At 43.0% G+C, this 72,089-nt stretch overlaps 1 protein-coding gene across 1 annotated transcript; it reads right to left on the bottom strand.

Moving 5' to 3' along the window:
* Positions 1-39,168: 39,168 nt before the first annotated feature.
* CDC34 (cell division cycle 34, ubiqiutin conjugating enzyme) lies at positions 39,169-67,069 on the bottom strand. The gene is made up of 5 exons (XM_033957016.1): positions 66,633-67,069; positions 54,097-54,183; positions 53,014-53,111; positions 52,374-52,508; positions 39,169-40,485 (listed from the first exon to the last, which is right to left on the bottom strand). Exons 1-5 carry the CDS (start codon positions 66,810-66,812, stop codon positions 40,272-40,274), a joined length of 714 nt encoding a protein of 237 aa, XP_033812907.1. The 5' UTR covers positions 66,813-67,069; the 3' UTR covers positions 39,169-40,271.
* Between the last annotated feature and the right edge of the window lie 5,020 nt (positions 67,070-72,089).

The following is a 72,089-nucleotide window of genomic DNA, read 5'->3' as shown; positions in this document are numbered from 1 at the left end:
TAAACGCCGCTGCGACAGATTTTTGGAGCTTTTTCCTCGTATGGAGCCTGAAAAAGCTGTGGCCTCGGTCGAGGCATCTGTAAAATCCTCGACTCCGGGTCCAACCTCGAGTACTAAAACCTCGACCTCGCCTCCTCGACAGGCCTCGGCCTCGAAGACCTCCGGGTCCTCGGCCTCGAAGGCCTCGACGATGTCCTCGAAGCCTGGATTGGGGGGTAAGTCTCCTGCTTCCTTTTCAGGTACCATCTCTAAGAAGCCGACAGAGTCTACCTCCATTCAGCCTGGGGCCCCAGGTTTGACTCCGTCTTCCAGACCTTCAAAACGTGCTTCCAAGTCCAGGGAATACTCTCGATCGAGGTCGCCCTCCTTGGAACGCACGAGACCTCCTGTGACTCTGAGTCCTTTGGTCTCCGTCCCCATGTTTGAGGATATGCTAAAGTCAATTCTGACTACGCAAATTTCCTCAATAGTGGCTCAGTTGGTACCGGTCTCGACTCTGTCTGCGCAACACCAGCCTGAGCATAAATCGGCACCCTCTCGGCGATCTCCTCGTCGCAGGTCTCGATCCAGGGTTTCCTCGTCAGACTCCTCGTCTGAACATGGAGCTAAACAAGCATTGCCTCGATCAAAGCACAGGTCTCGATCTTCGAAGCTTACCTCTACAAAGAGCTCGAAGCATTCTGATATTACTTCTAAAGCTCATACTACCATTGCCTCTTCAATATCGTCGAGGCATTCGAGGTCGAGGACACCACCTTCGAGGCATTTGTCTCGAGAAAAATCTCCTCTTACTAAACCTCGTACTCCACGCACTTCTCCGACTCGGAGCCTTAAGCGGAAACATTCAGCCACTCCTCCTCTGACAGGCAGTGGAACATCTTCCATCACTTTACATCTTGAATCTGAGCCTCTATCTCAGTATTCACGCGAGGCTTCTCCATCTTTTTCAGTGACACATCGTTCTCGTTCTCTTTCTCCTGAGGAAGCCTCGACCTCGAAGTCTGCTTCTTTTGCTAAATTTGTCTTCGACATGGGACAGGCTCTTAATATTGATTTACATTCTGATTCAAAATACACACCTGAATACCTTGCGGATATGGAACTTTCTCATCCTCCTAAGGAGACTTTACGTCTACCCATGACACCGGTGCTGAAGCAGACGTTTCTACGTAACATGGAGACTCCTTATTCTGTGACAGCTATTCCATCGAAGCTGGAGTCTAGGTATCGTACTGTGCCATGTAAAGGGTTTGAGAAATCCCAACTTTCTCATCAATCCCTAGTGGTGGAATCTTCCCTGAAGAAGGCTCACCCATCTAAGGTGTCTGCAACAGTTCCACCAGGACGCGAAGGGCGTACTATGGACAAGTTTGGGCGCAGACTTTATCAAAATTCTATGATGACAAATAGAATTTTGAATTATAACTATGTCTTTACTTCATATTTTAATCATTTTTTGAAGCAGTTGTCATCTTTTTGCCCAGACTGGCCCAAAGAACGCCTTTCTGAATATAAAAACATTATTCAATCTCTGTCTCAGTTACGTCTATTCATGTTGCAAGCATCTTATGATGCTTTTGAGCTATCCTCCAGAGTCTCGGCATTTGCAGTGGCTATGAGACGTCTTGCATGGCTCAGGATTGTAGATATGGATCCCAACTTACAAGATCGTTTAGCAAACCTGCCGTGTCAAGGTTCTGAGCTCTTTGATGACTCTATTGAAGCAGCTACTAAAAGGCTTTCTGAGCATGAGCGTTCCTTCGCCTCTCTGATTCGTCCGAAACCAAAACCTTCTCTGACTAGAGCTTACAGACCTCCAGCTCGTCGTTACCCCATGAAGTCTACACCGGCTTTTTCTAGGCCTCCACCTAGACGGCCACAACAACAACGTCCTCAAAAGCCTCAGACACCTGCTCCAACCAAAACAGCTCCGTCTTTTTGACGGTCCAGTGATGAGCATTCCAACCTCTTTACATCCAAATTCCTCCCTACCAATCGGAGGTCGTCTTTCCCTTTTTTCATCTGTCTGGGAAACCATTACATCGGACCTTTGGGTCCTTACGATCATCCGAGAGGGATACTCTCTGCGCCTGCTTCAGGTGCCTCCAGATCACCCTCCAAGAGAGTGTCTTTCCAGTTCCTCGCAACTCCCTCTTCTTCTTCGGGAGGCTCGAGCTCTTCTTCACCTTCGAGCAGTGGAGGAAATTCCTCCTCACGAACGCAACCAGGGGTTTTATTCCAGATATTTCCTGGTTCCAAAGAAGACGGGGGATTTGCGACCCATTCTGGATCTACGAGCTCTCAACAAATTTCTAGTCAAAGAAAAATTTTGCATGCTTTCTCTCCCGATCCTGTACTCCCTCATGGATCAAGGGGATTGGATGTGCTCACTGGATCTCAAAGAGGCTTATACTCACATTCCTATTCATCCAAATTTTCGCAAATATCTCAGGTTCAAGGTGGGGAACCTTCACCTTCAATACAAGGTTCTTCCATTTGGCCTAGCAACCTCTCCTCGGGTCTTCACCAAGTGTCTGGTTGTGGTAGCCGCGGCTCTTCGAGCCCAGGGATTGCAAGTTTTTCCTTACCTCGACGATTGGCTTATAAAAGCCCCTTCTATTTCAGGGGTTACGCAAGCGACCCTTCAGACTATTTCTTTTCTTCAAAGTCTGGGGTTTCATATCAACTTCCCAAAATCTCAGTTAGTTCCAACTCAATCGATTCAATTTATTGGGGCGGTGTTGGATTCCATCCGCATGAGAGCTTTTCTTCCTCTCAATCGACAGAATACTCTCTTAAACCTTTGTCATCATGTAACTTCCCTATCAACTATCAGAGCGCGTCAAATGATGGTCCTTCTCGGTCACATGGCATCTACAGTACATGTGACTCCTTTAGCAAGACTGCATCTTCGCATCCCTCAGTGGACTCTGGCATCCCAATGGCAGCAAGCTCTAGATCCACCTTCTCGCCATATAACGGTGACGCCTTCTTTAAAGAAGTCTCTCCGCTGGTGGATGCTCTCTTCAAATCTTTCCAGAGGTTTGCTGTTTCACCATCTTCCTCATCAGAAAGTTCTCACAACAGACTCGTCCGAGTACGCATGGGGAGCCCACGTAGATGGTCTCCGTACGCAAGGATTATGGACGGCCACAGATCGTCGATGTCATATCAATCTGTTGGAACTCAGAGCGATATTTCTGGCTCTCAAAGCCTTTCTTCACATCCTTCACGACCAAGTAGTCCTTGTTCGGACGGACAATCAAGTAGCAATGTATTATGTCAACAAACAGGGGGGAACGGGTTCCCATCCTCTGTGTCAGGAAGCTCTGCAGTTGTGGCATTGGGCGATTTCACACAACATCTTTCTTCGAGCCGTTTATATTCAGGGTATTCAGAATTGCCTTGCAGACAAATTGAGTCGTCTGCTTCAACCTCACGAATGGACGATCAACTCCCCCACACTTCGTCAAGTATTCAACCGATGGGGGACTCCTCGGGTGGATCTTTTTGCGTCACCCAACAACTTCAAACTTCCTCTGTTTTGTTCCCGCATCTTCTCCCCTCTTCGTCTCGAGGCGGATGCGTTTCTACTAGACTGGAGGAATCAGTTCCTTTACGCCTTTCCTCCTTTTCCTCTGATTCTCAAAACTCTTGTCAAGTTGAAGTCGGATCATGCCACAATGATTCTCATAGCCCCTCGGTGGCCCCGACAACATTGGTTCTCTCTTCTTCTGCAACTCAGCATCAAGGAACCTCTTCTTCTGCCAGTTTTTCCTTCTCTGCTCACTCAGAGTCAGGGATCCTTACTTCATCCAAACCTGCAGTCTCTTCATTTGACAGCATGGTTCCTTTCCACCTGATGGATTCTGCTGAATTTTCTCAGTCTGTTCAGGATGTTTTTCTGGCTTCCAGAAAACCGTCCACTCGTCAATGTTATAGTCAAAAGTGGACCAGATTTTCTTCTTGGTGTTCCACTCATAATCTTCAGCCAACTTCTTCTTCTTTGGCTTCTGTTTTGGATTATTTACTTCATCTATCCCAGTCGGGTCTCCAATCCACATCTATTAGAGTTCATCTTAGTGCAATTGCTGCTTTTCATCAGCCTTTAGAGGGGAAATCACTCTCGGCACATCCTCTAGTTTCTCGTTTTATGAAAGGTCTTTTTAATCTCCATCCACCGATCAAACCTCCTCCTGTGGTATGGGATCTTAATGTGGTCTTGGCTCAACTGATGAAACCTCCTTTTGAACCTATTGACTTGGCTCATTTTCGATATCTTACTTGGAAAACTGTTTTCTTGATTGCTCTCACTTCAGCTCGTCGAGTTAGTGAGTTACAAGCTTTGGTTTCGGATCCACCTTTTACTGTTTTTCACCATGACAAGGTGGTACTCCGTACACATCCCAAATTTTTACCTAAGGTAGTGTCTGATTTTCATATCAATCAATCTATTGTTCTACCCGTATTTTTTCCTAAGCCACATTCTCACCCTGGTGAGGCGGCTTTGCATACTTTGGATTGTAAACGTACGTTGGCTTTCTATCTTCAACGTACTCAACCTCACAGAAGTTCTCCTCAACTTTTTATTTCTTTTGATCCGAATAGATTAGGTCATCCCGTTTCGAAGCGTACTATCTCCAACTGGTTGGCTGCGTGTATTTCTTTCTGTTATGCTCAGGCTGGTCTTCCTCTACAGAGTCGAGTAACGGGCCATAAAGTCAGGGCTATGGCGGCTTCGGTTGCTTTCCTCAGATCAACTCCTATTGAGGAAATTTGTAAAGCTGCCACTTGGTCCTCGGTTCACACTTTTACTTCTCATTATTGTCTGGATACTTTATCCAGGAGGGATGGCCATTTTGGCCAATCTGTGTTACAGAATCTTTTTTCTTAAATTGCCAACTTCCCTCCTCCCTTTTGATTTAGCTTGGAGGTCACCCATGTGTGGGAATATGCTGCCTGCTTGTCCTGGGATAAAGCACAGTTACTTACCGTAACAGGTGTTATCCAGGGACAGCAGGCAGATATTCCCACAACCCTCCCACCTCCCCTGGTTGGCTTCTTAGCTTGGTATCTGAACTGAGGATCCTCTCAGGAGATGCGCCCCCTAGTTTGGGCGGGAAGGCACGCGCGCATGCGCGATGCAGCAATCGAAAGCTCGAGATCTTCAAGCGAGATGCTTTCGAGGCTGTCCGCTGCGGGGCTCCGTCGGTGACGTCACCCATGTGTGGGAATATCTGCCTGCTGTCCCTGGATAACACCTGTTACGGTAAGTAACTGTGCTATACTGATTCATTACATGTCTTGTTTTTATTTTAAATTGTTAAATGATTTTCAAGATGCTGTAATCTATCTTGACCAGAATTTTGCAATTTGCTGTTCCACAAACTACCAGTGTATCAACAAGGGCAGTTTCAATGGGGAAAAGCTGGCACAAACTATACCGCAGAGACAGTGGCTCAAAAAGGTGGGGCATTGCCATATACGTCAAAGAGGGAATTGAATCTACTGGAGAGAACACACCACAACATACGGATAAGTTAGAGTCTCTATGGGTCAAAATTCCGGGAACAAATGGACTGGAAACGAAGATCGGCATCTACTATCGACCCCCAGGGCAGTCCGAAGAAATTGACGGAGAGATGACAGACGAGATTAAATGCAACTGCAAGGGAAGTAATGCAGTTATCATGGGCGACTTTAACTAACCGGGGATAGACTGAAACCTAGGCACTTCCGGCTGCGCTAGGGAGACAAGTTCCTGGATTATAGGCGATTGCTTCCTGGAACAACTTGTCAAGGAAAATACAAGAAGAAATGCAATTCTGGACTTAATTCTAAATGGATTGCGAGGACCGGCACAAGGTGTAGAAATAGAAGGGACGCTGGAATTGGTGCTGGGAAACAGCGATCACAACATGATCCGCTTCGACCTGGATGCAGGGGCGAAACATCGGTCCAGAATGACAGCCTCGGCACTGAACTTCCAAAAAGGGAATTACGAAGGGATGAGACTCATGGTGGAGAAAGTTATCATGCCACTGGACCGGGCCATGGTGCGCCCTCACCTGGAGTACTGCATCCAGCACAGGTCGCCATACATGAAGAAGACACAGTACTACTCGAAAGGGTCCAGAGAAGAGCAACTAAACTGGTTAAGGGGCTGTAGGAGTCGCCGTACAGTGAGAGATTGGAGAAACTGGGCCTCTTCTCTCTTGAAAAGAGGAGACTGAGAGGGGACATGATCGAAACATTCAAGATACTGAAGGGAATAGATTTAGTAGATAAAGACAGGTTGTTCACCCTCTCCAAGGTAGGGAGAATGGGAGGGCACTCTCTAAAGTTAAAAGGGGCCAGATTCCGTACAAACATAAGGAAGTTCTTCTTCACCCAGAGAGTGGTGAAAAACTGGAACGCTCTTCCGGAGGCTGTTATAGGGGAAAACATCCACCAGGGATTCAAGACAAAGTTTGACAAGTTCCTGCTAAACTGGAACGTATGCAGGTGAGGCTGGACTCATTTAGAGCACTGGTCTTTGACCTGGGGGCCGCCGCGTGAGCGGACTGCTGGGCACGATGGACCACTGGTCTGACCCAGCAGCGGCAATTCTTATGTTCTTATGTTATATTCTTAACTACATCCAGCAGATCTGACTGTTCCCACTCAAAAGTACTGGTAAGAAAAATATAGTAATCCTTTGAATTATATGTATTATATCATGCTGAATGTTCACACTTGGGGATTCTCAGAACGCCACCCTGGTATTTTTCAGTATGGCAGCACTCCTCACTGATTCCACCAATTGTGTGTATTTTTCAACTTTTCAGTTCTTCTTATTGCTTAATTCAACATTTATAATTTAAACTTTAAATCCATTTTATGAATCTTCTTCACAGCATTTAGTTCTCAAAAAAATTATCTGAATGGAACTTAGCTTTAGATGTTGTTGCACCATCCCCCACCCATGACGGCTTGTTTGAAAAGGGAAGTGAATGCACTTGTGTAGTTGTTACGGCATTAACCCCATCCCTGATGAAGATATGAAACGCGTCGATGGGGGCTGGTACAACAACATCTAAAGCTAAGTTTCATTCAGATAATTTTTTTGAGAACTAAATGCTGTGAAGAAGATTCATAAAATGGATTTAAAGTATAAATTATAAATGTTGAATTAAGCAATAAGAAGAATTGAAAAATTAATTGTTGAAAAATACACACGATTGGTGGAATCAGTGAGGAGTGCTGCAACAGGGTGGCGTTCTAAGAATCCCCAAGTGTGAACATGAGGACTGTACATTCAGCATGATGTAGTAATCCTTTGAATTATAACCATCACACTTTAGCCACTACATGGAAATGTTTGGTAGGAAATTAAAAATTAACATTTAATTTTAAATTACAAAAGAGAGGTCAGCTGTCTCTTTCCATGCGGTCAGCTGCAGCAGCTTAAACAGATGCCAGAGTGTGCTGGATTTTGACCTCATTAGAGTTTTATAACAAACTTTTGTTAAACTTTTTTTTCCTAGCTCCTCATAAGTCACTCACAGGCATTTGTGTACTAAGCAGTTTTCCCACAGACACAGAATGGGAATAAGCTATTATAGAAACATAGAATATGACGGCAGAAGAGGGCCGGCGGCCCAATAAGTCTACCCACTCAAGAACCCTCCCTCCCTGCTAGCCTCGACCATCTGGCGTGGAAGTTTATTCCATCGATCAATCACCCGTTCGGTGAAGAAGTATTTCCTGGTGTCACCATGAAATCTTCCCCCCTTAAGTTTTAGCGGATGCCCTCTTGTAGTCCATCCAGCCCATAGTATAAAAAGGGAGATTGAGGGAGAGATTTATCACAGGCTTTCCCTACTTGTGTTGCCTTATCACATTCCCCAAATACAATTCAATACAATGCAAGGGGGGGGAGGGGTCAGGACTTCTCAAGTTCCATTAATGTTTTAGAAAAATAAACATCTAATATCAGCGAGATAAGGCACATAAATGTTTGTTGTACTCCTTTGAAACTATTCAGTCTCTCAACAATCAAACATTACCTTAGATCAGGAGTGTCAAAGTCACTCCTCGAGGGCTGCAATCCAGTGGGGTTTTCAGGATTTCCCCAATGAATATGCACAAGATCTATTTGCATGCACTGCTTTCATTGTATGCTAATAGATCTCATGCCTATTCATTGTGGAAATCCTGAAAACCCGACTGGATTGAGGCCCTCGAGGAGAGACTTTGACACCTCTGCCTTAGATCTAGCTGTCCCATCCGAGCCAGCATTAGGGGTGGCAAACAGGTCAATTACCCTGGGTCCCCAAGTCTGCTTTGGGGGCCCCCTCCCTAGTTTCTGCCCTGGTCCCCTGAATATCTAACATCAGCCTTGCGTCCCATTATACCAAGGAATCTTAATATTAATTTTGATGATCTTCATGCCCCCTATAGCAGAGACTTCCCTTCAGGGTTTGGACCTCATTCAGTTTACCTTTCCTACTCGCTCTGCAGGACAAATGCTTGTTGCCATTCTTTCCCCTACCTCATGACGCCCCTACTCTCTTCATTGGATAGATCACTTCTTAATAAGATTTGTCCTAAAAGTGTGCTTGGTTATCAGACATCCAGGCACCTCTAGCAGAGTCCCTAGGGTTTTCCACAACTTTACAACTGAATTATTCACTGACCACTTCCCTCTTACTTTAGATCTTTTTTCCACTTTGACACTAGAACAATTCAAGTTGCAGAATAAATAAAAATTCTATAATACCTTAGGGTTACCATATGGCTCCAGAAAAAGGATGGATTGAGCCATCTGGGTTTTACTTTCATTGCTTTCAATGGAAGTAAAATCCAGATGTCTCAATCCGTCCTCCTTTTTCTGATGCCATTTGGTAACCCTACCTTAGCCCCCTTAACTTTAGTTCTACTGCTGCTACTATAAAGGACCTGTGGTTGAGTCTTAATCTCCTGCTGCTGAAGTGATAACTAAGGCATGGTGAACATCACAGGAGAAAACATCACCCTGCTTCCAACCTAAGGAAATATAAACTGTTAATGATTTGTCATCTTGCTTCTCGGGCAAAGTAACATCCTTACAAACTACCACTACTCCTTCTGTTTTCAATACTTCTGGGGACCTACAATCTATTAGAACAGTGTTTTTCAACCTTTTTACATCTATGGACTGGCAGAAATAAAATAATTATTCTGTGGACCGGCATCGGTCCGTGGACCGGCAGTTGAAGAACACTGGGTTGAAGAACACTGACTGGGCTAAGTCTTGGGCCAGACCCCGCCCATCTCTACCCAATCTCCACCCCAGACCCCGCCCCATAATAGTACTAATTGTACCTTGCACGTCCCATGCCTCATCTGGAAGCCTTCCCTCTGATGTTGCAACGTCAGAGACAAGACTTTCGGTTCAGGCGCAGGATGCCCATAGGAGCCACTGCCCGTGGCTTTGTGCACTGAATCAGTTAGGAAGAGGGAGCTGGCTCGAAGATAACGCCACATCGATCGCACCGTGAACCGGTGGTTGAAGAACATTGTTTTGGGCCTGATGCACGTGCTGGTCCTGTGGACCCAGCCGGTTCTGCTCCAGCCATATGATCCTGATGAAGGGTTCCACCCGAAACCGGTTGAACCAATGACTATTCTGGTCTCCTGCAATTTTCATTGACTTCATTTGGCTCGCTTTAAAAGCTAAGTTGGCTTTTTGTATCTTTTTAAGCACCTTTTGGCAAACGTTGAGGAGTTTATAGTATTTGGTCCTGGCAGGAAATTTCTGTGGACCAGGACTGGTCCATGGACCGGTGGTTGAAGAACACTGTATTAGAAGATCTGCATTCTGTAGCTCTCTGTTATTTTATAATCTCCCTTCTACTGCAGTTACTAAAACAATGAAGGCAATCACTGCACAGCAAGATCCCATTTCTTCCATTTTGTCAAATGTTTTGACACTATCCTGACCTTATTTCTCTATTTCTGATCACTACTAGAGACTGGTATTTTCCTTTCTGTCTGGAAAACCATTTATATGTATCCAAAGCTCAAGTCCAATTATCATCTGATCTGATCACCTAGCTTCCTTTTGTCTCCAGAACTCACAGAATTGATTGTACTAGAACAGTGGTCTCAAATTTGTGGTCCAGAGGCCACATGCGGCCCGCCAGGTACTATTATGCGGCCCGCGATCTGTACTAGTGCTGCCCGCTCTTTGTAGCGTCCTCCGGCTTCCCCCTGGCCTTCCACTCTTACTTTCAGATATTTACTTCAGCCTGAAGAGAGGATTGCTGGTATTGTAGCGATCCTTGCAGGCTGCCATCGTCCTCAGCAGCACGTTCCCTCTGCCGCAATTGTACCCCTGACGTCAGAGGAGGGGCGGGACCACGGCAGAGGTTAAGTAGTGAATGGGGTCCAGATTTTCCTTTAAAATGGATGGAGAGTCATTTTAAATATCTAGGTATTTATTTGCCGGGGGATCCTAGAAGATTATATAAAATAAATGTCCCTATTTTGCTCAGTTATACTAAACAAAAATTACAAAATTGGCAGAATTTACCATTATCTTTGGGGGGTAGAGTTGCTTTATTTAAAATGATTATTTTTCCAAAATGGTTATATGTTTTTCGGATGATCCATTTGGAATTAAATAATAGTGATTGGCGGAAGTTACAAACATTAATTACAAGATTTTGTTGGGCAGGTAAAAAACCAAAATTATCTTTTGAATTTTTATTGGGTTTGGGGATGAGAGGTGGTTTAGGTCTTCCAGAACTTCATATTTATAGTTGGGCATGTTTGTTAAGACAAGTAAGGGATTGGATTTTTGAGGATGATTTGTTTACTCCTTTGTCGTATGAGAAGGCATTTTTCCATCCATATCATTTATAGTTTTTAATTCAAGTGGCAAGTTCAAGATTACAAGAATATCTCAAGGGTAATTCAATTTTGATTCCATTAAGATCAGTTTGGAGTAAAATATTGAAATTATGGGAGTATCATTCCAATGTTACAGATTTTTTTGCCAATTCAGGGATATGGAGATTTTACCCCAGGTTTGACAAATGTCATCTTTTGATCCTGGGCAAAAAAGGGGGTTAGGTTTATTGCTCAGATTTTGGATGAGTCTGGGAAATCAAGGAGATTTCCAGATCTTTCCTTAACGGTTGGAAGTGGGCCAGGGTCATTATATAGATATATGCAATTAGAACATTATGTTGGTAAAATACAAAGAGGGGGTATTTCATTGGGTATTCGTGAAAGGCTTCTTAATTTTTTTTAATCAATGTAATGATGAGGTTCCAATCTCTGTATGTATGGAATATTAGAATTTTGAATTTAATTGTAATGAATATTTTATTATATTGTATTATTGTATATTTATCTGATTCCTTCAATAAAATGTTTTAAATTAATAAGACATTAACTATTTTTTTCCTGTGACCCTCCAAGTACTTAGAAATCCAAAATGTGGCCCTGCAAAGGGTTTGAGTTTGAGACCACTGTACTAGAATACCTTAATAAAACCAATATTCTACATTCAAATCAGACAGGCTTCAGGAAAAAGTACAGCACTGTAGCAACTCTTCTCAGAATTACAACTTTTCTTCTTCATAGTTTAGAAATCAGATGCTCTTGTCATTAAACCTATATCTTTTTCTATTAATTTAGATGACTAAACCAGCCTGAAAGGTCTCTCAGGGGCAGAATATCATATATCATATATATATATAAATATAATAATTTTTAACCCTTTATTTGGCATTGTTGCTCAGAAGCAACATGTGTCTTCTATGACTCTTATGGGAGATCTGCATCTCCAAATGCCTGTTTACTTGGCACTATTGGCTCTCGTTCAACATCAAATTACATAAAGCAGCCGTTTCACCATCTGCCAATTAAAGAGTTAAAACTTGTGGAATAGTAACAAAAAAGGTACCTTAACATAATTTATCTTAACCATTTTAGAAACATAAATCTTTTTTTCCTGAAGTTGTCATAGAACTTGGTATCCCTTACCAGTTTAGCTGAATAAAAGTACTTTTCTGAAACCTAGATGAGATGCAGGACTTTTTTTGAGTGTGTACTCGGGGTACTGACTCAGAGTACCTGCTCCTTTTCCATTACTTGATAAAAATGACCCATGGTCCCCAAACATTAATAAAAGAGCTCAGGTTTTACATGCTCAGTGCTGACTTTCCATGGATTCTGTGGCTGGTTGCAGGAGGCCTGACTACTGTGATCACCCCACTCCTGAAGAATGGCCCGGTATCTGAATACAACACTTTTTTTGCTATAAATAAAAAAAAAAAAAAAATACATAAATCCTGAAGACACCACAGCGAAAATGATTGACAAATGCACAAACATTAACAGCACCAACAAACAGTACACAACCCTATAGAACTGTGACACAAATATTCTTTATTCACAAAGACCCGACACTGCCAATTTTTAGCAAAAAGCATGCTTCAGGGATCCGCTCCTTCCATCACTTCCAACCAGAGTCGGAGTAGCAGTTGAAAGTGGCGGAAGATGTGGACCCCTGAAGCAGGCTTTTCACGGAAATTCTGGCAGTGTCGGGTCTTTGTGAATAAATAATATTTGTGTCACGGTTCTATAGGCCTGTGTACTGTTTGTTGGGCTATGGGGGCTCATATAGCAGGAAAACTGAAGAACACAGAGGATCAGCGCATCAAACAATTTTCCTGCTATGAGTCCCCGTAGCCCTGAAGAAGTAGCATGGTAGCTACGAAACAATCGTAGGTTGACTACACGTAGGGCTCCTTTTATGAAACCGCGTTAGCGGTTTAACGCACGCTAATTTGCCGGACGCGTTAGCCGCTACTGCCTTCTCTTGAGCAGGTGGTAGTTTTTCGGCTAGCGCAGGGATTAGCGCGCGCTAAAAAGGTGCGTGGGATAAAGCCGCTAATGTGGCTTCGTAAAAGGAGAACCCCCAGTCTAGAGACTGATATGACATCCCAAAAATACTCTTCCTCCAAGTGAGATCATTTATAAAGCTAGCTCTTATGATGTATTTTTTAGGGTCCTGGGGCAATTCTGCACAAAAACAAGACCAGTTGCATTCTCTGGTAATTTTTTTTCAATATTTTAAATTAGGTGTGAATTTTTTTTTTTTCTTTTAAGAAGAAAAACACATAGAACTTTGAAATTCTGTTATGTAGGAGTAAAACAGCTGAAAAGTATTATTAATTCACGAGGGGGAAACTTCAAAGATAAAGAAGACATAGAACTAGAGATCATGATATGAAGCTGTGAGAGAGTTGATGCTGGAACAATACCAAAATTTCTTTTTTTTTCACAGAAAAGGATGGTGAATACCTAGAATACCTTTCAGGAGGAGATGATAGAGGCAGACACAGTCATGGAATTTAAAAAATGTGTGGGATAAATAGAGAAATCCTGATGATTAGAGCTTAGAAAGGAAGCAGCATGGTAATCTGGACAGAACAGCGATTTCAGCCCAAAACAGTGGTACAATTAGTGTCAAGGCTCCAAGACAGCTGGGGGTAACCTAACTGAAGTGGCCATTCAAACCCAAAACAACCATGAGTTTATACAATTGAGAAAAGTATTAGGATAATTTACACAGAGCAGTATGCAACATTGAAAGGTGATGATTCAACTCTGAAATGCTGAGTGAAAGCCATAGGAGAAGGGAAAGTGGGTATGGAAAATGTATTTACGTTGGTGTGATATACAGGCCTCCTTCACAGTCGGAAGAAATGGATGACAATTTAATTAAAGATGTTCACACGATAGCTATGAGAGAGGAAGTACTACTGTTAGGTGATTTTAATATGCCATACGTGGGGTCATCTAGAAACATGAAGATCTTGGATTTGCTATAGGAAGAATTGTTCCAGCAATTAGTAACGGAACCCACACAGGACAGAACTGTTCTGGACTTTGTGCTTATAAATGGGGAAAGTGTTTCTGAGGTTACGGAGGGTGATCATTTGGCATCTAGTGATCACCAAATGGTGAGGTTCAATATTAAAATGTGGGAAAGAACTTATTCGAGTAGGAAGGTTCTAGACTTCAAAAGAACTAACTTTGCCAAGATGGGAGAATACCTCAAGGAACAGTTAGTTGGATGGGAACAGCTGAATGATGTAGAAAAGCAGTGGGCGAACCTAAAAGAAGCTATTCTAAAGGCAACAAACCTTTTTGTTAGGAAAGTACATAAAGGTAAAAGAAAAAGAAGGCCACTTTGGTTCTCAAATGGAGTTGTTGAAAAAGTTAGAGAAAAAAGGTTAAACTTCATAAAATTGCAAGACATCACAGAAAGAGGATAGGCAAAAATATGTGGAAAAGCGATAAGAAGTGGGAAAAGTTGTCAGAAAAGCAAAGATGCAAATGGAAAAAAAAGATAGCAAAGCCAATATGGTAAAATTGGAGGACAAAACATTTTTTTAGATATGTAAGCGTTAGGAAGAAGTGTCAAAATGGCATAGTGAGGCTTAAGGGTGAAGGGGAAAAATATGCAGAAACCGATAAGGATAAGGCTGAACTGCTTAACAAATATTTCTGTTCTGTTTTCACGGGTGAAAGACCAAGGCTAGGGCCGCAGAAAACGAACACAAATGGGAATGGTTGAGTGATAGATTGAAAGAGATTCACAGAAAATTGTATTTGTGAGAAGCTAGCTAAATTAAAAATAAGACAAAGCGATGGGGCCTGATGAATACATCCGAGGGTACTCAGGGAACCCAGAGAAGTTTTGGGGACCCCTTTATCTCATCTTTTCAGTGCTTCCTTAGAGTCTGGTGTGGTCCTAGAGGACTGGAGAAGAGTGGATGTGGTTGGGAATTACAGGCCGGTTAGTCTGACCTTGGTAGTGAGATAACTAATAGAAATGCTAGGGATGCAGGTCTGATAGCTCTGAACCAGGACAAGGCCAGCACACAGGCAAGGTCAGCACACTGATCTAAGGCCCTGTGAAAGAAGTATGAATCCTTCATCATTCCTTCTCCCCTAGCCATTCTAAAGCAAGGGAAAATGTTAGCACCTTGTGACAGAATGCTGAGGCATTCCCCACTCCCCTTTCGTCACAAGACCACTGTCACACATTTACCTTTATCTTATTCCTTATCTTGTTTAAGTATTTCTTATATGGGCAGCAAACAGACAGTGCCTATGTGCAAAAGCAGGCCTCTGTCACGCTCTTAGTTTAAGGAGCATGCATTATAACCTTTGGACTGTCACATACTATAGTAAGCTTTTAGACATATTAGATGTGTACATAAGGAAATCACTTTATTGTAACCGTTATAATATATTCAGATGTCACGTGAGATAGTAGCTTTGAGAATCACAATAGATATGTAAACAAGGGAGTTACCTTGGTATAATCCGCACTGTTTATGCATGATGAAACTGTAACCTTGCAAAGCATTAGCTAAGTAATTAAGGGAGTTAAGAAACTCAATAAAAGGGTTAGCAGGCTTCCATTTAGGGTCGCCTCATCCCAATCCGAGTCCTGTGTGAAGCCTCATTCCTACAGAATCAGGATCTGGACTCTCATGAACAGCTAACTGGAGATGGTTTGCATCTTCTTATGAAACAGCTTTCGAGATTGACCTGCTCTATAGTTTTACAAGAACAGCATTATAAATTCCTACTCCACCTTTATATCTCTCCTTATAAAGTTTACCTGGCGGAGTTCGCCTCTCATGCTTGCTGTCCTAAGTGCCATTCCATGCCAGCTGGGTTGTTTCATATGTTTTGATCCTGTGAGCGACTACAAACCTTTTGGTCTTTTGTTGGATTGCATCTACAGACAGTCATGCAGAAGAGGATCCCTCTGAGTGCAGATGTTTTACTTTTTTCTCAGATTACTTCTTGGGTTTGACCAAGGGGAATAATCAGTTGTTGCAAAAAGCTTCCTTGTTGGCTAGGAAAAGTATTGTTATTATGGAGGCAGGCCAAGGTGCCTAATGTTACCATGTGGAGAAATAAGCTCTTTACTTTCTCCAGTCCTCTAGGACCACACCAAAATGTGAATATTTGGATGTAAAACACTGTGGCTCTGGTAGGTGGAAAAAATTTCAGGCAATATGGGCTCCTGTTTGGGACAGTTTGTCTCCTAGAGCTCGTAATGCTCTTTTGAACTTTTGACACTGGAGTGCTTGGGTGGGTGGGTGGGTGGATGTGGAGAGGGGGTGTCTCCTGATCGATATTGATGGGATTTTTTAGTCACCGTGAAGAAACCATGCAGTAGACTTTGCTTGTCGTTCTTCCCTGTTGTGATTTGTATTTGGACTGTTGTACTTTGTATTTATGAAAAATTTTCTAAATAAAAATTACAAAAAAAAGGCTGGTTAAGTGGAAGGAGACAGAAGTTAATGGTAAATGAAGTTTGCTCAGAAGAAAAGGATGTTGTTAGTGGAGTGGCACAGGGATCTGTCCTTGGGCTGGCTTTTTTTTAACATCTTTGTGAGTGATATTGCGGAAGAACTGTCTAAGAATATAAGAATAGCCTTACTGGGTCAGACCAATGGTCCATCAAGCCTGGTAGCCCATTCTCATGGTGGCCAATCCAGGTCCCTAGCACCTAGCCAAAACCCAAGAAGTAGCAACATTCCATGCTACTGATCCAAGGCAAGCAGTGGCTTTACCTATGTCTTTCTCAATAACAGACTATGGACTTTCCTCCAGGAAATTGCCCAAACCTTTCTTAAAACCAGCTATGCTATCCGCTCTTACCACAACCTCTGGCAATGCGTCCCAGAGCTTAACTATTCTCTGAGTGAAAAAAAATGTCATCCTATTGGTTTTAAAAGTATTTCCCTGTAACTTCATCGCGTGTTCCCTAGTCTTTGTACTTTTTGATGGAGTGAAAAATCAATCCACTTGTACCCGTTTTAGTCCACTCAGAATTTTATAGACTTCAATCATATTTCCCCTCAGCCGTCTCTTTTCCAAGCTGAAGAGCTCTAACCGTTTTAGTCTTTCCTCATATGAGAGGAGTTCTATCCCCTTTATCATCTTGGTCGTTCTTCTTTGAACCTTTTCTAGCGCCACTATATCTTTCTTAAGATAAGGAGACCAGAATTGAACACAATACTCCAGATGAGGTCACACCATTGAGCAATACAGGGGCATTATAACATTCTTAGTCTTGTTAACCATCCCTTTTTTAATAATTCCTAGCATCCTGTTTGCTTTTTTGGCCACACATTGGGCGGAAAGTTTCATCGTATTGTCTACAATTGTACCCAGATCCTTTTCTTGGGTGCTAATCCCCAAGGTGGACCCTAGCATCTGGTAACTGTGATTCAGGTTATTCTTCTCAATGTGCATCACTTGTTCACATTAAATTTAATCTGCCATTTGGATGCCCAGTCTTCCAATTTCCTAAGGTCTGCCTGAAATTTTTCACAATCCACATGCGTTTTAACAACTTTGATCAGTTTAGTGTCATCTGCAATTTAATCACCTCACTCATCGTTCCAATTTCCAGATCATTTATAAATAAGTTTAATAGCACCGGTTCCAGTACAGACTCCTGCGGCACTCTACTGTTTACTCTCCTCCATTGAGAAAAATGACCATTTAACCCTACCCTCTGTTTTCTATCTGATAACCAATTCCTAATCCATAACTGAACTTTGCCACCTATCCCATGACTTTTTAATTTTCTCAGGAGCCTCTCATAAGGAACTTTATCAAAAGTTTTCTGAAAATCTAGATACACCACATCAATTGGCTCACCTTTATCCACATGTTTATTCACACCTTCAAAGGAGTCAAGCAAATTAGTAAGGCGAGGTCTCCCGCAGCTGAACCCATGCTGACTGTCTCATTAAATCATGTTTGTCTACGTGTACCACAATTTTATTTTTTTATAATTGTTTCTATCATTTTGCCCTGCACTGAAGTGAGGCTTACTGGTCTGTAAATTTCTGGATCTCCCCTGGAACCCTCTCTAAAAATTGGCATAACATCAGCCACCCTCCAATCTTCAGGTACTATAGACAATTTTAGTAACAGGTTACAGATTACTAACAGCAGGTCAGCAATTTCATGTTTGAGTTCTTTTAGTACCCTGGGATGTATACCATCCGGTCCAGACGATTTATCACGTTTTAACTTGTTGATTTGGCTTAGTACAGTGTTTTTCAACCTTTTTACACCCGTGGACCAGCAGAAAAAAAAGAATTATTTTGTGGACCGGCAAACTACTAAGACTGAAATAAGAAAAACACATTTCCGTCCCATCACCGCAAGCTCGATCCCCGCAAACCATCTGATCCCATCTGCACAAGCCTCAGTTATGATTTTATATTGAACGTAATCCAGTACCTCCCCTCTTTTCCCCATCTTAATCCAGCAGATACCTTCCATCACCCTACTCCCTCCATTCCTTATTCAGCATCTTCTCCTTGTCTCCCTATTTCCCCCTTCACCATGTCCAGCATATCCCCTCTGTCTCCCTACTCCCTCTACCCATGTCTAACATCTTACTTCTGTCTTCATACACCACCCTCCTCCTGTTCAGCATTTTCCATGTCTCTCTGCCCCCTGCAAAGTCCAGCATCTGTCTGTGTCCCTATTCTTCCAACTCCCACCTAGTTCCAATAATTATCCTCCCCCAAGGGGATCCACCATCTCCCTTCTGTCACACCAATCCCCCACCTGGGTCTACCATCCCCTTCCCACAACACGTGGGAATCCAGCATCTCTTATTCCCTCTCTTGGCTGCTGGCTCCAGAGTGACTCCAGTGTCACAATGGCTTGTCTCACTATAACTGACACTAAATCGGAAGCAGCCTGGTTCTTAACTCACATCAGTTTACTTACAGTTCCCTTGCCCAGAAGTCTGGAAGCAACTTGAAAGTCTTGTTCATTCAGAGTTAAGCCCAATAATGCTGCTGTCTGCCTCCCTTGCTCGCTGGTACTTGCCTCAGACAAGCGCTCCCCGAACTCGACTGCTATCAGCCCTGCCTTCAATTGTGGTCCCGCTAAATCAGACAGCTAGAACGAAGACAGAAGCTGTGGGACCTTTCCTCTTGCCTGCATTGCTATTCGCTATAAGCTCTGCCGGTCTCAATCCTGTCCCTCAAATACAGGAAGTCACATCAGAGGGGGACAGGATCAGGATCGGCAGAGCCTATAGCAATGAAGGCAAGAGGAAAAGTCCCGTGGCTTCTGTGTTTCTTTTTGCTGTCCGTTGTAGCAGTACCGCAGCCTATCCTAACGCAAGCCCTGGAAGGGAAAGGGGAAGAGATGCCCGACAGGAAATTTACCCGAGTCAATCTCGCTGGCCCTCCGCGGATCAGCAGAAATTTTCTGCCAACCGGCACCGGTCCACGGACCGGTGGTTGAAGAACAGTAGCTTAGTACATCTTCCAGATTCACTGAGATTTCTTTTAGTTCCTCCGCATCATCATCCGAATACATGAGGTGGGATCTGGCAAAGCTTGAAGAATGGCCTAGTAACTGGCAATTAATATTTAATGCTAAAAAATGCAAGGTCATGCACGCAAAAATCCAGAATGGTATAGTATAGGTGGCAAAGTACTTCTCTGTACAGAAGAGCAAGACTTGGGGTATGTGTCTGTTGATTTTAGGGTGGCAAATCAGATAAAAAAGATGATGGTAAAAGCCAGGAAGATGCTTGGTGCATAAGGTGAGGCATAACCAGTAGGAAAAGGGAAATGATAATGCTGTTGTATAAGTCTCTGGTGAGGCCCCATTTGGAATACTGTATAATTTGAGACCACGCCTTCAAATAGATATAAATAAGGAAGAATCGGTCCAAGGGGCTGCTACAAAATTGGTTTGTGGTCTTTGCCATAAATCGTATGGGGACAGACTTAAAGACCTTAATATGTATACTCTGGAAAAAAGATGGGAAAGGATATGATACGTTTAAATACCTCTGTGGCGTTAAAGTACAGGAGGTGAGTCTTTTTCAAAGGAAAGAAAGCTCCAGAAGGAGAGGGGAGATACGATAGAGATGTTTAAGTACCTATGTGGCATAAATGCTCATGAGACAAGTGTCTTTCATTTGAAAGGAAACCGTAATGAGAGGGCATAGGATGAAGTTAAGAGGTGATAGGCTCAGGAATAATCTAAGGAAATACTTATTTACAGAAAAGGTGGCAGATACGTGGAAGACTCCAGTAGAGGTGGTTGAGATGAAGACTATGAATTTAAGATAGCGTGGAATCTCTTAGGGAGGAGATAGTGATGCTGTGGATTGGCAGACTGGATAGGCCATTCGGCCTTTATCTGCCATCAGGTTTCTATATGGGAATATGTATATACCCCTGTCCGAATTGGATCAATAGTTCTGGACAGACTGGATGTATCATTTTGGTTTGATCTGCCATCATTCACTATATTTCTATGTCCTTCACACTGTCTTTTCATGGTATGATTTTCTAGTGTTTTAATTGCACAGCTTCTGATACTCTGTGGTCAAGTGGGACTCTCTCAAGTCACTTCATTGGCTCCCCATCCATTTCCGAATACAGTTCAAACTCTTACTGACTTAAGAACATAAACATAAGAACATAAGAACTGCCATCTCCGGATCAGACCCATGGTCCATCGAGTCCGGCGATCCGCACACGCGGAGGCCCAGTCAGGTATACACCTGATGTAGTTTTACCACCCATATCCCTCTATGCCTCTCATAAGGAGATGTGCATCTAATTTGCCTTTGAATCCTAGCACAGTGGATTCCTTAATAACCTCCTGTGGAAGAGCATTCCAGGCGTTCACCACTCGCTGCGTAAAGCAGAACCTCCTGACATTTGTCCTGGACTTGTCCCCCCTTAGCTTTAAACCATGTCCTCTTGTCCGTGTCACGTTGGACAGTGTAAATAATTTGTTTTTCTGCTCTATTTTATCGATGTCTTTCAGTATTTTGAACGTCTCTATCATGTCCCCTCGCAGCCTCCTCTTCTCAAGGGAGAACAGTCCTAGTTTCTTGAGTCGTTCCTCATATTCCAAGTTCTCCATACCTCTTATTAGCTTCGTTGCTCGTCTCTGCACCCTCTTCAGCAGTTTTATATCCCTCTTTAGTTTGGGAGACCAATGTTGGACACAGTATTCCAAGTGTGGTCTGACCATTGCTCTATAAAGCGGCATTATGACTTTCTCCGATCTGCTCATGATTCCTTTCTTTATCATTCCTAACATTCTGTTCGCTTTCTTTGCCGCTGCCGCACATTGTGCCGACGGCTTCAGGGTCCTATCTATCAGTACACCCAGGTCCCTTTCTTGTTCGCTCTTACCCAGAGTTGCTCCTGACATTCTATACTCGTGTTCCTTATTCTTACTGCCTAAATGCATTACTTTGCATTTCTCCACGTTGAACTTCATCTGCCATTGCTCTGCCCATTTCTCTAACTGATACAAGTCGCTCTGGAGTTCTTCGCTATCTTTCTGCGTTCTGATTGTCCGGCATAGCTTTGTGTCGTCTGCAAACTTAATGATCTCACTGGATATTCCGTCTTCAAGGTCATTGATATAAATGTTAAATAGGATCGGCCCAAGTACCGAGCCCTGGGGCACACCACTAGTCACTTTCTCCCAGTCTGAGAACTTCCCATTTATGCCCACTCTCTGCTTCCTGTTTTCCAGCCATTTGCCTATCCACCTGTGTATATCTCCCTCTATTCCATGGCATTGTAGTTTCCTGAGAAGTCTTTCATGCGGAACTTTGTCGAATGCCTTCTGGAAGTCCAAATATATTATGTCCACCGGCATTCCACTATCAATTTGCTTGTTCACGGTCTCAAAAAATTGAAGCAAATTCGTTAAACATGATTTCCCTTTCCTGAACCCATGTTGACTGGGTTTCAGCAATTCGTGTATATCTAAGTGCCGGACTATGCTATCCTTGATCAGTGCTTCAACCATCTTTCCAGGGACAGACGTAAGGCTCACAGGTCTGTAGTTGCCCGGTTCTCCTCTTGATCACTTTTTGAAAATTGGCGTGACGTTCGCTATCTTCCAGTCATCTGGTATCTGTCCAGTTCTGATTGTCAGATTGGCGAGTTTTTGCAATAACTCTCCGATTTCAACCTTCAATTCCTTTAAGACTCTCGGGTGAATTCCATCCGGTCCAGGGGATTTGTCACTTTTAAGTTTGTCGATCTGGTAGTATATCTGGTCCAAATCTACTTCAACTGTGGTGAGGATGTCTTCTATTACTCCACTAAACACTTTCACAGTTTCTGGTATTTTTGCGGTATCCTCCTCCGTAAAGACGGACGCAAAGAAGGAATTTAGTTTGTCCGCAATTTGTTTATCTTCCTTAATTACATTACATTACATTAGTGATTTCTATTCCGCCATTACCTTGCGGTTCAAGGCGGATTACATTCCAACTAAAAAACAGGAATTACATACAAATTAAAAGGAGTAGAATAAGCGATGACATAGAATTTTTTAAGGTAATAAACATTGGATAAAGAGTTACCAAAGGGAAGTGGAGGTCTTTAGGATCTAAGAATATGGTGAAATTATGGGTTTTAGATAGCATTTGATAGGTAAAGCATTTGATAGGTAAAAGTGTTGTTAAGAGTAAGAGGTTTTAAGGGTGGGTGTGGTTAGGACTGTTTCAGGGCTTTCTTGAAGAGTATAGTTTTTATTTGTTTTCTGAAAATCTTGTAGTCTGGGGTGGTTAACAGTAGGTTGGAGATTTGGTTATCCATTCTTGCAGCTTGAGTGGCTAGGAGGCCGTCGTATTGTTTTGACCGTTTTACTTCCTTGATCGGGGGAGGTGTGAAAGGGGAGTGCGTTTTTCTATGTCTGGTTGAGGTTGCTTGGATGAGGCGATTGTTTAGGTAGGCTGGGCTGTTTCCATTTAGGGTTTTGAATATCATGCAGTAGAATTTAAATAATATTCTTTCTTGGATTGGTAGCCAGTGTGAGTTGATGTAGGCTTCTGTGATATGATCATGTTTCCTCAGTGAGTAGATGAGTCTCAGAGCAGTGTTTTGGATTGTTTGTAGTTGCTTGGTCATCGTGGCAGGGCAGGGGAGGTAGAGGATGTTGCAGTAGTCTAGCAATCCTAGGATTAGGGATTGCACTATGAGCTGGAATTGTGATCTTTCAAAGAATTTCCGGACTTGTCTCAGGTTTCTCATTATTGCAAAGGATTTCTGTATGGTTTTATTTATTTGCAGTTGCATAGTGCAGCATCTGTCTATTGTCACTCCTAGTAGTTTTATGGTGGTTTGGATTGGATAGTTGATTGAGTTAAGTTCTAAATTGGTTATAGTTGGGACTTTGTCATTTTCGAGGAGGATGAATTTAGTTTTATCTGGGTTGAGTTTTAGTTTGTGTTCTTTCATCCAGGTTGTAACTGTTTCTATTGTTTGGTGTATTATGTTTGTCATGGTGGTCTTTGGCTGATCATATGGTATGAGGATGGTGATGTCATCCGCATAACTATAGGTGGTAATGCCTAGGTTATCCAGGTATGCCCCGAGAGAGGCAGTGTATAGGTTGAAGAGAGTAGGGGATAGTGGGGATCCCTGTGGTACGCCGCAAGGGTTTGACCAATGTACCCTTTTCTTCCCTGATCGTCCAGGGGTCCCACCGCCTCTTTTGCGGGTTTTTTCCCTTTCACGTATCTAAAGAAGGGCTTGAAGTTTTTGGCCTCTTGCGCTATTTTTTCTTCATAGTCCTTTTTGGCATCCCTCACCGCCCTGTGACATTTCTTCTGATCGTCTTTATGTTTGTTCCATGCTTCGGTTGTTTTCATGTGTTTCCATTTTTTGAAAGAGTCCTTCTTTTCTTGTATGGTTTCCCTCACCTGTCTGGTAAGCCATGCTGGTTCTCCCTTACCCTTTGTTCTCCTTTCTTTGGAGATCCTCGGAATGTATAGGTTTTGTGCTTCTGTGATAGTTGTTTTCAGTAGGGACCATGCCTGCTCTACTGTTTCAAGTTTATCCACCTTTTTTTTGAGTCGTTGTTTCACCATGGCTCTCATGCAATCGTATTTGCCCTTTTTAAAGTTAAAGGTTTTGGTTAAGGTTTTGGCACTTTTTCTATTCCCGATGTCAAGCTTAAAGATGATCACATTGTGATCGCTCGTCCCCAGCGGTGCCGTAACTTCTACTTCTTTTGTCGGTCCCGTGAGGCCATTTAGCACCAAGTCCAGGGTGGCGTTGCCTCTTGTCGGCTCTTTTACCATTTGTTCCAGGAAGCAATCCCCTAGCGCCTCCAGGAACTTGACCTCATTGCCGCAGTTGGAGGTTCCTAGTTTCCAGTCTATCCTCGGGAAATTGAAGTCTCCCAATATTATTACATTGCCCGTCTTGCATTCTCGTTTGATTTCCTCTATCATTTCAGAGTCAGTTTCATCCGCCTGTCCCGGGGGACGATAGAAAAGGCCAATTTTCGTGTCTGCACTGTTTTGGCCAGGAATCTTGACCCAGAGGGACTCTAGCTTCTCTTTCGTTTCCGTCGTAGCCACTTCAACAGATTCTACTCCTTCCTGAACATATAGGGCAATACCTCCACCTTTCTGCCCTACTCGATCTCTTCTATATAGTTTGTATCCCTGAAGTACTGTGTCCCATTTGTTTTCTTCATTCCACCATGTTTCTGTTATGCCAATGATTTCCAACTTATCATTTCTTGCTTTTGTCTCTAGTTCCCCCATTTTGTTTCCTAGACTTCTAGCATTGGTATACATACATACATTTGAGTTCTCTTCGAGTTACTTTTTTGGACTTTCTGCTCTTTGCTGTCCCTACTGTTTCTTTCACGGTCTCCTTAACCGCTCCAGTGTTGTCTCCCTTATTTGCTGTGCGGTCATCCCCTCCTGTGTCTGAGTTGTCCCTTCCTGCCTTGTCTTCCTTATTTGCTGTGAATTCGTCCTCTCCTGTGTATGAGTAGTAGCCCATTGATCCTTCATCGGGGCATCCTGTTGTCCGTACCATCGACTGGTGGTCGACTGTCGGCTTTCCCCTATTTATTAGTTTAAAGCCTTCTCGATGGCCCTCTTCAAGTTGCTCGCCAATACTCTTGCTCCTTCCTTGTTGAGGTGTAGTCCGTCCTTTCTGTAGTACTTGCTTTTTCCCCAGAACGCCGTCCAGTTGCGCACGAAGTCAAAGCCTTCTTCTTCGCACCATCGTCTCATCCAGGCGTTAATAGCTTGCAATTCCCCTTGTCTCTTTCCATCCGCTCTTGGTACTGGGAGGATCTCGGAGAAGGCCACCCTCACCTCCCTGATCTTCAGCAATCTTCCAAGTGAGCGGAGCTGGCCCTTCATCTCTTCCCTGTCATACTTCCGTCCGCTCACAATCATTTGTTCCCACGTGGATGAGCACAGCAGTATCCTCTCCCCCTGCGCTGTCTATGATTCTGGAGATCCTGTTGGCCACATCCTTGACTCTTGCTCCAGGCAGACAGGTGACGATTCTGTCCTCTCTTCCTCCTGCGGTGTGGCTGTCCACGTGACGTATAATGGAGTCACCTACGATGATCCCCATCTTCTTTATTCGAGGGTTCCTTGGGGGTCGTAAGTCCACGTCTACGGTATAGGGCCAGTCTTCTTCTTCCGGAGCTACTCTTGAATTTGTTTTCGTCTCTTCAGATGGGGGGACCTCTCCCTGTGTTTTCTCTCTTCCTTCTTGTGTGTGGATGTCTCCTACCTCATCTTCGGTTTTTTCTGGATTTGCATGTGTGTCTTCTCTCCTCTCTTCCAGTCCGTCTTTCTGGGTATCCAGGGTACAGCTTTCCAGACCTGGGATTTCTACGTGTTGCTGATGGGCTTCCTCGATGAATCTTTCCAGTTCCACGATCCCTTCGCCGGTGTCGGGCTCCCCTAGCAACTTCTCCTGTATGCAGTTTTCCTCCTTCCTGGCAAGGAGTTCTTCGAGTTCCATCACAGTTCCCTCCAGCAGCCGAACTTGCAGTTTCAGGCTGTCCAGCTCCTCACATCGGCTGCAAATGTATGCCCTAGTCCCCGAGGGGAGGTAGTCATACATACTGCAGCCGGTGCAGAATACTGGAAAGCTCATCTTCTGGCTTCCGTGGGCGCTCATGTCTTGCTCTCCTTCTCAGTTGTGTGTGTCCTGCCCTCTTGATAGCAGTCCTCTTATTGATCGCTGGTCTTGGTTGTGTTGGTGCTGTTGAGCTGTTTGAGAGTGCTTGTCTCTCGGTGTGCTGTGTGACTAGGTAATAATAAACAACAAACAAAAGATCAGTAGAACAATAACTGGATGTTACTTACGCATTGGGGCTCCCTGTTAGTCGGCCCTGCTTCCTGGCTCCTTCTGCAGGCTCCTTTAAAAGTGCATTCACTCTGAAGACCCCCAATAACTCTCTTATCTCTCCCTATGCTTCTCCCCATGAACTCCATTCATCGGGCAAGCCCGTCTTATCTGTATCCTTCTCTTCTACTGCCAACTCCAGACTCCATCCCTTCTTTCTTGCCGCACCGTATGCCTGGAACAGGCTGCCTGAATCAGGCTGCCTGAATCAGTATGTCATGCTCCATCCCTAAAGCAATCAGCATACACAAGGTCCCTATGGATATAAACTTATATTCTTCCTAAAGAAGATTTTCATGGATCTCAATGGTGCCTTCTGTATGTATTAAACTTTTTTCATACAGAGTATTGGTCACCCAAGTTCATCATCGGTCCCAAAAGTATATTTCTTTATATATATATTATCTCTATTTTTCAAATTTTCATAACATAAATACTCATCTCAGTCTACACGGGTGGGGGCAGGCACTCCAACATAGAACTATGTTTCGCCCATACCGGGCTTTATCAATGAAAAATCTCCCTTAAGCCGAACAGCTCATGCTCCCCGCGTTCGCTCACTCCGCATGTATGCCGATTGCTTGAGTAGTGGGTCTTTGGAAACTACTAATTTTGAGCAGATTGAAATGCTCCATCCCTAACAGTATTAAAATTCAAGCTAAAAGCCCACTGTTTTGAAACTGCTTTCAACTCTTAACTCCCACTCAATAATAATAATAATAACTTTATTTTTCTATACCGCCATAGTCAAACTAACTCACTGCTATCGGATACCTTTATCCACTGTATCATTTCCTCTACCATAATCTCCCCAACCCTGAGATGTCCTATCTGTCAAATTAGATTATTAGCTCTTCTGAGCAGGGACTGTCTATTGTATATTAAATGTACAGCGCTGCGTATGCCTTTCAGCGCTATAGATATGATAAAAAGTAGTAGTAGTAGATGCAAGTCACAGCTCTAGAATCTCTCCATTATATCCACCTTTGTCTGCAACTGTCTCACATCACAGTGGCTCTTCAATCCCAACACAGGGCTGTTGTCTCCTTCTCATCATAACAGGTTTTAAAGGAGGCCAGGATTTGATTGCAGCCCCTGCAGTTTTCTGCTTCATATATCTCATCTGAAAACTTCCATTCACCAAGCTAAATTTAACCAATTATAGCTCAGAATTAAGTGATGCAGAGGGTAGCATGGGGAGGAACAGGCAAATAAAAAGAACAAGTTTCAGGATCCAGGATGATGGTACTGCACCTTTTTTCTTACCTGAAGGGTATAAAGTAGAAGGCAAAGTTTAGCATTTTAACTTACAGCTGGGAGCAACTAGCTAGGTCAATGGATAGTTTTGTTGTGCAGCCTAAGGTGGTGACTTTTGAATCTAGAGAGCTCTCTGGCAATGCCAGGGCAGAAGGAGGCCACCCTAGACTCCTCTGAGACTGGTCACCCTCAATCCATTTGAGTGGATAGCCCCTCATAAGGCTGCTAGGAAGCTCCACAAAGATTTTGCCATCAACATCCTTGTTTTCAGCAATAGTCTTCTAGCTGAAAAGGTCTCCCTCCTGTTCAAATAGGAGAGTTGTAGGGAAAGCGTGAATTGGAATGGCCAGATTCACAACCTGCATCAACTGGAGTAGAGAATGACACGGGGACAAATTTTTCCCCATACCCACAGGAACTCATTTTCCCATCCTGGTGAGCTCTTTTCCTGTCCCTGTCCCATTCCTGAAAGTTCTGTCCTCATCTGCACAACCCTCAAACACTTTAAAATCATAAGTATTTGAGGCTTGTGCAGTTAAGGCAGAGCTTACAGGAACAGGGGACAGCAATAAAACTCACAGGGATAAGATGGGGAAATTGAATTCCTGTGGGGACAGGGAAAAATTTGGCCCCATGTCATTCTTTAAACTGGAACAAGACAAAAAATAGAACCCTAAATGGAGGAGGTACAACAACAAGCTAACAAATGAAAGAACCTCCCTCACCCCAAGAAGTCTGCAAAGATTAGGGAAAAGAGATGAAGTCCAACTCCAAACTAAGCAGAAAATGAAAATAATTCTATAATTTAATTTAAGAGCATTAACCGGACAAGCCCTCAGTCACACAGCAACCTCTGGAAACTCCAGGGAAAAGCTGTCGCGAATTTACACCCAGAAAGGTGTTAACTGCGAAACATCCCCGGGCTTGCTCCGGATAATGTTTGTGGTGCTTAACTAGTGCAAAATGTGCAATGTGTGAAAAAACTCAAATGAAAAAAACACACATTATCAAAATAAAGAAGGAATTCATCTCTTACCCCTAAGCTGGGGGCCAAACTGGAAAGTTAGTGTCCAAATCCAACCAAGCTCAAAAATACACAGGCTGTAAGGACTTAGCTTCTCCGTGTGTAATGGAAATGGTGATCCATAAGCAGTAAATGATCCCTAATCTTTGCAGACTTCTTGGGGTGAGGGAGGTTCTTTCATTTGTTAGATTCTTTAAACTGGAGCACCTTTGAAAATGTTGCATATGCTTCCTATGATGATGTCAGAGGATCTCAAAGTAGCAAAAACAGCATGACTAGGCAGAGGCCAAAGCAAGGATGCTAGGTTACATAGAGATAACTAGCAGAAGGGAGAAGGTGATAATGAACCCATTATGAGTCAATCGGTGAGGCCCCAATTGACGTACCGGGTTCATTTTTGAAAGCTGTATTTTGCTAAGGATAGAAAAAGATTTGAAGTAATTCAGAGGACAGCAAACAAAATGGTATTAGTTCTCCACCAGAAGATGTGTAGGAAAATTGGAGACCTGAATATGTATACCCTATAACAGGGGTCTTCAACCTTTTTCATATAAAGGGCTACAAAGTGGTCATATGAAAGCTCCAAGGGCCACTAAAAGATTTCAAGCTTACACATTTGACCTTTTTTTGTTTCAAATATTTATTGAATTTCTGTAAATTCATAACAAAGGTTGTTAAACAGAGAGATAACGATGAACAAATACATGCTTGTATATAATAAAGTACAAAAGGTAGAATAAAGAAAATTGTTCCTGTGTTGCAAGAGATAAGTTTCTAAGGATTTCCGTTTTCTAATGCTTAAAGAGTAATTAGCAGAGTTGTAAGAAAGGTTATCTTCACATTTTTTATATAATAGAACCAAATTCCACCACATATAAGTGGAATTATCCTTCCAGTTAATAATTCATTTTAGAGCTATTGAAAACCACAATCAAAAAGAGCTTTTTCTTCTTCTAAAACAAGTTTTGAAAGTGCCAATGATTTATAGATTATGTGACCAGGAGAGAGAGAGTCCTTGAATTTAAGAATAGCTTGCATTTTGGTCCATATATCGGTCAAGAAGATTTGAAGATAACCACAGTAATAGATTTGATGCGTAAGAGTACCAAGTTCCTTATGACAAGACTGTAACAAGACCAACACAAATCAGTTTCTGTGGAGTCACAGAGCTTAGCTTTTGCTGTAGAAAGAATAACAATTGTATGATAGCTGAAGATCTGGGACCACATGACCAAAATATATTCACAGATGAAGAGACAATATTGAGTTCAAGTCTTTTTTCCCATACTTTGAGTGCCAATACAAGCTTTTCTTTTCGTTTTTTTTTTTTTTTTTAAACAATTGTAAAGTTTTGTAGATAGGAAGATGTCCAGTGAGGACATATGATTCATAAGAGTCTAGCAAGCTCGTATTAATAATAACAATAACTTTATTCGTGTATACCGCCACACCATACAGTTCTAGTATATTATTAGGTAAATCTTGGGTAAGTAACTCATGTGAGAGCTGATACCTTTTAAAGGATTAGAAATTAGGTAAATGAAATTCCTCTTTCAACTGTTCAAAGGTTTTTAAAGTACCATTAGTTAACAATTGACTTACAAGCGCTGTTCAATAATTTATCTACCCAAGTATGAAAGAAAGAGCAAGTGTGTAGAAACAAGTCTGTGCATGTTGTGACATGTCTCAAGATTACTCATGCACAGTTGTGGCTCGTGCCAGTCTAACATTCCAAGAGACAGGATGTCAGGAGAGTCTTCATGCAACTCAAGTAAGAAACTGGTAGATTTGGAGCACTGTTCATGATAAAAATTTCTCACAAAAGAAGGGAAAAAGCCAAAGGAGATCCATGAACACATGACTGCAGTTTATGGTGAGTCTGCCCCATCAACCTATAAAGTAAAATTTTGAAGCAAGCAGTTTAAGTGGAGTAGGGTCCATTGAAGATGAACCTCACACTGGATGGCCTGTGAAAGCAGCTTCCACAAAATGTGCAAGAAAGTCAAGGATTTATTTTGTCATACAGACAAAATGAAATGTTGGGCATGTCCAAAGTTAGTGCAATATGGGTTCCAAGAATGCTGATGCCATGTCAGAAGGCCACAAGGCTCCAGTGCTGTCAGGAGAACTTGGAGATGCTCTATGAAGACCAAGTGACCATTTGGTGGCTGGAGATGAGACTTGGATCTATCACAGAGATCCTGAGTTAAAATGGAGTCAATGCAGTGGAAACACAAGTCATCCCCCCCACCCCCAAAAAGTTCAAGACAGAAAAATCTACAGGTAAAGTCATGGCAACTGTCTTCTGAGCTGATGAAGGACTTTTGCTTCTGGAGTTCATGCCACACGAGACAACCATAACCATGGAGAGTTACGCCAACACAAAGATCGCATTGCGGGAGTCAATCAAGGAGAAAAGATGAGGAAAACTCACAGTTGGCGTGCTGCTTCTTCACGACCAATGCACGTCATGACAATCACAGGCTGGCATCTGAGAATGTAGGTTTCAGCAGCTGAACCATCCACCCTACAGTCTTGACTTGGCTTCCCTGGGATTATTTCCTGTTCCGAGTTTTGAAGAAATCTCTCCGTGGACAGTGGTTTTCAAATAATTAAGACGTTAAGGAAGCTGTGATGTTCTGGTTTGAAGATCAAACATCAATATTCTTTCCAAAGGGGTTAAAGTCATTGCAGGAAAAGTGGATGAAGTGTATGGAGCTATCAGGGGACTATATTGAAAAATAAAACAAATGTTTTGACTTCTTTCCTACTGAGGTAGATAAATTATTGAATTCCCATCATAAATACCATATACAGTAGTAGTATAATTTTTCCAATTGGAGATTTATCAATTAGAATTTATGAATTATTCCAAATGACCATATCATGGAAAGCATCTGAAGGAACAGGTAAGCATTTACTCAAATATGTGAATGAGGAAATTGTAGCAGGTATAACATGAAATAGTGGATTTGGACAAAGCAGACATATTTGATAAGATAAATAAAGAAATGTCCTTGCTTAAAACATTTTCTGACAGTAACCAAGAGGGAGTAAAATAATTTTAAGTGTTAGGATACCATAGAAAACCTTTACTGAGGCAGTAAGATAATTTCCCTGATTTCAAAAATTAACCCCTCCAGAAAGTGTTGGAAGTTTATAGGTGCCAATTCTTGGAGGCTTAGAGTTCCATCAAAATGTCAAAAGTATAGTATCTAAAGATTTATAGAAGAAGTCAGGAAGTTTAATAGGGAGCATAGATAGGAAGTAATTAACATGGGGTAGCAAGGTAATCTTTACTGACGCCAAGCTTCACCCATCAACTCAAATATAAAGGGGACCATTTTGACATTGATTCCTTTAATGAGGTTAAAATACATTCCATATTTTTGGTAGTAGTATTATAAATGGTATGTCCAAAAAAATATACCAAGGTATTTTAATAAAAATCCATCTGGATATTGTGAATAAGATCTTGTCGAACTATGTCACAGTGAAGGGTGTTTATTTCACATGGTTTTTGAGTCTATTTGCATTGCACAAGGCTTTCAGCAGTGATCTGATTAAGGAAGTTTTTTTGTGCCGATAAGGTTCCCTTACCCTGAAGAATCCTACTGTTAAGTTTACATGGAGCATAGGTGGGGTTCTGAGGCTTTTTCCTTCCTCTTATATTTATCTGTGAACAATAGTGCTACATGCTCTAGACTCAAAACTTGGCATTTAATATTAGCACACCATGGCACATACATGCTTTCATATTTGAACAGTGTGTTGATTGTTAGTTGATATATGGTTTCTATTTTCTTGAGTTGGTAGCGTTAATTTATACAGTGAAGGGCCATACATCCATTTTGTTCCAGTTAATTTTATATCCAGATATGGAAAAGAAAGAGTCTAATAAAGAAAGATAAATGGAATGGATGGGATGGTAGTGTATAGTAAGAGGTCATCCGCATATAAAGAAACTTTGATTTCACAATTACCCATGGAGAAACCAGAAATGAGAGGATTTTGCCTTATTGCTAATTTGCTAATGCAAGTGGCTTGATAGCTAAATTAAACAATATGGGTGAAGGAGGACAACCTTGTCTAGTCCCTCTGGACACGGACAAGGCCCTTGAAATATGACCATTAACCATAATTGTTGCTTTAGGGTTTAAAATATAGCAAATGTATCAAATTTTATAAAATGTTCTGGAAAAGCAAACATTGTAATATTTTAAAAAGATAGGGCCATTCTACTCTATCAAAAGGCCTTCTCAGCATCCAAAGTGAGGACCACACATTTATTAGAATGTTTAAAATCTAGTAGCGGGCATCAAGACTAATATTCCTATTTACAAGAAATAAGATTAGCAAAGATAAAAACCTAATCTTCCATTTTAGTGCAACAGGAATATCAGTCTTGATCAGTGAGGAACAAGTGAGCCTAATACTAACACCAAAGAACCAAACTCTGTATCCCTTCTGGCTGCTACATCCACCCTGTAAAACTTGGTAAAAGTGTGGAGGCGAGACCACGTGACTGCCCTATTGATTTCTTCAGCTCTAGCCTCTGCCCAAGATGATGCTGCCCCTCTGGTGGAATGTGCTTTTATTTCCATGGGAGATGGTTTTCCACTCCTGACATAGGCCAAAGAAATTGCCATCTATCTTGAAATGGTCACCTTTGATGCCAACCATCCCAATCATGCTGCACCCAGGAGCATGAAGAGATATCCACCAGGTGAAACTCATTCGTCATATCTAAATAGCAAAGAACTCTTCGGATGTCCAGGCTTTTCAAGATTTTTATCATCCTTCTTTGCTCCAGAGGGCAAAAAAAACTAGAAACAACCTTTGGAAAGAAGGAAGGTACTGTTCAAAGTGAAACACCAAACAGTCTCTAAAATCTTGAGGAAGGGTTCCCTACAAGACAGAGTCTGCAAGTCTGATACGCTTCTGGCCAAAATCACAGCCACTAAAAAACAGTCTTGACTGTTAAGTCCATGAGTGAGGCCTTCTCCAAGAGCTCATATGGTGTGCGAGTTAGTGCCCTCAGGATGAGATTAAGATTCCATGAGTAAAAAGGCTGGTGCACAGGAGGGCAAAGACACAATAAACCCTTTAAAAACTTGGACACATTTGGATGAGAAGCCAAGGTTCACTGCTTGGTCTTCCCTCTGAAGCAGAAAAGACCCACTACCTGTACCTGGAGTGAACCTACTGTAAAAGGCCTTAAGCCCTTCCTGAAGAAAAGCTAAGACCATGGCAATTAGGGCCTTGGTTGGATTTGTGTGTTTCTGACTGCACCAGCTCTGGAAACACTTCCAAACCTTTATATAGGCTGCCAAAGTGGACTGCTTCTTAGATCTTAGCAGGGTGGTTATCATCAAGTCCAAATAGCCTTTGTGCACTAATGCTTTGCACTCAAGAGCCAAGCTATAAATACCAAATTAGAGCAAATTAGTCAGTGGCTAAGTGATAATATGTTGGCTCTCAATATATCGGCTCTCAATATATCTAAATCAAAGACTATGATGTTCCCATGGAAAGAAAATCTGACAATACCTTCTCAAATTAATCTAAATAATATTCCGTTACAAATTGTCACCTCTATAAAAATCCTGGGAATAATCCTTGATCAAAAACTTTCTTATCACGACCAAATCAGCTCAGTGCTTAAAAATTGCTTTTACAAGCTACGTACGATTGTATCCTTAACAAAAGTGTTGGAACCAGCAGCTTTAAACATTCTAATTCATTCACTTGTGATTTCAAGTTTAGACTTCTGCAATTCTTTATACAAAGGGATTTCGCAACAATAATTGAAAAGGTTACAAATAATTCAAAATACAGTAATAAGAATTTTAACAAATTTAAGAAAGTTCGACCATGTGACACCTCTTTTAAAGAATTGCCCACTGGCTTCCAATCTCATACAGAGTCACTTATAAAATAGCTCTTATAATTTTCAAAACTCAGTTATTTCTTGATCGATTCCTTATACCCTAGCACTCCCATCCAGAACATTAAGATTAACTGAACACCATCTTCTTTCCATTCTTTCCTTGAAAATCATTAGCACAAGGCGCGCTGCCATTTTCTCGGTTACAGCCCCACAGCTCTGGAATGCCCTACCAGGTTACCTGCAAAAAGAAACAGCACTGGCTAGATTCAAAGGTTCCCTCAAAAGTTTCCTTTATAGGGTTGCCTTTGAAACCTAGACTCAAGGATCAAGATTTAATTTGCATTGTTTAAAATTTCTTTTTTTTTCCTTATATATTCTTTTGAGAGCCTTTTTTCACACTTCTATTTTTACTTTTTCCCCTCCTGGTTGTTCTTACCCTATATGTTCCTTTCTTTACTATTACTTTTGTAGTTCTTCCCCTCTTCCATTTTGTACCAGTCCAGTTCTGTACGTCTGTTTGAATTTGTCCATTATGTTATTGTCCCCCCTTTTTAGAATTATAATTGCTTAGAAATATTTGAAAACGTGTAAATCAAATTTTAAATAAAACTTGGAGCCTCCAGGGCAATGGGCCTTCAGAGAGGAGTCCCAGATGACAGGGAAGCCCGAGCCTCTTGCCTCTCTGTAAACACACTAGGTCTGTGTACCACAGCCATCTCAGCCAGTCTGAGGCAACCAGAATTTTTCGCCCCTGGTGGGTCCTGATCCTTTGGAGGACTCTTTCTATCATCGACTATGGGGAACACACATACAGAAGCTCTGCTTGATGCCAGGGCTGGACCAGAGCATCCAGGCTGTCACTCCCTGGCTCTTATCTTTGAATGAAGAACCGAGCGGTCTTGTTGGCCATGAGACTGAACGGCTGTTGCCCCCGACATTGTAGAATGCTGTTGAAGGCCTCCTGAGACAGATACCACTCTCTGAGATCCAGTGTCAGATGACTCAAGAAATCCACTTGCACATTGTCCATTACAGCTACATGTGCCAATGAGAGAGCCAATAGATGGGCCGATGCCCACTGGAACAGCATTTGAGCCTCCAATCTCGGTGATGCACTTCTGGTGTCTCTCTGCCGGATAATGTAGACTACAGCTGTGGCATTGTCAGAGAAGACACAGACTACCTTACCCACCAAGATGTTCTCCAGGGCCCGAAGGGCTAACCTGATCACTCTTAGCTCCAAGTGGCTGATTGACCAACCCCTCTGTGAGGATGTCCACCAGCCCTGCAGTGACTGCATTTGGTAATGGGCTCCCCAGCCAAAGAGGCTGGCATCTGGCATCAAGATCTCCCTTGTGGATATATGCAGAGGCATTCTCCAGGATAGGAACCATGACTTCAGCCACCAATCCATGCTATGCAGAGCTGTGTTTGTCCAAGGTAGCACAGAGTCCAGCACATCTGACTGCAGGGACCACCGGAAGAGCAGCCCAGCACATCTGACTGTGGGGACCACCAGAGCAGCGCCTCCTTTCGAGGGCATAAATGAACTCTCACCCAGGGTACTACATCTATCGTGGCTACTATGGATTCCAGAAACTGAAGATAACGCCATGCTGTCAGAGCTGGCCTGTCATTTGTTACCAGAATCTGATGCCTAAGCTTTGCTCTGCACGCTTCCAGAAGACAGGCCCTGTTCGGATATGTATCGAACAGTATTCCTAGGTATTCCAAGGATTGTGTTGGAGCCAAGTGACTCTTTCTGAAGTTTATCACCCAGCCTAGACTCTGCAGAAGCTGGCCCACTTGGGCCACCGCTGCCTTTCCCTCCGCCACCACGACCATTATCTTGGTGAAGGTGCGTGGTGCTGTGGCTAATCCAACGGAAGAGTATGGGATCACATTCTTCCATGTCACTGAACATTTTTCTCCCCCAACACTGATGCCCATTCCGCTATTTTTACAGACATGAGGCACGATTTCTGGAATGTTTGACACCTCTTTGTCATCGCTATCTCATACACCTTGCTGCGCCATCTCATCCAGGTCTTCATTGCTGGGCTCTATATCACTCTTTCAAAATTTCTTCAACATTTTCATGTGTCATGACCTTGAAACTTTCTCCACTGATTTTTCGAGTAAAGCACATGATGGATTCCACATTTCTATTCGTGTTTTCTGCTACACCTTCAAAGTTTGTTACACAGTCTGGCCAAGTTTTTTCCCAATTGTTTAAAGTAGCCTATTTGATGCCATCCCAGGCTATGCAAACATAGTCTATTACATTGCATACTGTCACTTTCTTCCAGTAATCAAGCATGGTGGGGATACTTTGCCAGCATCTAAACTTTGCTTCACAGATCTTGCTGTACAGCTCTTACATGTAGTGGTTCTTGAAAGCCTTTATTATTCCCTGAGCAAGGGGCTGGATGATGGATATTGTGTTCAGAGGCATGAAGAGAACTTCAATGTCAGGGTGTGCATTTTCAAGGTCTTGGCGACAGTGTACTGGTGCATTATCCAAAATTAGCAATACCTTAGATCATAAGAGGCTTAAATGTGAAGTGACCCTTGGTATTGGCACACAATGACAGGGTGGAGTAATCTTTAAATACCTTGAATCTTGAGGCTTTTGCTGCCATTTTTATTATATATGTTCATTTCCCAGTGTGCTTGTAAAACAAGCAGGTCTTAACATTGAAGACCTACTCTGGCATATACACCTTTTCTTCAATTACAGTTAGCACATATTTTTTAAGTTCTTCAGCAGCTTCGTTGTCAGCTGAACCTGCCTCCCCAGAAAGGCTTATACTTTAGACATATCACTTTTTAAAACTTCGCTTATCTGGAATGTTATGAGAGGATGGGTGGAAAGGGGTGTATTCTGTATTGTTTAAAACTAATACAACAAAAAAAAAAACACCTAATAAAGATATTTAACCATTAAAACATGCTAGCCAACCTGAACTTACAGCAAAAGGATTTACATTTTCCTGGCTCTGGATGATGTGTTTACAAATACTGCAGTGTGAATGATGAATAATGGTCACAATTTACCCATCCACAGATGTGCAAAATTGCGAATACTGAACGTGTGAACAACAAGAACACACTGTACAAACGGTTTGGAACAAAAAGAAAAATCCAATGGGGTATAAAGCCAGCATAGTTCTTGACAAAGTGGCAATGGCAAACAGGTGAATAAACCAAAATGCAGTCCAAGACATGTTTATTAAGCAACGGAACAGAAGGGGCGTAGACATGCCTAACTCTGCAAAGTTTTGCTCTTTAATGGGCTGCCTCAGGAGCTACCATCAGCAAACTAGTGTGAAACAGCTACAAAGGCCAAGCTTGGAAAAAAAAAAATCTTTCTGCAGCAAGACCTGCATCTGTGAGGGAGAGAGATGATTTCTTCAAGCTTGGTGCTTGCAGCTGTTTCACACCAGTTTAGTGGTGGTAGCCTCTGAGGCAGCCCATTAAAAAGCAAAACTTGGCCAAGTCAGGTGTGTGTACATGCCTCCTCTTCTGTTGCTTACAAATTTGAGTCATCTCTTTCTGCATTTTGGTATGTTCACTTGTTTGCCAGCCTAGATCTTGTGGACCATCTACCTTCTTTCTTTTTTGAGATCAAATTGATAATGGGACATTGCTCACAAGCCAATCCTCAAGTATGGCACACAGTGGAGTATTAGTATCTCTGTTGTCAATATTAGTGATCTGCATTTCCACACACTAATTCACATTCATGGTTAATTTACAAGTAAGCTGAAAAGTATATTATTCAAAGGACTAGCCTCAAGTCATCCAGCTTACTCCATTATGATAGGCTTAGAAAGCACAGTTACTTACCTGTAAATTCCAAGGACAGCAGGCAGATATTCTCACATGCGAGGTAACATCATCCACGGAGCCTGTGCAAAACATTTTTCAAACTGAAGCTGACAAGCCTTAAGTGACCTCTTTTGCAGTCTAGAGCAGCACGGGCAAGTCAGGATGGTGTTCAGGACCTAGACACTTGACACACTAGTTATGTGGGTCAGTTGCCAAAATGGTCCCGTTCCACCAAGTGCACCACTTACAGCCATTGAGGGGAAAACTTCTGATGTGAAATCAAAGTATTCAATTGTCTAGGGAGGTTGAATAGATATAGAACCTAAAAAAGCTTAACACTCCTGGCTTGAAAACAGGCCGAGATTAGCCCGAATGCCCAAAAATGAAAACTCAGTAAAACTCCAAAAAAAATTACCAAAATGAATGGAAAAAAATGAAGATGAAGAAACTAAAGGAAAAATGCGAACGGGAAGGCAATAAAACTAGCAAGTTTGACGTGCTGGAAAAAACAGCTTCTCAGCTCTTTGGAAAACTGATAGTCCCAAGAGCTGTTGTCAGGTGGAAAGGCACCAGTGCATGTGTGGTACAGGTGGTCTCAAGTCTTTTAAAGTGAAAGTACACTTCTGCACTGTCCATATCGGGCTTTGTGGATGACATCACCCCATATGTGAGAATATGCTGCCTGCTGGCACTAGGATAAAGAATTTTATCCTCATGAAAGAGATAAAAAGAGCTACTTACTATAATGGACTGACTTTGAGTCAGGCAGAGACCACTAACCACAGCTGTACCCCAAGTTCAGGTAGGCTTATTGTAGCTTATACTACTCTCTCCTCCTGTCCCTTGATTAGCTCCACCCCTACACTCACCTCTAGAACCTTATCAACCACAAAACACTGTTCTTTTGTTTTGTTTTTTTATTAAATAAATTTATGATGAACAAAAAAAAAAACCATAAGGAAATTAAACACGCAGAAAAAGACTGCAAAATACACTGCTCCCAAATCGTAACCTAAAAAGATAAACTGTGCAAGCTACAGCTCCTGACAGGCAATGACTAGAGAACGAATTCCCACACACCAGGCCCTCCTCCTCCCTTAAAGTGAGGTCTTCTGCCTAGCCCTCCCCCTTTCCAGAGACTTGGTGGTCATTAAGACAAGGAAGAATCCCTTTGCCATAGCAAAGTTTCCTCCTCCTCCTCCTATATGCTCACCAAAAAGAAAGAGGAATGAAAAAGTACTATACAAGAAAACAAGTGAGAAACACCCCCCACCTTCTCTAAGCAGCCAGCTAAAGTCAACTTCTAATGCTTGTGGTGCACAGCACCCTGCAATACAAATCCGATCTGTTCATTCTGCCCTCCAACTGCTGTGAGATTACTCCTTGTTTTCAGCACACATGCTGAACTTTAATTTACATGTTCACTGAAGCAATTCTTTGAGCTTTTTATGCCCAGCTTTTGTGGAAGCAGCTTATAATTTTCTCTCTGCTGCATGGATACATCAGTGTGCCTGCTCTATGTTCCATGGTGCTGATACCAGGACTGCAGAAGACTGCTCACAAATCAAATATTCCAGAAGTAGGATTCATATGCAATCTCCTCTACCAGTACAGCTATAACCCTGCAAATCAGGTCTCCTTCCCTCATCACTGTTCCATTACAGCCTTTATAGCACAGCTCCTCTCTTCTCTGCCCCCCAATCATTTCACCAGCAAGAACCCACAGCCTATAAATGCAGCAACTCACCCTTCCCTTCCCCCCTACAGCGTCCTGAAGCCACATTCTCTACAGTCGCTACAATTCTAGTTCAGACCCCCGCTGCAGTCATGTATGCTGCACAGTCCCATGAGATGTAGAGCATGGGTTTCTTGTTCAGACCGATTTATTTTTGCGTAGCAGAAGAGGATCCCCACCCTCCTTCCCCCCTCCCCCCAACCCCGAGGTAACAAGTCCCCTGCCCTAGTCGAGGTATGAAACACGCTGAGGTTTGAGATGGTGTAGGCGTCAGGACTCCTCATTGCCTGAATCATCCTCATTCTCATAGCAGCTGTCTCCGCCTTCCTCTTCCATTTCTTCATCCTCATAGTAGTCATCATAGAAAAGGTCAGAGCCTTCATCTGGCGCTGGCGCCTTCGTCTTGACACAGTATTCTGCAAGTGTAGTGGGGACCTTTACACCATCCCGATCTGCATCTGCCTGAGTCGCCAACACTTGCTTCCTAAAGGGAAACAGGACCAACATTAATTACATTTATACCTAGAATTGGAGACCCGTTTGGTTTTCTTTATTTCCTGGAGGGTCAAGTACAAGTACTGTGGGATTGAGTTTCATCTGAGCTGGCACAGTTGCATTGTGTGAAATAAGGGTCAGTTCTCTCTCTGGTTTTATTTAACATTTTTATCTGACCCTTGGATGAGATCCTCAATTCTGTTGAGATTATCAATCTTTACTGACAATATTTAAATCTTTTAGCTAGTTGAATTAATGAATGGAGAGAATGGCTTTATGTCTTCAGAACATGTTAGAAACATTAATTTTACGACAGATGGTTCTTAGGAATCAGTAAAGCAGAGATGGCAGGAATTTCATGATTTGAGTGGATGGCGAGTCCTTGCCAGTTAAGACAGAAAGGAAGATTAGGTTTTTAGCTCAAATCTTCTTTCTGATAACATGGCATACAAATCCTCACAATTGGGTAAACTTCCCCTAACTGCTGTACTACCTCTCTTCAGTGTGTACCACAGTAGTAGAGAACCACTACAATAGGAGACATAATAAGGAGGAGTATGGGGAACTTCCCCAACAAGACACTTCTGTTTTGCTCTGTACCAAGCATAATGAACAATGTTAATCAAAACATATCATAAAAAAACAAAGGAGAAGACATAGTGGATGCTGTGGATGGGTGGACTGGATGGGCCATTTGGTCTTTATCTGCCATCATATTTCTATGTTTCTTTATTAGGAACAATCAAGCCACCTATCTGAGTGCAACCAGCACTAACATTTAAGGAGTTTGTATACACTCAATTGCATTCTATTCATAATATTTGAATGGCATGAGAAGATCTCAAATCCTGGACAGATATTTGTCCTAGACATTATACAGATGAACAAATTACAATGATAGGGTGGGGTGTCAGGACTCGTATGCCATGTTACCAGGAAGATTATCCAGGTAAGAACCTAATCTTCCCTTCCGGTGCACATGGCATACGAGTCCTGATGATTGGGACACTTCAAAGCAGTCCCTTGAATCTAGGGCAGGACAGATGAGCCTGTCCCTAAACACTAAGGACTCAAATGTGTGGACCATGTAGCTGGTCTAGAAATCTCTGGCAGGATCGCCCAGGCCACCGCCCATGAAGAAGCTACACTTCTCGTGGAATGTGCTCTCAAAGATACTGGCAGCTGTTTACCACAGCCAATGTACACTGATGAAATCGCCATGTGAATCCATCTGAAAATAGATGCCTTAGACAATAACTTGCCCAGCCTGGTTGTACTAATTACAACAAAAAAAATGGTTGGAAAGCTGAACCTTATAAAGGAGGAAAATTCTCCACACATCCAGTAATTTCAGCACTTTGCCCTGTTTCTTTCAGGTTTATTTAAAAATTTGATATACCATCTTATTAAAATTCAAAGCGGTTTTACATAATATAAAAACAAAGTATAAAAAGAACGTATGTTAAAAACAAATTACAAATAATGCTACAAACAGTCAAACAAACTGACAAACATTAACTTACCGATACAGGATGGAGAAGGGCAGAAATACAATTTGTAAAAAGAGAAAGAGGGGGGAAAGGACCAAAACAAAAGGAAGAGGAACAAAAATATAAATAGTCTAGAATAATGTAAGATAAGTTAACATGATTAAAATATGACAAGGAACAGATTTCCATTACCGTCCTTAGAAGGACTATTATACACCAAATGCGTCTTTGAACCTGTGAGCCAAAATGCAGGCAGTCAGATCTCCCTTTGGCAAAAAGGAAGGAACTGTGTGCAGAGACCCCAGCTTCTGTGGAAAATCGCTCTCTGCACAAAAGTACCTGCAACTCCGAGACATGTCTTGCCGAGGTGACAGCCCCTAAAATGACTGTTAACTGTAAGATCCAGCAGAGATACATCTTATAACGGCTCATACGAAGCTTTACTCAAATCCTGTAAAACAATGTTAAGTTTCCATGACAGTAAAGGTTTCCTACCAGAGGATGCAACTGAGTGCCCCCTTCAAGAATCTGGCTATATCTGGATGAGAAGCCAGTGAAACTTTTCCACTCAGGCTCTATAGCACGAAAGGCCGGCTACTTGTATCTTGAGAGATACAACTGCTAGACTCTTCTCGAGTCTAGCCTGCAGAAATGCTAGAACTACTGAAATTGGAGCCCTGAAAGGGTTCCACACTGTCTTTAGCACACCAAAGTTGAAACATCTTCCAAGTCCTTGGCATATGTTGCAACCGTTGCCAGCTTCTTAGCTCTAAGGAAAGTAGTGATAACTACCTCTGAATACCCTTTCTGCACTAAAGCTATGCACTCAGACACCATGCCGTAAGTCCAAAGTGTTCCGGATTTTCCATAGATACCGGACCCTATGACAGTAGATCCAGATATACTGGTAATTTGAAACTTGTCTCTCTGCAGGTGCACCAGATCCATGTACCAAGGCTGATGCAGCCAATATGGAGCTACCAGAATTACAACCTCGGGTGGAGAGCTATTCTGAGAACCCAGCCTAACATGGGGCATGAGGAAAACATGTACAACAGCCACAGTTGTACTAAGGTGTCCAAGTCCAGCACTTCTGGACTTGGATCTTCATCTAAAGAAACAGTTTACTTTCCTGTTCACTGCCGAATTAATTAGATCAGCTGTTGGCTATCCCCAACGATGCACAATGCATTGAAAGGCTGTCTAGGACAATGACTGCTCCCCCGGGTCCAAAGTCTGCCAGCAGAGATTGTCTGCTTGTACATTCTCCACCTCTGCTACATGAGCTGCAGAAATCACCAGCAGATGGATCTCTGCCCAGTGAACAACAACAACAGGGCTTCCAGTCTTAATGGAGCACTTTTGGTGCCTTCCTGTTGGTTGGCATACGCCATCGCTGTGGCACTGTCTAAAAACACTCTGATGGCTTTGCCTTCTAGTGATTTCCCATGGTCTGTAATGCCAACTGTATGGCTCTCAGCTCGTCTTATCAACCATTTCCTCTGAGAGTGGGTCCATCAGGCTTGAACCGAATGCCATGGCAATGAGCCCCCCAGCTGTAAAAACTGGCATCTGTGGTCAGTATCACCCACTCTGCTATCCAGAGGTTTATGCCCCTCGACAAAACCTCTGGCTGAAGCCACCAACATAAGCTGTGCCAAGCTTCCTCCTTCCAGGCCAGCTGCATCTGAAGAGGATCTGTCTGTGGGGAACAGAGCATCAATAGGGTGTCCTGGAGTAGGTGCATATGAGCCTTTGCCCAAGGAACCACTTCTACGGTTGTTGCCATGGACCCCAATACCTGGAGACCGTGCCATGCTGTAGGCCAGTGTCTCTTAAACTTTATTAGCTCCGGCACACTAAATGGAGCAAATTATTTTCATGGCACACTAAGCAGAGCAAATGTTTTTCACGGCACATTATAATTGAAATTATAAAATTGCAAAACCAACGAAAAATTAAATTTGAGAGTTATTTATTTAAAAGTTTTTAAAGCTATGTATGGGTAATTGTAACAACAGTGAAACTAAAATAGACAGAATAGAATTGCTAATCAATGCAATGGATGTGCTTATTTATGAGTGCAAATTAACTCAAAATGCATCTCAATGGTTGACAAGCAAACACGCATTTCATCATCCACCATCTGTAGTCATTCTCTTTTTTTCGATTTAATTTCTGTCAGAGCAGAAAATCCAAGTTCACAAAGATAAGAAAATCCAAACGGTAACAAAGCCTCAATTGCTTTGTTTCTCAAGTCAGGATAACAACTGCATAAAAAATAAAACTAAAATTACTTGCCGTTAGTTTTCGAGGACCAATCACATCAAAGAATGATGCTTGTCTGGGCGGTTGTATCCTTATACACACATACACTTCATAACATTGACTGACTATTGCGTATGTGACGTATGTGTCATCTGTTCTAGTGTATACATATGAAAGGAATTTTTTTTTTTTTTTTTTTAAAGCCCTCCCTTTTACAAAACCATGCTAGCATTTTTTATCACTGATCGCGTCGGTAACAACTCCGATGCTCATAGAATCCCTACGAGTGTCGGAGCTATACTGCCATGGCTGGCACTAAAAAACACTAGCGCGGTTTTATAAAAAGGGGTGGGAAAGTAAAATTCTGGAATCTCTTGTGGCACACAGTTTTGAGAGACACTGCTGTAGGCGCTGGCACTGTCGAGATGTTTGAAATTTTTCTGAAGATCTTCTGTTTGAATGGCTCGGGAAGAAAAACATGACCTTTTGCCGGTACTAAGTGGCTCTTTCGGAAGCTGATAATCCAACCTAGTTTCTGCAGCAGTTGGATCACATCTGCCACTGCATTTTCTCCCTCCAACTTGACAGGGCTCTAATCAACCAATTGTCAAAGTACAGGTGCTCCTGTATTCCAGCCTTGCGTAGATATGCCGTTACCACAACCATCACCTTGGTGAATGTGCGTGGTGCTGTTGCCAGACCAAAGGGGAGTGCGGAGAACTGGAAATATCTCCCCAGGAACATGAAACCTTAGATACTTTCTGTGCTCTGGGAATATACAGATAGATAAACCTCAAATCCAGGGAAGTCAAAAATTCCCCTGGGGCCACTGCCACAATTACCAAACGAACAGTCTCTATGTGGAACCGCAACATTTTTAGTACTGCATTGACAGACTTCAGATCCAGGATTGGTCTTAAGTCATCTAAGCCTTTCTTAGGCACCCTGAAGTATATAGAGTATCTGCCTAAGCCTGATTCTTCGGGAGGCACTGGCTCTATTACTCGAATGTCTAAGAGACTTGTCACCGTCACCTGGACTTTGACCGCTTTTTCCGGTCATCCAGCCATTGAATCCACAAACAGGTACAGGAATGGGTGACAAAATTTGAGCTTGTATCCTTTTCGAATGATGTCCAGCATCCAGCAGTCCGAGCATATCTGCTCCCAAGCCTCTCAATAAGATGAAACATCCTGCCTATCAACGGAAGTACAGCTACTGTCCTGGAGTCATTGGCACTTCTTGGAGGCTGCTATGGTACAAAAATCAGAGGATTGAGGTCACCTAGTGCTTCTGTAGCTCTGGGTAGATCCTCGATATGATCTCTGGGTAGAGACTCTTCTCGAATTCTGACGAAATCACTGAGATCCTAGAAAATTAGCTCAACCTCACCTCCTACGGGCTCGTGGTCTGCTTTCAGGCAAAGCTTTAGGGTGATAATCTGCCATACTGACCATAAGATTGTCTAACCCCTTACCATATAGCATTTACCCCTTAAAAGGGAACCTGTTTTAGAAACCGAATTGCCCACCCATTGTCTGATCCAGAGCATTCTGTGACAGAGATGGCATAAGCAGAAACTTTGATAAAGACTGATTATATCATAAAGAGTATCTGCTACATAGTCAATCTCCACCATTACCAGCTGAGGGTAAATATCATCATCTGCCTAGGAAGTCTGACACAATTTGGTATGGCGAGCACATGCCACAAACAAGGCCGCTGCTGCCACCTTGATTCCAAAGACCAGGTCTTGAGTAGTCTTTTGAGGACAACATCTACCCTGTTATCCTGAGCATCCTTTAAAATGAAACCTCTTTCACTTGGTAACCTGTGTTACCAACTAATCCACTTTAGGCTGAACAAACAGCTGCAGAAATTTGGAAGCCATGGGATACAGTTTTGACATTGTCCTAGCAACCTGTAAGGAGCCCTCTGGTGTCTCCCAATGCTCCGCAACTAGCAAAATAATGTCAGGATGCGAGGGAAAAAAAATGTAGTCTGAATCTTAGAGCCATTCATAACAGAGCATCATGTGGTGAGGTCTGCGGAGCATCCAGATTTAATTCCTGCAGGGAATCCATAATAATTTACAACAATGCTTTCGTGGCTTGAAAAAGGTGGCATACTGTTGGGTCCTCCCTTTGATCAAGGGCCATTACCGCCTCTTGACAAGCAGCCTCTGCTTGAGACCCAGAATCTCCTAAAAGCGAAGATTTACTTCAGTGCAGTAAAGGCATGGACTCTGACTTGTCCTTCTCCGATTGGTCACCTGGTTCCTGATCAGAAAACCTTCTCTAGGGGAGACGCGTTATGGGAAGCCAGACCCAATTGCGCAGTCTTCAGCAGGTGCCAACAGACCCAGACAATTTAAGCAAGCATTTCACACGAGACTAACAAAATCAGGGGTAAAGCCCTGAGTAGACAGCCCAAAGGATCCCTTCAGGGATTCACCTACAGTCAAGTGAAAAAATTAGGACACCCCATGAAATAGTCAGTTCTTTCTTAAGATATGTTCACATATTGATGTCAAAATTTTTTTTATTTATCTCAGGAAAAGAAAGTGATGTAATTGCAGGTAAACAAAAATTTTCCTTGATCTACTCATGAAACAAGATATCCACAAAAATGTGTATTCTAACTGAAGAATAAATTAGGACACCCTACACCCTAACAGCTAGTGTTACCCCCTTTGGCAGAAATAACTGCAGTGAGATGCTTCTTGTAGCCATCTACCAGTCTCTGACATTGATCTGAGGAAAGTTTGGCCCACTCCTCAATGTAGAATTCTTTCAGCTGTGAGATGTTTGAGGGGTTTCTTGCATGTAAAGCCCGTTTCAAATCACCCCACAGCATCTCAATGGGATTAAGATCAGGGCTTTGACTCGACCACTCCAGGACTCTCCATTTCTTAGTTTTCAGCCAGCCCTTGGTGAATTTTCTGGCACGTTTTGGATCATTGTTTTGTTGCAGGGTCCAGTACCACTTTAGCTTTAATTTTCTCACAGATGGTCTCACATGTTCCTCAAGCATCCTCTGATACACGGTAGAATTCATGGTGGATTTTAAGATGGTGAGCTGGCCAGGTCCTGCTGCATTAAAGCATCCCCAAACCATGACACTTTCACCTCCATGCTTAGAGGTTCTTTTCCTGGAATGCTGTATTTGGTGTACGCCAAACATGTCCTCTTTTCTGGTGTCCAAATAATTCAAATTTTAGACTCATTTGTCCATAGAACACTATTCCAGAAGTTCTGGTGTTTATCTATACATTCTCTCTGGCAAACTTCAGTCTGGCTTTGATGTTTCTCTTAGGTTTCCTCCCATGCAAATTAAATTTGTGCAGTCTCTTTTTCGTATTGTAGAGGCATGCACTTTCACATCAACAATAACAAGAGCCTACTGTAGGTCCCATGATAACATTTTAGGGTTTTTGGAGACTTCTTTTAGCATCTTGTGGTCTGCTCTGGGGGTCAATTTGCTTGGATGGCCAGACCTGGGCATGTTGGCAGTTGTTTGGAAAGTCCTTCACTTGTACACTATTTTCCAGATCATGGAACGGCTAATGTCAAATTCTTTTGAGATCTTTTTAAATCCCAAACCAGACTTATAAGCTGCTACAATCTTCTTTCTGAAAGCCTCAGACAGCTCTTTTGATCTCACTATGGTGTTCACTCTCACCGCAGCAGTAATGAGCACACCAAACTAAATGTCTGAGATATAAGTAGGGCAAAACTCCTTCAAAATGCTGAGTAATGATGTTCTAATCATGTGCACCTGATATGATACATCTGTGTGTGATTTGAGCCACTTTAAGTGGAAGGATATGTGGGGGTATCCTAATTTATTCCTCAGAATACACATTTTTGTGGATATCTTTTGTTTCATGAGTAAATCAAGGAAAATTTTTGTTGTTTACCTGCAATTACATCACTTTCTTTTCCAGAGATAAATAAAAAAATATTTGACATCGATATGTGAACATTTCTTAAGAAAGAACTGAATATTTCATGGGGTGTCCTAATTTTTTTACATGACTAAGTCATCTCTTGGGCTCTCTGGAGTCCATGCATCTGTGTTTTGCTACTTCAAGGGCTTCGGGAAGGATTTCATCCCTGACAAACCAGCCCCTTTCAATTCCCCAGCCCTAGAGATACCAATAGGGGCTCAGCCTAAGGCCCCTGCCCCCCTCCCCCTCCCACATGTGTGCTGTGGCACATGGACGCTCCTCAGCCAACCATCCAGCGCAAACTTGGCATGATACAGGGGTAGAAAGGTCTGAGATGTCCATTATAAATCAATTTAAGGCAGATAGAGGGTTTTAAATAAAAATCAGGAAATCCAAGATGGCCGCCATGGCAGCATTTTGACACCAAAAAGTGCCCCGGGAAAGCTATAGCAAGGATCCAAAAATTCAGGGAAGGGATTTTTGGAGGTGGGGGGCCTTATATCTAGCCCTAGAAACCACAATCTGAGGACCCTCCCCCAACACAACTTTCTTGTTGGCTTTAATAGCCTGTACTATTCAGTGTGCTATAGCTTGCTTAGCTCTCACTGCAGCTGAATAGTGGAAAAGACCATTGACTCAAACAAGTATATCCTCAGTCAAGGGCACTGCAATCTTCTAGCTGCCAGTCAGGCTGAAGCCGGACTGAGACCCCAGACCCCCATGGATCCGCACATGCCAAAAAGGTAGGAAAATACAGCCAGTAACTGTCAAAGTCCTCCTGGACATCGCAGAGCCAAACAGCCTGTACTCATGCACCTGATAAATCAGGGGCGAGCTTTGCTCTCTGGAAAATGGTTCCCGAGCTCCTTAATTGTTAGTGCAGGCTGCCTAGGCATGTTCCTTTATGGGTTGCCCTGCCAGCAGCAGACTGCTCATCAGAAACTCCAAGTCCTCTTCTAGGCAGCGCTGTCCTAGGGCTACTGGGAACCTCTTGAGCACTGCAAGCTTCAAAATTGGATAAAAAAAGCCCCAAAACTTCTCAGAGCAGGTCAGAAAGACACTTTCCAGCTCACTTGCAGAAGGAAAAAAACTGAAGAGAGAGAGGCAGTACAGCCCACTGAGGAAGGAGGTGGAGCTGAAGAAAAAGCAATTCCTTCTGCAACAGCTCACAACTGGGGGAAGTTAATCCATTAGTCAGAACTCGTATGCCCTGTGCAACAGAAGTAGTGAATTTAAAACAAATTAGAAAATATATTTATTCACTCAACATGTAATTAAACTCTGGGTTTAAAAAATGTTTGGATAATTTCCTTAAAAATGTCCATAAGCCATTATCAAAATGGACTTAGGAAAATCCACTGCTTATTTCTAGGATAAGCAGCATAAAATCTGTTTTATTCTTTTGGGATCTTGCCAGGTACTTGCGATCTGAATTGGCCACTGTTGGAAACAGGATACTGGGTTTGATGGATTTTCGGTCTGTTTCAGTGTGGCAATGCTTATGTTCTTATGTAGCATTTTTATTAAGTAAGTTTCTTTTAAGTACTGCACCATGAAAAATAATCTGCATTTTCACAAGAAGGCCAAGGCATGGTTACAAGACTTGCACTCCTAAATAGAACTACAAGGAGGAAGCCAACAGTCACATAGGATTTGCAATCCCTGGTTACCGTAGAACCTGGCTTGATAAGCTCTGAATCTGTAGGTCCTGGCACCCTAGACGTATATAAAGACAGTGTTGCCCATATGAAAAAGAGCAGCGCCATGATGCCCCTAGATACTGTTGCCTTCGGGCAGCAATTATTACTATAGCGTTACCAGACACAAGCAGCGCCGTAGAGGCATAAAAAAGACTAGAAGTACTATCAAGTTGCCTTGCTCGGCCGACCGGAAAACCTCCACTCAAATTTCAAGTGCAAACAGCCACATGCCACGCTGCAGAGATGCACTAAAAAGAAGAAAACAGGCCAACCTGCATAACCTCACTAGTCAGTTACATATACTCACCGCACAGTAACCCTGGGAGAGAAGAGGAGACGTCTGCACTGAAAACATAGAACTCCCCTGTTGCTGAGCACACTCCGTGCCGATTAGCCTTCTGTCGACCCAGACCAGAAAGAAGCCTGGGCCGCATAGTACAGAAGAAATCACCCTTCCACAAATGCCCCAAGGCAGAGTAGAAGGGGTCCCTCTTAAACTGTGCAGGAAAACAAACTGCAGAGACACAAATGTAGTTAACCCACCTGGAGTGGTATCAGAAAACCCTGCCCCAATCTTGGCAACGGTGTCGTCTCCGAGCACAAAGAAAACAAATCCATCTCCGGAGCGGTATTGCTAGTAAAAGAGAACACGCTCGCGCGTGACTGCCACCAGTGGGAAAACTCCAATATGAAAGCCATGACTGCCGCGCAGCTACCACTCGTAGAAAACAAAACACGCATGCGCGCCAATTTGCGAGCGGGAAAGGCCCAGCTCCCCTGATGCCATTCTCGCACGAACTCAGAGTTGCCAGCACTATGTAAAAATCGTGCGCCTCTGGTGCGTGGCAAAAGCCTAGCCACTACGACTGCCTGCCCATCGCACACCCAGAGGGCCTCAAACAATCACAAATTCCCATGCTAAAAATAGGTTGAGGTATCCGCACTCAAACACAATTGCACAACCGCTAGAGCCCGAAAAGACACAGCGGGCTAAATAAAATTACCATCATACAGGACTCCAAAATGTCCCTAACAACACACACCCAGACTGAATCCCCCGCAAACCAAAAGCTGCATACTTACAAACTGTTATCAGGGCTCGTAAGTGCAGGGAGATGCCAGTAAAAACCGGTTGCTCAGTACCTGATTGTAAAAACTGCTTAGATAACCTTGATAGGCAGTATATAAAATCCTAATAAACTTGAAACTTGAGTCCCTTTTTTTTTTTTTTTTTAAATTAAGGGAAAGAAGAAAAATAGGGACTAAGTCCTCTATCATAGGAAGGAGGATGAGGCAGGGATCTGGGGGGGGGGGGGCCCAGGTGTAACCCCTAAAGCCGGCACTGTTCAGCCAGACATCTCTGTCTCACTGAAGAGAAAATCTCAACAGGAGAAATATAACTGGTATCTCACTGAAGAGAAAACCTCAACAGGAGAAAATAAGGTTCCAGTAACAGCCAGAATCCAGGAGCTAGTTGAATAGCGACCATAACCTGCTGGGAGATAGAGCATACTGGAGATACAGGAGGAGTGCCAGTAAATAGGACCACTTGTTAATCAGTTTTTCTATCGCCGCCTGCTGGTAGATGTGTGCTATCCCATTAGTCTCTGGATTCATCTGCTGCTGTTGCTAAGGAATCAAGTTTCAAGTTTATTAGGATTTTATATACCGCCTATCAAGGTTATCTAAGCGGTTTTTACAATCAGGTACTCAAGCATTTTCCCTCTCTGTCCCAGTGGGCTCACAATCTATCTAATGTACCTGGGACTATGGAGGATTAAGTGACTTGCCCAGGGTCACAAGGAGCAGCGCAGGGTTTGAACCCACAACCTCAGGGTGCTGAGGCTGTAGATCCAACCACTGCGCCATACACTCCTCCTGCATTTTCACAAGAAGGCCAAGGCATGGTTACAGGGGCAGACTTATGGTTGATTTGATTTGATGGTATAACGAGGAGCTTTTGTCTGTATGAGAGTTTTTAATTGCTTGATGCATTTGCATTCTGTTTTATTCTTTTTGTACACCACTTATTTTTATGATAGAGATAATTGTTTAATAAGTGTCGATGAATAAATAAAGATCTGAGAGTTTAAGGATATAGCAGAGGTCTCAAAGTCCCTCCTTGAGGGCCGCAATCCAGTCGGGTTTTCAAGATTTCCCCAATGAATATGCATGAGATCTATGTGCATGCACTGCTTTCAATGCATATTCATTGGGGATATCCTGAAAACCTGACTGGATTGCGGCCCTCAAGGAAGGACTTTGAGATCCCTGGGATATTAATATTCAACTCAAGCAAGGATGGGAGGAAGGACAGTTCTCAGTGACCATTAAGATGGTAAAGGAATGATACAAATTGCATGACAGATGGCCAAGGAAACAGAATTCTACTCTGTGTGACACAGGAAAAACTGACTCATTCTTTTGATGTCACCGAGCAAAGTGTTAGAAGAGCCCATGTGCCACTCACTTGATGATGTCCGAATACTCGCGGTCCCGCCCCTTGCTGTCCTTCCACTTTCTGTACATGACAGAGGCATCTACATTGGCTGGTGAAAAGGTGTTTGGCTCATTGAGCAGGGAGATAACACTGAGGAGAATGGTCCTGCAAAAGATTAATACGCAGAGATAAGGCCATATGATACTAGCCCTCATCCTCTGAGATCACCCCCTCCCTTTTTTTTTTGGAAACAGTATATTTATGCTTAATGAGGACTTTCTAAACTATTAATACTGACAGACAGAGCTAAGCAATTTACAATCTAATTACACTGAGGGAAAAAGAAAGGAACTACAATGTAAAACAGGACAGTGTGTATTCATACAAAAAAGCAGCAATTAGGCATCACAATCAAGCAAGCTAAAAGTACATCTTCCAAGGGGTACAGCGCTAGAGAGAACAAATTATATATGGGAGCATCAACCGCTGTTCTGACAGCAGGATATCCGATTGCCTCACTCTGCCACCTATCTTTACATAGCATGCATTACAATTTCTCTCACAGCCTGTATCAATGAAACTTGCTATGCTGCAGCTGCCCCTCAGTCACTCCTTTTTCCCCTGTCAACTCCTGTATTCTGTAATTTCAACATGCATTCCTTGTGCTTACCTGACGTTCTGTGTGGGATTCCATCGCTCAGATGGCAACTCTCCGCTCTGGGGATCATCCACAGGGGGGTGCAGGATTGAGATGCAAACATCCCCATTCTATGGAAATGAGAGAGTGAGCAACCAATTTGTTTAGGAAATATCAGGAGAGGTTTCATAGTTTTTGAATGCAAGACCTGCATGGCCCATCCATTCTGCCTAACAAAGAGGCCAAAGCCACACCTGTCACTCCATGCAGGTTACTCTCCTTCATGATCAAGTACTGGTATTCATAGCACCCTATAAAAATTAAAAATCTCTACATATGTGAAGTGAGGCTTTGACATTGCACTAAAAGGCCAGGGCTATAGAAGTTAGTACTGCTTCAATTCGGGCTACTGGGCTTGATGGACCATTGGTCTGACCCAGTAAGGCTATTCTCATGTTCTTATTTGAGAAAGACACGGGGAAGCCACTGCTTGCCCTGAATCAGTAGTATGGAATGTTGCTACTCTCTGGGTTTTGGCCAGGTATTAGGGACCTGGATTGGCCACCATTAGAATGGGCTACTTGGCTTGATGGACCATTGGTCTGACCCAGTAAGGCTATTTTTATGTTTTTTGTACTTGCTGCATGAAGCTCCATAGCCTAGGATCTGTAGAGTTCCAGTCTCTCAGAACAAACAATCTGACTACACTCACCTCTGTGATTCTTGTACCATCGCCTATCACTTTTTTTTCTGTTCTCAACTTATACTGCATTGCCTTGAATTAGTTTGGCTGCCTGTAGCAGATTCAAATAACTTTGACAACATGACAATTTTATGTTTTACCAAATTAATACTTTTAGCAGTTAAGGTTAACCCCATCCCACACACATGCATACACATATTCCACAAGCCAGAACCATATCTCTTCCCCACTCCAACCTGTAGCACTCACTCCTTCCAAAGATAATGAAAGACCATGATGACAATCCTCCTCCTTAACTTCCAGACTTGCATGTGACAGCTGATAAGGGGGGGGGGGGGGGAGATCTCTCATTAGCTGTACATTTGCTCTTCCAGGGCTCAGATCACACTGGCAACTCTCACCCTGCTACATACCTCATAGATGTTGGGATGCCACATTCTAGTCAGGAAGCGGAACGCTGGAGGGGAATATGGGTAGTCAATAGGAAACTTAAGCCGGGCCTGCAAGACAAAAAGTTTATCTAAGAGGGTGAAGGTTTATAAACCATAAGTCACAGGGATGATCACAGCCAAAAAGTGGTACACCTCAGTTTGAAGCATAAATCAAGGAATTTGAATACATGCAACTCCAAGACATTTCCAGTGCTCAATTATATTAATAGCTTTAAATGCCACACCTCTCAAAATCATACATGCATGAACAGAAAAAGCATAGTGCAAGAAGAGGAGCAGTTTCTGAAGGTACGAGAGGCTCAGACAAGGAGGTGCATTTGAGACATAATGACAGCAAGCCCAGGATTGACCCAAGGTCAGTCCTGCATGGTCTGGAAAAGTTGAGTATGGGTCATGGTGAAGAGTTCAGCCTCCCTTCTGTAAGGGACTGGAAGGCAAGGGAGGTGCTACTATTATGAAGTTTCAATTTTATTAAAATTTTGATGAAACGTTAATCATAAATTCTAAACATCTTAGCTCAAATTCAGGTCGCCCTCTTAAAGGGAGCTGTGTGTGCTGGGGCAAGGAGGAAATCGGATCAAAAACCTAGAAGAAATTAGTTGCAAAGGGCAGGTTCCTCCTGCTTCTCTGGTTTCTCACTAATCATAACTAGGCCTAGGGTCCAGTACCATAACCCTTCATTGGATAACTGAGGAATTTTCCCCTACCCCTTACATTGATCCAGTCATTGGACTGCCAGTCCTCAGCCAAGTCCAGTCACCATGGCTCCTCCTAGAACTCTGCAATCATCAAATGTTGCCTTTGAGTGATGACAGTGGCTTTCTCTGACTGTCCAGGGATTGTGAGGGCTCCTAAGTGACATGGGCTCAAAAAGTGCTCCTATATTTGGATACTGGGTGGAGATGCCTCACTCTTCCCTAGTCTGGGCTCTGTTATCTAGATTCAGAGAAGCAGAGAACGGCAGAAATCTCTTCTATTTCAGCTTTGACTTTACACTACAATAGTTCAACAGGGAGTGCACACCTATAAGGTTCTGTTCAAAATATACATGTACAAACGGTCTGTATTAAGCCAGCCAGCTGAGTCTTCTTCAGGGACAGTCACCATTTACTTAGCTCTAATGAACAGGAAGAAAAGCACCCTCTGTCAATGCAATTCTACAAAACCCAGCATACAGGAATGTCTGTTTATAAGTTTTGTCATTTCACCCTCTCATCCAACTCTAAATGTTAGAACAGTTCAGCCTTGAACCCTGCTTATTTCTGCTCTGCCTTTTAGAGCTGGATTTGACCACTCACTTTTCCCAGATGAGTTATGACCAGGTACAGTAGGCATGGAACTTCTCCTGAGGGCATACAACATAAGGGCTATATTTTCTTACCTCCAGTAATGTGATCTACACAATAGGCCAACTGAGAATAATGTGTCTATTTAAATAAAAAATGTGAACTTGAACAACTCACGTTAGTAAACCTAGCCCTAGGTCTGTACCTGATGCAGTAAAGGATGAAGTGATTTGCTTAAGATCAAAAGGAATTGATATTATAAACACTTTTTCACTCTTGTATATCTATGGACAAATATGTTCTTTCCCATTGCTTAATGGAATTTCTTTCTTTTTATTCATTAGATATTTATTTTATTCTATACTGCTGTTATCCAGACAGGACAAGTGGTATATCAGATCTCCTTAACATAGATATCAGTAAGTAAAATGAGATTCTCAGCTCACCAATTTAACTACTAGGCTTATATTCTACTATGCTACATACAGCCACATGATTCCATGTCCTCAAGGCCTCAGACATTTAAATCCTACAGAGATTTTAACCACTGCAGTTTTAAAAAATCCCAGAGAGGCATGTTAAGTAGAGAATAAAACCTCTTCTGAAGAGCACACACACACAGAACCAGAACCCCCCAAAAATCTAACTACAACCAATTAGAGAATGATACAGGGAAAGGTAACTATGACAAATTTGGAGTAAAGAAAAGAAAACCAAGGGTTTTTGGTGGGTTTTTTTTTTTTACCATAGATGCAGGAGCACAGCTTTTCACCACCCTGTGGGAACGGTCAAAAGCCTTGCTCCCGCTTGGGGGGGAATATGCTTACTACTTCCTGAGTCTTCTTTCCTCCCTTCCTACTGCCGGCGTATATGTTCCAGAGCCAGCCAATCCCACAGAGGCCTACTTGTGCCTTCCCTCTGCTGGGTCCAATCCTTATGATGCAACTTATGCAACATGGAGGGACCTGGCGAAGGAAAGGCCGCAAGCAGGCCTGTGTGGGACTGGCTGGCTCCAGAAGGAGGGAGGAAAGAAGACTTGCAGCAGGTAGAGAGGGCAGTGCAGTCTGGTGCTGGATGTAGAAAGCAAGTGCTGAACATCGGGGGGAGGGGGGACTGGGGCCATTGGATCTTCGAGGGAGGTGGCTGGAGGTCATACATTCTGGATCCTCGGGAAGAGAAGGCAATGCAAGGCAAAGATGAGCTGAAGATGGAGCTGGGGCTGGAGGGAAGGGCCAGGAGGGGGGCTGGTGCTTTGGGTGGGGTGGGGGGGGGAAGAGAGAGATGTGCTGGACCCTTGGGGATGGAGTTAGAATTGAAGGCAAAGGGAGAGAGATGCTAGAGCTGGAAGGAATAGAGAAGCATGCTGGAGCTGTGTGTGTGCAGAGAGGCTGGAGCTAGAGGGAAGGAGGAGAGGTACTGCACCTGTGGAAGGCCAGCTGTTGGAGGAAGAGGTGCTGGACCTGGGGAGAAGGATGGGGCTGAAGGAAAGGGAAAGAGATGCTGTACTAAGCACATAAAGGAAACAGGAGTGAAATACCGAACATTCAGCGAAGGGAGGGAGGGAAGAAAGGGAGAAGGAGACACACATAGATATACTCATACAAAATTGAAGGAGAAATAATGGGCATGGAGAGGAGAATAGGGACAGGGACACAAAGGGAGATGCTGCATGGAGATGGTACATGGACAAAGGACAATACCAACTTGGGAGGGGGTATACAGACACAGAAAGAAGGTGCTGAACTTGGAAGACATAAGGAAGCAGGAAGGAGAGGTTAAGGACATAGAGTAGTGATAATACATGTGGGGAGATGGACATAGGGGAGGTGCTGGACAGGGAAGTCTAGGGGGCACAGAGAAGGGAAAGATTAAGTACACAGAGATGAAAGATGAATGGTGAGCATGGACAAAGAAGAAATGTCAAATGAGCAGGAGACCCTGGTGAATCAAGAGAAGATAGTGGGAAACAGAAACCAGAGCCTGGGGCCAACATGACTTCAAAATTAAAATGACCAGACAACAAAAGGTAGAAAAAATATTGTAATCACAAAATAAAATGTCAACAACGGTGCTAGTGTAGACATGGGCAGAAATTTGGGAGGGGACCCAAAGCCCACTACCAGGCCATGCCACCTTCAGCTTCCAGCAGGCTTAGGGCTCTCTCTGGCCAGGGGAAGTTGCCCTATATGTACTCCCCTAATACCATCTCTAGGAGGAAATGGATCTCTCTTTGATGTTGTACTACATGGAAGATGTGACCTTCTTAGGATATAAAATGTATGTTTATCATTTTTAGTCAGCTATTACATATTTGGCATTTGTGTTCTGTGAGTGTGACCGAAGTATTCTGTCAGAATGAATTTTCTGTGTAGCTTTCTGTAGAAATTTGGCTTGTTGTGTTTTCCCGATAGTGGAGGGGATATTTGTGAGAGACATTTTGTTGATCCTTGTTCTGCACTGTATTTGTGATTTATAAAACAACAGTTGTACAGAATATTGTTTCTTTTTATACTTTAATAAAATAATTTAAATATACAATCATAACTGTTTTGAGGTTTGTGCAGATGGGAACAGAAAGAGCTCACAGAGAAGAAGCGGGAACAGAGACAGAGCTCTTGGGAATGGGACAGGGACAAACTTTATCCCTGTGTCATTCTCTACACCCAATTCTCATCCCATCACCAGCTTGAATACCCACTACATGAATAAAACCCTTCCTGGCTTCCAGCCTTGCCACAGCAGTCTCTAGTAAAACCTTTGTTCCAGCACCCTAAAGTGTGGAAAAAAAATAACAGCAAGCCAAAACTCAGGCAGTCGGCATCCAAGCGGGACCGAGCCTGGTGACTACCTTTCTTTTCTCTCTTCACATTACCACTGGTTTTGCTTCAGGAAAAAGACATCATCACAAAATCACAAAGGATGGGACAAGAGACCAGCTTAGAGAACAAGCTAACAGAGAGAAAACTTAAAAACAGACCTTGGGAAGATGCCCAGTATGGTAGTGAGAGAACAGAGCAACAGATGTACATATCACTAGTTTCTAGAGGCTATCTTCTCAAGAACAAGTGAAAGTTCAAAGATATGGAGATGAAAGTTTCATCTTGCACTAACCACTCTTTGTTCCCAGGTTCAGGGAGGGAAGCCGTCGACCCAAGCTGGCTATCCTTTCCCCTCCTATAGCCTTGGATGGTAGGAATCTCTCAGCCCAAGCTGACTTTTTCTGTTAGGCCTTGCTATATGATCTCTTCTGTTTGTATTCCCCACATACCACTGAAACATGTGTGCAGTGTCATTTTTACAGTGGACACGATTACAGCTGCAGCATAAATTCTATTGTTTTCATTGAGAGACTGATGATCACGTATCTTAAACAAAAAAAACATCTTCTCAGCAAAACTGTGACTTGTTCTTTCATGAAGAAAGAAATAGGTCACTTCAATCATGTGTGTATAGTACCAGGAAATACAGTAGCAAAATATAAACACAAAATGAACTAGTTTACTATTGTGTATAAACAAAGGCTCGTCTCTACAACACAGTGCTGAGTCAGTTTCTGGGTAAGTGTGGAAGGACACCAGAACTTACCACACCTATTTACCCTTGTAATACACCAGCAAAGGGGAGCAGGTTATCCTTCTGACAGTGCCACTCAAACTCAGACCAGTTCTCCACAATAAACCTTCCCTAAGAATTCCTAAGTTTTCCATATATCCTCTCTCTATTAGCCTACTGCTCTGCTCTCATTTCTCCACTCCATGGAACCGATTCCCCATGGTCCTTACCCACTGTTTATTTCCAAGGAAGTATTCTACCCTGTCCACACCCCCGCTAAGATTTCTCCACTGTTATAGAACCTTCTTCCCTGTACCATTTCATTGCCATAATTGTACCCATCTTTCTTTCTGTTTGTACGTTTTTTCTCTCTGTTGTACCATTTTTTCTCTACCACCTAATTTTCTCTGACTGTAACATTGTACCATTTTCGCTGATTGTCCAGCCCTTCTTCGTTGTAAACCGCCTCGAACTACTATGGCTTTGGCGGTATATAAGAAATAAAATTATTATTATTATTCTTCCTCCAAGTTACTTGTTTATTTCTGAATTAACAATCTCACTCAGGATTGAAAATGACCAATTCCCCATAGCTCTAGTTATCCCCATTTCTACTTTATTCCTTTCTAAAGGGTTGTATTATCCTCTTCTACTCCCAGCTGTCAGCACTTTTTCATATCTTCCCAGGTTGCTTCCCATTCCCCAATTATTAGCTCCTCCTGGGTCTTTCTAACTTCTCTTTTTGCCATATCAACCCCATCCTTTCGGCAGTTAAAGTTCCACTTTCCTAGCTCTCCCATTTATGTCCCCACAAGGTAGGCATTCCAGTATCTCCTTCCAGATTATTAAACTCCTGTGTTTGTTTCCTCTTAAGTTTCACAACTTCCCCTTGTGCTTACTCGTCCTCTTACTCTGCCTTCCCCAGGTTATCTATCCTCCCTCCATGAATTTACTATATCCTACTTCTCTGTTGAATATCCCTCTCCCTTTTTATTGATCACCCTCTCTCTCAGTTGCCCCATCCCATCTCCACAATTCTCTCTTGGTTACTTGTACTCCTTCCCTATTATTTAGAGTTCCCCCTGGTGTTTACCATTCTGTCTGTGGGTTATTCATCTCCACCATCAGTGTTTGCTGTTTTCAGTCCCTCAGTTACTTTGCCTCCCCAACATTTTTTCCATCCTCCGTTAAGAACATAAGAATTGCCATACCGGGACAGACCAAAGGTCCATCAAACCCAGTATCCTGTTTCTAACAGTGGCCAACCCAGATCCCAAGTACCTAACTACTGTAGATCCCAAGTAACAAAACGGATTCTATGCTGCGTATCCTAGGAATAAGCAGTTGATTTCCCCAAGCCATCTCAATAATAGCCTATGGACTTCTCTTTTAGGAATTTAGCCAAACCTTTTATAAACCCCGCTAAGCTAACTCATTTCACCACATTCTCCGGCAGCGAATTCCAGAGTTTAATTACACGTTGTGTGAAGAAATATTTTCTCCGGTTTATTTTAAATCTACTACTTAGTAGCTTCCTCGCATTCCTCCTAGTATTTTTGGAAAGAGTGAACAAGCGATTCACATCTACCCTTTCCACTCCACTCATTATTTTACAGACCTCTATCATATCACCCTTGAGCCGTCTTCTTCAAGCTGAAGAGCCCTAGCCACTTTAGCCTCTCCTTGTAGGGAAGTTGTCTTTTCACTTTTATCATTTTTGTTGCCCTTCTCTGTATCTTTTCTAATTCTGCTCTCTCCCCCTTTAATGTCCCCTCCCCAGTTATCTACAAACCTCTTTCTCAGTTATTTGTCCCCAGTCTTCACCTTTGTTTACTGTCCTCTCCCTGATGTCTTTCTAAGTTTCTTGTCCCCATTTTCCCACTTTATTTGCTGTCCTATTTCCCTCAGTTACTTGCTCTCTGTCCAACTATTTATCCCTCCCATTGTGTTTCTATCCTCCTTCTCATGTGTCGATGTTCAGAACCTAATGCCAATACTAGAGCTGATTGGTGCTGGACTAGCACTAGCGTTAGCGTTAATCTGTCCAAAATGTTCAGAGGGCTGCAGCACAGGAAACAACAGCCACACCAAAGGTTTGTGTAAATTATTTTTAAATATAGTCAAGCAGATGTAAATGAGATTATTTGCTATTCCCTCTCAATGCTCAGAAAAGTGCACAAACAAACCCAGCACTTACTGCTGGAAACCTAATGCCAGCTCAGAGCTGGCGCTGAGGTGTTTGAAGAGAGGATTTCTAAATTTCATCTTAAAATCTGCTGGTTTTGATTTGTTTTAGAAGCAGAAGGAAGCCTCTAAGTGATGGGAGTGAGAAACAAACCAGAAAGTAAAAGCACACATTGGCGACTGTTTTCTATGCTTAAATATAAACCTTTCAAGTGAAAAATTTTTTTAAACTTTTTTCACCCCCAGGACCAGGCAGGAAGTGCAAAGGTTGCGCTACTGCGTTGTGTACTTCTTCAAAGGAGTAACTGGGCAGATAGACAAGGGTGACCCAGTCGACATCATATATCTAGATTTTCAGAAGGCGTTCAACAATGTTCCGCATGAACATCTACTTTGAAAAATTGCGAGCCATGGAATTGAGGGTGACATACTCACATGGACTAAAAACTGGTTGGCGGATAGGAAACAGAGAGTGGAGGTGAATGGACAATACTCGGACTGGAAAAGTGTCACGAGTGGAGTGCCGCAGGGTTCGGTGCTCGGGCCTGTGCTCTTCAACATATTTATAAAATGACCTAGAAATTGGCACGATGAAGGAGGTGATTAAATTTGCGGACGATACAAAGTTATTCAGAGTAGTGAGAACACAGAAGGATTGCGAAGACCTACAAAGAGACATAAATATGCTCAAGTAATGGGCTGCGAAATGGCAAATGAGGTTCAACGTGGATATGTGCAAAGTGATGCATGTCAGTAACAAAAATCATATGCACGAATACAGGATGTTCGGTGCTATACTCTGAGAGAGCCCCAAGGAAAGAGACCTGGGAGTACTTGTAGATAAGTCAATGAAACCGTCGCACAATGCGCGGCGAAAAGAGCAAACAGAATGCTAGGAAGGATTAAGAAGGGGATCATAAACAGATCTGAGAAGGTTATCACGCCTCTGTACCAGGCCATGGTACGTTCCCACCTGGAATACTGCATCCAAAACCGGTCACCATACATGAAAAAGGACATAGTACTACTCAAAAGGGTCCAGAGAAGAGCAACAAAAATGGTTAAGGGACTGGGGGAGATGCCGTACAATGAGAGGCTAGAAAAACTAGGCTTCTTCTCCCTTGAAAAGAGAAGACTGAGAGGGGACATGATCGAAACAGTCAAGATATTGAGAGGAATTGATTTAATAGAGAAAGAGAGATTTTCACCCTCTCCAAGGTGAAGAGAACAAGAGGGCACTCGCTAAAATTAGAAGGGAAAAGATTCCGTACAAACGTAAGGAAGTTCTTCTTAACCCAGAGAGTGGTAGAAATCTGGAACACTCTTCCGGAGGCTGTTATAGGGGAAAGCACCCTTCAGGAATTCAAGAAAAGATTGGATAAGTTCCTACTGGAACAGAACATACACAGGTAAGGCTAGACTCAAATAGGGCACTGGTCTTTGACTTAAGGGCCGCTGCGTGAGCGGACTGCTGGGCATGATGGACTACTGGTCTTACCCAGCAGTGGCAAATCTTATGTTCTTATGTGCATCACTCTTCTAAGACAAAGGCAGCCATCCAGGAGACTGCACTGGACCACTGCCATTAAAAAAGGTACTGGGGGTGGGGGGCCCTGCGGGCTTCCCAGCACCAGACGCACCTACATGTAAAGGAGGAAAAACCAAGAAGAAAAAAATTCTGAACCTAATTTTTTTTTCTTGGTTTTTCCTCTTATGGTCTTATGGTCCGAAAAATACGATATATTTAAAGGCACAGAAAGGTAGCAATGTGTACTTCACTTCCTGGTTTTTGCCTGGACATGTAAATGAGAGTTGTGCTTACTGCAACACTCGTCTGCGCATGCACCAGGCACGTTCCTTCCCCTTACTTTTGGTCTCACGGCATGCATACCATTAGCATTGACTACTGGAGAGCTAGGTTCTGGTGCTGTCCCGTATTGCGAGGAAGTTTGAGCATCGGCCCATGAGTTACTTCTTCCCTCTCTCCCAATTATTTACTGACTTTTTTCTCAGTTACTTGTCTTCACTCTTTGCCTTTGTTTACTGCCCTCCCCCTGTGTTTATCGTGATCTTTCTAAGGCCCAGATGTACTAAAATCATCATGCATCTTAACGATTGTCACTAAACCGGTTGAATTGGTTTAGCGATGATGTTATTTTGCCAACCAATGTACTCACCGTGCGCTTTTCCGTGAGGCCATTGCATCCTCCGACTCTGCTATGCAAATGACCTCATTAGTATTGAAGTGAGGTCATTAATATTAAAACCAGCCCACCGACTGATACCCTAACATTGCTTTGCAATGCACAAAAAATAGCAATTAGCTCTACTGACCCCAAAAAAACCCAACATGTCTTCCATATTGCCCTTGAAAAAAAGAGAGAGAGGCAGGAAGGATGCCTACTCCCTCCTGCCTCAGCTCCCTATGGCCTCACCCTCCATCCCCCAACAACTTGAAAGAAAAATCAACAGGAGGAAAGCCCACTCCCTCCTGTCTTGGTCACTCGGACCCCCCCCCCCCACACATCCCTGACTGCCCAAAACCTGGACCCCCCCACACACACACCCTTGACACCAAGGCCCCCCTTCTTCTGTCCCCTCCCCCATCCCACCAATAAGTCCCCAAGAGAAGACCCTGGTGGGCTGGAGGGAGTCAGATCAGAAACCCCTCCAGCTCAAGCTCACCTCTCCCCCCCCAAACACTCCCCTCATAGTAGCAATCTGGCAAGAAGGATGCCTACTCCCTTCTGCTGTCAGGCCTTCCTCTTTCCGGTGCATCCTGGGATGCACTGGGAGGGACCTAAGATACCAATAGATTCAGAAACTTTAGGCCCCTTTCCTGGTGCATCTAGAGTTGCACTGGGAAGGGCTTTAAACTCCAATTGGTTCCGATACCTAAGACCCCTCCTATAGAAGGGGCTTAAGGTATCTGAACCAACTGGAGTCTTAGGCCTCTTCCAGTGCATCCCAGGATGCACTGGGAAGAGGGCCTAAGGCCCTGATTGGCCCAAGTGCCTAAGGCCCCTCCTATGGGAGAGGCCCTAAGATATCTGGGCCAGGTCTTAGGCCCCTCCCCGGTGCACCCCAAGATGCACTGGGAAGGGGAAGGCCTGCCATTCTGAAGAGGCGGGCATCCCTCTTGCCGGATTTCTACAAGGTATGAAGGGGTGTGAGGGGGGGTTGCTTGAACTGGGGGAATTCTGTTCTGATTCCCTCTAGCCCACCAACCCACAAGGACCTTCTCTTGGAGACTTGGTGGGGTGCTGGGAGGAGTTCAGAAGGGGGGGCCAGGTGACCAAAGCAGGAAGGAGTGGACATCCCTCCTGCTGATTATTTTTTTAGTTGTCGGGGAGGGGGACCATTGTCAGGGGGGGGGGGTTTCTGTCATGACTTTTTAAAAATGGGAACAGGAATTGTGCATGTGTAACACTTGCACAATATCTGTGCCATTAAAAAAAGACTTCCAGCCCCAACCAGCTGAGTGGCAGGAGGCTGCTTCGGGGCTTCCCTTGTCAGCTCTGCACATGTGTGAAAGTTGCTTTTCCTATGTTAAAAGTCAAAAATTGCTTTTCCATCGACTGGTAGGGTGGGATTACGGCCGACCTCCAAAAACTAATTTGCATGCAAAGTCAGCTGAACATCGAGCGCCATTTTAAAATCGGTCAATGAATCAGCCCACAGCGACCCACACAGTGTTTACAACGATTTTTAGTGTATCCATGCATAGGTATCTTATCCCCATTCTCTCTGTTGCTCTCTTTCCATCAGTTACTTGACCTCTGCTGGTTATTTATCCCCACTGTCCTCTCCCTGGTTATTTACCCTTACCCCCTGTGTTCCCTCTTTTTTCTTAGTTACTTGTCTCCACTCTCCCTCTTTGTTTACTGTCCTCTCCCTGGTTATTTACCCTTACCCCTTGCGTTCCCTCCTTTTTCTTAGTTACTTGTCCACACTCTCCCTCTTTGTTTACTGTCCTTGTCCTCAGTTGCTCTTCTCACTTATGTTTCCTCCTCTTTTTCTCAGTTACTTGTCTTCATGCTCTCTCATTGCTTACTGTCCTCTGTCAAGTTATTTACCCTTCCCCTGTTTCTCCTCCTCTTTCTGTTACTCTTTCCCTTTCGCTGTTTACCATTTAAGTCCCAGTTTACCTGTCTTTCTCATTATTTGTCTCCATTCTCTCTCTGTGCTTACTGTCTTCTTTCTGGTTATTTACTCTTCCCCTTTGTTTCCTCTCCTCTTTCTCAGTTACTTGTTCCCATTCTCTCTCTTTTATTGTCCTCTTCCCCCTTTTCCCTACCCTGTGTTTCTTCACTTCTCACTTTGTAAGTTGCTCCCATTCTCCCTCTTTGTTTACTGTTCTCTCTCCAGTTATTTATCCTTCCCTCATGTTTCCCCACCTAGGTCTCAGTTACTCTTTCCCTCTTTTTTTCTTTGTTTACCATTTACTCCTCAGTTAGTCTCTCATTACTTGTCCCTATTCTCTTTGTTTACTGTCCTCTCTCCAGTTATTGGGCTTCTCTGTTTCCTCTCCTCTTTCTCAGTTACTTATCCCCACTCTCCCTCAGTAACTCTCTTTCCTCACCTCTTTCTCAGTTACTTGTCCTCACTCTCCCTTTTTGTTTACTGTCCTCTCTCCAGTTATTTACCTTTCCTCCGTTTCCCCTCTTTCTTTCTTTGTTTACCAGCTTCTCTCATTTCTGCTCTCCATTCTCTTTGCTTACAGTCCTCTCTCCAGTTAGCTACCCTTCCCCTGTGTTTCCTCTCCTCTTTTTCAGTTACTTGTTCTCATTCTTCCTGTTTACTGTCCTCTCTCCAAGTTAGTTACTTAGGGTTACCATATGGCTCCAGAAAAAGGAGAACGGATTGAGCCATCCGGGTTTTACTACCATAGCAATGTAAATAAGTAGGTCAGATTGAGCTATCCAGGTTTTACTACCATAGCAATGTAAATAAGTAGGTCAGATTGAGACATCTGGGTTTTACTTCCATTGAAAGCAATGGAAGTAAAACCCGGATGTCTCAATCCATCCTCCTTTTTCTGGAGCCATATGGTAACCCTAGTTTTACTCTTTCCTTGAGTTTCCTCTCTCTCGTTCAGTTATTTGTCCCCATTCTCTCTGTTTACTGTCCTCTCTCCAGTTAGTTGCCCTTTCCCCGAATGTCCTCTTTCTCAATTACTTGTCCCCATTTCCCCTCTTTGTTTATTGCCCTTTCTCCAGTATTTCCTCTCATTTCTCAGTCACTCACATCCCTCTCCCCTTCTTTGCTTACCGTTTACAGCCCAGTTGTTTACCGGCCTCTCATATTACTTGCCCACATTCTCCCTCTTTGTTTGCTGTTCTCTCCCTCAGTTACTCGCCGCCGCCGCCGCTTACTCCCCCTCCCCATGTTTATAATTTTCTTGGTTACTTACCCCCTGCCCCTTTTTTATTGCCCCCTACCTCAGTTACTCGCCCCCGGTGTTTACTAGCCTACCTTGAAGTAGCCGCCCTCGTAGTAGGTATTAGGGGGCCCAAAGATGGCCACCTCCCAGTTGTAGAGATCCCCCTCGTCCACCAGGGTAACGCGAAATCCTTCCACGGGCTCCTCCTGCAGTCCCTTCAGCTCCAGGAGCAAAGCTTTCTGTGAACTGGGCACCAGCGGTAGCCGGGCCATGGCGAAGCCGGGAGAACTGAGCGAGTACTCCAGCTGTACATACACTGCCTAAAGCCTTCCGGCTGCAGCGCGCGAGGCTCGCCGCTACTTGTAGTTCACTTCCGATCGGGTCTCACCAGTGGCAGACGTGCAGAGCACCGTCTCAGTTCACCGTAGTTCAGAGCGGACTAGCACCGGCTCCCACACACTGCTATTTTCGGTGGCAGGTGGGGGAGCCAGGCAAAACAGGGCTTCGGAGCGGAGTTTCCGGCTGGTGAACTACAATTCCCAGAAGGCAGTGTTCCTATGACGTCACGCAGGTACGCTGAGACCCGGGCAGAAGGCTGAAACAAAGCAGGTGCGCGAGAGCTGGGAGGAGCCGCTTAGCGCAGAGCGCTCATGCACCAGGCGCGCTCCCACCGCCACAGCCGATTGCTAGTCTTCTTTCGCCGCTCTTAACCCTAGCTCTCCTTTCTGCTTTCCGAGACACATTTTATTTTTTTATTTTGCTTTTTTTTTGTTACTTAAGTCTAAGGATGCTCCCTTTCCGTGTGTTTACATCCCCAGATTTTAAAAATCTTGCTGCCCTGAGGTCACGTCTGAGCTCCTTATGCTGTCTACGGACCTCTGATGTCTCAGGGTGATGCCAGCACCGGTTTATGGCACAAGCAGCTTAGCGGTGCTCTCGTTTACTCAAATCGGAAGCTGTCAAAAGGGCTTTTTACAACCTCAGATTCAAAAAATGAGATTAACTGATTGCTTTAAGGAATATTTTTGTTCTGGTTTCGATCATGCCAGACACTAATTTTCGTACACATTGTTGCTTTTGGACGAATGTAAAACTATACGAAAAAAGAATTTTTAATATTTCAATATTTACTTAATAGTTTATATTTGATGCACTGCATTCTAAAAAAAAAAAAAAAAATCCAAGTGGTGTACAAATTTAAAATCAATGATAAAAGGTGAGGAGGAGTGGACAAGAAACAAAAGGAAACCTAGATTACAATATACAGTACAGTATACTCATAAAAATTAAGCAAATGCTGTACAAAGTAAGATATATTAGAAGGGGAAAGAAACAAGAAGAAATACCCTAAGAAAAGAAGATAAGCAGGGGCCAGAGATTCCACAAAGAGATACTTTTGGAAGAAAAACTATATTATTCTTTGGAGAATGCTAAGGTAAATAGGTTGCTAATGCTTCATTAACCCACCCACCCCCCTCCCCTTTTTATTAAGCTGTGGTAGAGGTTTCTACCATGGCCCGGAGCGCTAAATGCTCTAATGCTGCTTCGACGTTCACAAAATTCCTATGAGTGTTGGAGCATTTAGCACCCTGGGCCGCGGTAGAAACTTCTACCACAGCTTAGCAAAAGAGGACCTAAATTTTGAATAGGAGGTCACCCAGTTGAATATACAGAAGAAGCAAATTCCAGAAAGATGGAGCCATAAAAATGTTGGGAAAATTAGTTAATCAGGAGATGAGATGGAATCTCCAAAAGATTTTGAGTAGCATCTTATTTGGAATTAGATTTGAGATTTACTCCCCTCCCCAAACCATGATAGTGATTTTTAGCACAGGACAGTCTATGAGCATCGGGAGCAGTGCAGAGCATTACGCACACCGGCTTGCGCTAAAAACTGCTATTTACTATTACAAACTCAAGCTCAAAATGAGTCACAAGTATATAAGTTATTCTCATGTTCATAAAATACATTTTGCAGGGTCATGCATTTGGACTGCAAAAACCCAAAGGAATGGTACAGTTTAGAGGGTAAAGAACTTTTGTGCACTAAAGAGGAGTGGGACTTGGGTGTGACAGTATGTGATGATCTTAAGGTGGCCTAACAGGTTCAAATGGCAATGGTAAAAGCTAGGATGCTACCTTGCATAGGGAGAGGTATGGCCAGTAGGAAAAAGGAGGTATTGATGCCCCTGTATAAGACTGGTGAGACCTCATTTAGAATATTGTGCACCATAGGAGCCAACTTTTAAAAATGATTGGGGGTGCTAAACCCAGCAGAAATTACCCCTCCTTAGACACACTTATGGAATTTGCTCAATATTGGGGTTGCTCAAGCATCCGCAGAGCTGGCTGCTACGTTGTGTACAATTCTGAAGACTACACTTTCAAAAAGGTATAAATGGGATGGAGTGAGTCCAGAGGAAAGATACTAAAATGGTCGGTAAGTAAGGGGGGCGGTCCGCCCTGGGTGCCATCTTGGTGGGGTTGCGCCCCTTCCCTCGTACCTTTTTAATTTTCCTGCTGCTCGCATCAGTGTCGGCTCTCTCTGATGTCACTTCTGTGCCCCACACCTAAGAAGTGACGTCAGAGGGAGAGTTGATACGATGTGGGCAGAAAGTTCATGATGCTGCTCATGCTGGGAAAATTAAAGAGGTACGGGGTCAGGAAGCAGGGTGCATGTGCAGTAGGAAGGTTGGGAAAGAGCGATGGGGGGGCAGGGAAGGGGTGCTACCACCCCAGGTGCCACCCACCCTCGCTACGCCACTGGTCAGTAGTCATCGTCATAAGACATATGTGGACAGACTTAAAGATCTCAATATGTATACTTTTGAGAAAATAATAATAATTTTATTCTTATATACCACCAAAGCCATATAAGTTCGAGGCGGTTTACAGCAAGAGGCGCTGGACAATCAGCGAAGAGGTTACAATCAAAGTCAGTAATACAATCTTACATAATAAAGAATATGAAAGCTAAAAGGTTCATAGGGATACAGGATTGAATAAGAAGTGGTGGGTAGATTCTTAGTTAACAAATCGATTGAACAGACTTGTTTTTAATAGTTTTCTAAAATTGAAGTAGGATGAAGAGTGCGCGAAAACTTTACTAAGCCAGTCGTTCCCTTTGCCTGCCTGGAAGGCAAGAGTTCTGTCCAAGAATCTTTTGTAGTGGCAGGCTTTTATTGTCGGATAGGTGAACAGATGAATTCTTCATGTGGGCCTAAGATAATTTGCCAGATTGAAGTGGGAAACCAGGTAAGTGGGGGCCAGACCAAATATTGATTTATAACATAGACAAGCAAACTTAAAACAGGATTCGCGCCTCTAGGGGCAGCCAATGGAGTCTTTGATAGTAGGGGCTTATGTGTTCCCATTTTTTCAGCCTAAAGATCAGTCGAACTGCCAAATTTTGAATAACTCTGAGTCTTAGAATGTTTTTTTTGAAGGAACCCAAGTAAATAATATTGCAATAATCGAGCAAGCTCAGGATGGATGGTTGAACCAGTAAGCGGAAGGATGGTGCATCAAAGTATTTTCTGATGGTTTTGAGTTTCCATAGAACCAAAAAGCATTTTTTAACTAGTAAGTCTGTGTGTGCATTTAGAGTGAGGTGGTGGTCCAAGGCAGGAGAGGCATAAATGCGCATAAGGTGAGTCATTTGAAAGAAAGCTATGAGACAATCATGTTTTTTCATATTACATGGAGCTGTTTGGACCCCAGTTCGTTTACATAGAGTAGATAGTTCCAAATCTAATAAATGCTGGCACTGTCATCTCGAACCTGGGACGTTGGATCATTTGTTATACTATTGTCCCTTGATACTGAAATTTTGGAGATCTATTTGGGATCAAGTTAATAAATTATTAGAGAATTCAGTGGCACCATCATATGATACCATTTTATTTGGTACATTTATGAGAGTGAAGAGTCGACTATCTGTGAGAAGTAACAACCTTCTCTTTATAATGACAGGGGTTGCCATGCAGCTTATTTAAAAAAAAATTGGGCTAGACTAAATTACACATTTTGGTGGGAATCTCTTTGCTATATTTTTAAAATGGAGCAGTTTATGGCCATTCAGCAGGGAAATTACAAGAAATTTATGGATGTTTGGGAAACGTTAACTAAATACTGTAAGGACTGATTTCTTTAGTTGTCCCTTTAACATACACATCCAGGGTGTGTGTGTGTGGGGGGGGTACATTTTGGAATTGGTTTCAGGGGTATGTATTGATTGTTCTTGAAGGTATTCATTTACTGATTAATAGGTGGAAGGGTGGGGGGAATTAATTTTCCTTTTTATACATTTTTGTAAGTTAAGGTGCTTTAATTTTAATATTATATGTAAATGTATTAGTTATTGTGCACTTCTGTATTTAAAAATTGAATAAAGAATTTTTTTTTTTAAAGAAAGAAAGCTCTGGAACGAGAGGGAATAGGATAAAGTTATCCAGAGTCTCTCCAAATCATGATCGTTGCTGTAAAAGGGAAAGTTCAGCCTTCAGTTGTTAACTGCCAGAGACCTCAGCTCCATTTGGAGCCCATTACAAACAGCCCAGGGTCCATGACCACTGCTTCCATAAAATCACCCACCAGCTATGGCACACAAGCTGGACTGGGGTATTCTGCATTGTGGTGTACATCACTGCAATGGAATATTGAGCTGCACTTTTAGAATGTTTTTCTTAAGCATTAATCATTGTTAGGTGTATTTTTATGATGCTATTAATGAAAAATAGAAATCAAAGGCCAAATTCTATAAAGGACTCCTATGTTAGGCAGCGCCAGACACCTAAATCAACACCTACATTAACTACTTAAGCTTTAACAAGCTCATAACTGGAAAAGAAAATAATTGGCCAATAAATGCTTACCCAATTCTATAACATGTAGGCACCTAGTGGCGCCTAACACCTAAATGGGCGTGTTTGGGGGTGGAGACAGAGATCGGCGCTGTTAGGCATGATTCTGAAAAGAACTTAGGCACCTGCAGCATAGGTCAGTAATTACTGGCACCTAAGCTTTGTGATAGGCACCGTAAGATGAGATTCTGTAAACGTGCCTAAGCATGATTGACATGCAGCCGGCACCTTTTTTTTTAAGGCACCTGCTGATTTAGGCTCCCTTTATAGAATCTGGCCCCAATTGGCTTCAGATAAGAACATAAGAATAGCCATACCGGGTCAGACCAATGGTTCATCTAGCCCAGTATTCTGTTTCCAATGTGGCCAGGTCACAAGTATCTGGCAAGAAACCAAATATTAGCAACATTCCAAAGCTATCGATTCAGGGCAACCAGTGGTTTCCCCCAAGTCTGTCTCAATAGCAGACTATGGACTTTTCCTCCAGGACTTGTCCAAACCTTTTTTTAAAATCCATATCTGCTAAGTGCTGTTACCACTTCTTTGGCAATAAGATTATTATATTAAGTCATCATGGTCTTTCCCACACTCTACCTGACCACAATGCTTGCCTACTTAATATATGAATATTTCTGGCTATTAAGAACATTTTAGTGCATCTGGGCCCTAGAAAGTAGAATATATGGT

This window comes from Geotrypetes seraphini, chromosome 8 (assembly GCF_902459505.1).
Source record: "Geotrypetes seraphini chromosome 8, aGeoSer1.1, whole genome shotgun sequence".
Classification (NCBI taxonomy): Eukaryota; Metazoa; Chordata; class Amphibia; order Gymnophiona; family Dermophiidae; genus Geotrypetes; species Geotrypetes seraphini.
Note: the sequence above shows the minus strand (reverse complement) of the source record. Positions and strands in the feature narration are given on the sequence as shown.

Bases quoted from the DNA above. Each gene is read 5' to 3' on its own strand.
- CDC34 (XM_033957016.1), bottom strand. From the start codon at position 66,812: ATGGCCCGGCTACCGCTGGTGCCCAGTTCACAGAAAGCTTTGCTCCTG. The intron at 54,184-66,632 runs GTAGGCTAGTAA...TTTGTCTTGCAG, and splicing joins ACGAGGGCGGCTACTTCAAG to GCCCGGCTTAAGTTTCCTAT. The intron at 52,509-53,013 runs GTAAGCACAAGG...AATCTTTTGCAG, and splicing joins AATCCCACACAGAACGTCAG to GACCATTCTCCTCAGTGTTA.